The sequence below is a fragment of the Hyperoodon ampullatus genome, assembly GCF_949752795.1.
Source record: "Hyperoodon ampullatus genome assembly, chromosome: 18".
Lineage (NCBI taxonomy): Eukaryota > Metazoa > Chordata > Mammalia > Artiodactyla > Ziphiidae > Hyperoodon > Hyperoodon ampullatus.
The window spans coordinates 52,155,851-52,227,939 of record NC_136931.1 but is presented as its reverse complement, the minus strand read 5'-3'; the positions used below and the strand labels follow the sequence as shown (position 1 = coordinate 52,227,939).

Sequence of the window (72,089 nt, the reverse complement as noted above, 5' to 3'; positions counted from 1 at the left end):
GAGGATATTCTCTGTTTTAGAGCTTTTTCTACTTGTCATTGTTATTATCTTCCTTATTTTAAAGAGATGTTTATTTTTTCCCAAACTTAATAGCTCATCCAAAAGTATTTCAAAGTTCATTAGACAAGGGAAAAACAACATGGTTCTGAAAAGTGAAGGAAACCGCCTGGTGTTTAGTAAAGAAGTAGTAGGGAGATTGAAAAAGCCAAACTGAATAAGCAAATCTCTCCAAGGGTATTTTCAGAGCTTGATACCCTCCCACACCCTGAAAATATTAGTACATCAAGAATGTAGAACTGCTAACCAAATGTAAGGCTCCCATAGGATTCTATCAAACTGAGGATGCTTCTTTACTAAGCACTGAGCACACTTGCTGCCCCAGGGACCTTGGCAGTTGCAACGTAGGGCTCTTCCCTTTGGGATGGAAACAGCAAGTTTTCCTGTGGTCTACACGCTGGCCCCAAAAATACTACACTCCCAATACTTGTCAACTTTAAGTATTTTTCTACATATCTCCATTTTTCTGTTACTATTTGGACTACATCCTAGACTTGACATTACATAAATTGCATTCAAGAAGCTATTTTTAAAAGTTGGTAGGAAACCTTCAATCTATAGCTTGCAGTCCCTGGCTTACTTTCATCCAGGTGCATAAGGGTTTTCAAAAGTAGTCAGGTTAGTTACCCCATATCACAGCCCCACGCTTGTGTCACACATATAAAAATGGAACATGATATTTAAGGTTTTAGTTGCCAAATCATCAAGCCTCCCAGACAGAGGCAATAGAGCAAAATGATTACAGAGGCATGGATTTTGATTTGCTCCAGTGTCTTGGGCAAGTCACTTGGCCTCTGTATTTATTTGTACTTATCTGCACTTATCTGTCACTTGGGGGTTATCATTGTACCTGGTCCATGGGTACGTTGTACAAAAGATCTGTAAAGTAGTTACAAGAAACCGACACAGAGTAAGCACTCCACAGACATTGGCTATTAGCTATTGGAAATATTTCTCCATGAAACAGATGACTTTATCTGTGGATGACTCGGTGGGAGACAGTGAATCACAGAATCACAGCATGTTGAAAGTGACCTAGTTCACACTCTTATGTGAAAAAAAGAAAAGTGTGCATGTGTAGAAAATGTCTGAAACTTTACCTAACAAATAGTTCATCATGTTAACTTTGAGGATTAGAATAAATCAGGAAAGGAGGAAAGAAAAACTTGAGTGTAATTCAATTTCTGTATCATTTGTGTTTCTGAGACTCTGAATACACTGGAAGTGCAATTTTGTTTAATGTGGCGGGATAAAGGTTTTCCAGTGTTCCTGATACATGCGTATTATTATCTCAGAATTGCTGGCATTTCTTGCCATCTTTGGATCTACAGCCATTTGAGTCAGTGGGCCATTCTGGACGGAGGAGATAATAGAGCAGAAGTGAAGTGAGAGAAAAGGAGAGAAAAGATTTTCTCTTTTCTCTTCAAAGAGGAGAGGTCTTTGGAATGGGAACAACTCACAACCAAACTTTGGGGAAAGGATGTGATGGAAAATGAGACAAACATCCTACCCCTGTGATGAGAAGGATTCCCTGGGCTGGATGGAGGGAGGGCACAGGTGGCTGGACAAAGAAACCAACTAGGGAGAAACACACACAAGTGCAGAGCAAACACCCTGAGGCCACTCAGCCTGACTCCATGCCAACATGTGTCCAGCAGCCAGCCCTTCACCTGTGGCTCCCCAGCAAGACAGGTACCTCGGGGGTGCCAACTCATTCTGAGTCCATTATGCCTGGCCATTCATAAACCGCTGTCTAACGTGTGAGGCATAAACTCTAAATGTTTATGAGGAAATTGGGGAAGGAGATTGAAAGGTTACTTAAACGGAAAAAAAAGAAGTTCAGGAAGGCAGGATGGTAGAGAGACAAGAAAAAGACCTTAAAAGATAGAAAGCATTTGCCAAAGAAGAGAAAGAAAAAGAAATGATTCCGAATGGGTTAACCTGCAGCTAGGAAGTTAAGGAAGATTATTGATGTGTGAAGACTATGGAATAAAGTGAATAAAATTTATCAGAAGTTGCTGAGAATATGGTAAGAAGCATGATTATCAAATTATGAATTGGCTGCAATGGCATTCTAGGGGGACACTAGGAAGGGGAAGCAAATGTTCAGGAGATGACAGTAGCAGGTGGAAAGTTCTTTCAGGGGAAGATCAGGCTTGCAGAGGGTGTATCAGAGGAGGGCAAGTGTGAGCAAGCAAGGAAATACTAAGTGTATACGGCTCCTTCACTGAGTGCACCCAGCCCCGTGGTCAGCCTTGAGAACAAGCAGGACTTCAGGTACTGGAGCTACATTTCATTCATCAAGACTTGAGAAGACACCCTTAACTCAGGTCTTCTCTTCAAACTCCATCTTTCCTTCTTGATCTTCATTTGGCCTCTTCCCTTACCCTCAAGCTGTGGACTGAGGCCACAGAGCAAGATGGGTCACTAGTGTCCTCCATCCCCTGGCGACTGTGGTTCACATCAGTGGAGCACCAAAGGCAATAACCAAGTAACAGACACAAGGGTGTATGAAGAAGAAGAGATTCTGATAAGGCTTTCTGTGACAGTGTGGGCCAAGTCGGCTCTATATGGCTGGTATCACCTGAATTAGGAGCAGCCTTAGGGGAGAAGTTCTCAGAAGGCAGAGCCTGGCTCTCTAGAGGCTCTGCGTCCTCACAGCCCACTCCAAGACCTCAGTTACAGCTTCGGCCCCCAATACCTCTCCCTCTGCCTACTCACAGTTTTGGAAGTCTTCTTTCCTCCACATTTCTCTTGAGAGGTGGAGGAGGAAGATGAGCTTCAGGCCAGCTCAGACTCCCCTGGGATCCCAGCAGGATGCCAATCATTAACCTCCCACCTTCTAAGAAGCTCCTAACATCTCCACATTTGGGGGAGTTTTCATTTCAGCTGTGCTTCAAATTGCTGGCTGGAGATGGCCTGTTGGAAGGTGGCTAAAAGCAAGTAGCAATCCTTCGGGCAGCCTGGCCCTTCTCGACTGTCAGACATCTTCAGGGATATTCTAGGAAACGTTGTTTGTTCTAGAGAAGGGAGGGAAACAATCCAATTGTCCAATAATGCTTGAATGGAAAATAAGTGATGCTATACGCATGTGATGAAATAATAGCAAACAGTCAAAAATCAAAGACCTAGATCTATATGGATTCACGTGGATAAATCTTGAAAACATAATATTGATTGAAAGAAAAGAAGATCAAGAACGTTAGATTGTGATAACAGGTATGTAAGTATTGAAATATTTAAATCACTTCAACATATTGCTTCTATATATATAGATGCAAGAAAATAAACTTTATCCAAAGAACACATTATTTACGTTTAATATGCTCATTTATCTAGGAGACCCAAAAGAACCCACAGATAAACTAGCAGGAACTAATAAGACGGTTCAACAAGGCACACACATACAAGATCAATAAATTTAAAAAATCAATCAGGCTCCTCTACACTGGCGATAACAAATTAGAAACTGTAAAAGAAAATAAGAAAAAAATAAGATCTAAAAATAGTCACAAGAGCCATATAAATTATTTAGAGCTAAGCATACATAGAAGGAAATAGAACTAACAAACTGAGTATGACCAGTTAAACTCCGCCCAACCCAAGGTTAGGAAAAGACTGTTGTTACTTTATGAGAACAGACCCTCTTCTTAAGGAGCAGATCAGTAAGTGAGAGTGAATCAAAGAAACACAGCATTTGAAAAGTCAGCTAGTCCAAGCCTCTTGATCGCACATACAGAAGCTGAAGCCCAGATAGTTTGAGTTACTTGGTAAAGGGCCCAATGTCCTGACTCAAGGACTAGCATTTTGCACTCATTCGTAAGACACAATCAAATTCAGTACCTTGGAAAGAGATGGGGAAAAAAATGAAGAAATCAATTATATAGTTCCTCATCTTTAAGTACAGAAATAGCCGTGACAAAATTACACGTATTGAGGGAAAATTGAAGTGCAGAGTTTAAAATGTCAATAATCCACAGGGAAACTGGAGACCATTTAAAATATTCATATTAAATCTCTCTAGAAAAGACATTAAAAGATCTCCAGAAGAAGTAAAGCTGTCACTGTTTGCTGATGACATGATACTATACATAGAGAATCCTAAAGATGCTACCAGAAAACTACTAGAGCTAATCAATGAATTTGGTAAAGTAGCAGGATACAAAATTAATGCACAGAAATCTCTGGCATTCCTGTACACTAATGATGAAAAATCGGAAAATGAAATCAAGAAAACACTCCCATTTACCATTGCAACAAAAAGAATAAAATATCTAGGAATAAACCTACCTAAGGAGACAAAAGACCTGTATGCAGAGAATTATAAGACACTGATGAAAGAAATTAAAGATGATACAAATAGATGGAGAGATATACCATGCTCCTGGATTGGAAGAATCAATATTGTGAAAATGACTCTACTACCCAAAGCAATCTACAGATTCAATGCAATCCCTATCAAACTACCACTGGCATTTTTCACAGAACTAGAACCAAAAATTTCAAAATTTGTTTGGAGAAACAAAAGACCCCGAATAGCCAAAGCAATCTTGAGAACGAAAAACGGAGCTGGAGGAATCAGGCTCCCTGACTTCAGACTATACTACAAAGCTACAGTAATCAAGACAGTGTGGAACTGGCACAAAAACAGAAAGATAGATCAATGGAACAGGATAGAAAGCCCAGAGATAAACCCACGCACATATGGTCAACTTATCTTTGATAAAGGAGGCAGGAATGTACACTGGAGAAAGGACAGCCTCTTCAATAAGTGGTGCTGGGAAAACTGGACAGGGACATGTAAAAGTATGAGATTAGATCATTCCCTAACACCATACACAAAAATAAGCTCAAAATGGATTAAAGACCTAAATGTAAGGCCAGAAACTATCAAACTCTCAGAGGAAAACATAGGCAGAACACTCTATGACATAAATCACAGCAAGATCCTTTTGGACCCACCTCCTAGAGAAATGGAAATAAAAACAAAGGTAAACAAATGGGACCTAATGAAACTTCAAAGCTTTTGCACAGCAAAGGAAACCATAAACAAGACCAAAAGACAACCCTCAGAATGGGAGAAAATATTTGCAAATGAAGCAACTGACAAAGAATTAATCTCCAAAATTTATAAACAGCTCATGCAGCTCAATAGCAAAAAAACAAAAAACCCAACCCAAAAATGGGCAGAAGACTTAAATAGGCATTTCTCCAAAGAAGATATACAGACTGCCAACAAACACATGAAAGAATGCTCAACATCATTAATCATTAGAGAAATGCAAATCAAAACTACAATGAGATATCATCTCACACCAGTCAGAATGGCCATCATCAAGAAATCTAGAAACAATAAATACTGGAGAGGGTGTGGAGAAAAGGGAACACTCTTGCACTGCTGGTGGGAATGTGAATTGGTACAGCCACTATGGAGAACAGTATGGAGGTTCCTTAAAAAACTAAAAATAGAACTACCATATGATCCAGCAATCCCACTACTAGGCATATACCCTGAGAAAACCATAATTCAAAAAGAGACATGTACCAAAATGTTCATTGCAGCTCTATTCACAATAGCCCGGAGCTGGAAACAACCTAAGTGTCCATCATTGGATGAATGGATAAAGAAGATGTGGCACATATATACAATGGAATATTACTCAGCCATAAAAAGAAACGAAACTGAGCTATTTGTAATGAGGTGGATAGACCTAGAGTCTGTCATACAGAGTGAAGTAAGTCAGAAGGAGAAAGACAAATACCGTATGCTAACATATATATATGGAATTTAAAAAAAATGTCATGAAGAACCTAGGGGTAAAACGGGAATAAAGACACAGACCTACTTGAGAATGGACTTGAGGATATGGGGAGGGGGAAGGGTAAGCTGTGACAAAACGAAAGAGAGGCATGGACATATATACACTACCAAACATAAGGTAGATAGATAGTGGGAAGCAGCCGCAGAGCACAGGGAGATCAGCTCGGTGCTGGAGGGGTGGGATGGGGAGGGTGGGAGGGAGGGAGATGCATGAGGGAAGGGATGTGGGAACTGATGTATATGTATGACTGATTCACTTTGTTATAAAGCAGAAACTAAAAAAAAAAAAAAAGATCTCCAATCAAAATGTTAATTTTATAATAGACATGGTATGATACAATTTATAATAGATATGGTATGAACCTTTCCCTTTCACGGGAAAGGTTCGGCTGGGAAAAAGGAATTGTTCTTGAAAATGGGGCCTGTGCTATTGCAGACACTGTGCTCAACCTAGGTCCACCGAATGCTCTGATGTCATCACTGAGGTCACAGAATTCCGCTGTGCGCCTGGCAACCTTGCAAACATAACAGCCCTGGTGAGCACTAGGCAGTACTGCTGGTTCACTAAGTGGTACAAGTTTTTCAGCCATTTAGGAGACTTGACTATTTTTATTTGTATTGAATCATTTCAACGGACTGCCCAAGAGCCAACAAGGGCCAACCTGTAGGGAAGAGGAGGAGTTGGACATCTCTTGAGGCATCTTCTAAGGGAGACTTCTAGGTGGTACGATGGAAAGGCAACAAAAGAGGAAACATCTGGAAAATGAAGAGTCCCAGGAAACTGCCGAGAACGGAGGAGGTATGTGGGGGGCAAGTTGTCTGGGGCACATGGGTTTCTGCCAAACTGAACCTTCTCTAGGAAGCGGGGGACTGAGAACGTGTCACCTGTGAAGCAGGGAGCGAGAGACCTTGTCTCACTGATGCTGCCATATCTATCCGGAGGGTCCCTGTGGTGTGAGACGGCACAGAACGGCCACATGCCCCCTGGGAGATGGGAGGTCAGCTCCGCTGGTCTGAGGACTCTCTCCTGGGGCAGCCGGGCCTGGAGCTTTGTCGGACTCATAGCAGGCTGCATCCTGCTTGCACAGACCTACAGGTGCAGCTTTTCTCAGTCCCCGATTTCTCTCTTATTCTCTTGGATCTTTCCCTGGGGTCATGAGGTGGGGGATGTGAAGGATGCAAGGATGCTGAGAGAGACCCATGAGTTGCTTGGCCTCTTTTACCAAAGTGGAAAGAGAAGCCCCATGAGTTGAAGGCCCTGTTGAAAAATATCTTGACAAGTGGAATGCACTTCGAAAGAAGATTGTTTGTCTAGGGATGGTGTCATATTGAAAGCAAGGAGGTTTTATTCCTTCAACAGGAAGAATTTCCCAAAGGAGATCAAGGGAAGGGAAGGGTTTTCCAGAGACTGAGACCGCGTGGGTGGGGGTGAGAAATGGCCTCAGGGTCCTGCGGGGAGCTCTGAGAGCCACGGGACACGGGGTGCCTGCGTGCATTAAATGGAGGCGAGTAGCTTGCCCTGGGAGAGGGGTGGTCACCCCAGAGCTCCAGCTAGAGGCCTCTGCCCCAGATTAGAGCCCAGTAGCTCCTACCAGGCCCAGGGCCCTGGAGACTGTAGGATGGGCCCTGGGAATGGAGCTCTAGACAGCAGGCAGATTTTCAGGCAGTGGCTGGGACAGGCTGGGGAAGGCAATGACTGCCCCTGACCATTCAGAATATTTTGCTCTATGTTCCTCTGTGTGTGTGTGTGTGTGTGTGTGTGTGTGTGTGTGTGTGGTAGTGCAGAGAAGAGCGGGATGAATGGGGGTAGAGTGCTTACCAGATATAAAGTCTGCGTGGTAAAGTTCTTGTCACCCTGCCTGGACCTGGCTGACACTCGGTGTATGTAAGAGTGTATACAGAATTCTTGTTAGGGGTGTTTTATGAGACAGTAACTCATACACCCATGTACACTCTGATACAGCAAAAATATCACACACCCCACATATAACTTCCTTATTAAACCACACACAGCACATGGAGGTATATACATGCATCCCTTCTGTACTACGTTCTCACACAACCCACCTGTATCACAATCCTCTCCTCCAACACCAAACGCTGGAGATGAGATATGTATATAGACACACACACTATATATATATGACACACACACACACACACACACACTATATATATATGTATCTCCTCAACAATCGCACAAACACAGCTAACTTCAGCCATCTCTAAATACCTCTATAAGAACCAGTCACGTGTCATACACACCACACTTATAACACATTCTTGAGTAATGCCAGACCCGCTTTGTACAAACCACAGTAAACCACAGTCTCACTAACCCATGTCAGGGTTGCCAGAGAAAATATGGGCTATCCAGTTCAATTTGAATTCCAAATAAACAACAAGTAATTTTTCAGTATCAGTATGTCCCACATATTGTATGGGCCATACTTACACTCAAAATAAGTAAGACCAAACACTGCATGGGAATACTTACACTAAAAAATTATTCTGGGTTTATCTGAAACTGAAATTTAACTGGGTGCCTTGTATTCTTGTTCGCTAAGTCTGGCAACCCTTATATACTTACCACCAGCTGATGAATTATATATTTATGTAGTTTTGTTTAGTGTGTGTCTTCCCCTACTAGAATGTGCAGCGTTACCAAAGACTACAACAATGGAAGAGTGCCGGATACACAGGAGTAGCTGCTCACTGAATCTTGGTGAATGAATGAATGAACACACACCATAAATACAAGCCACACCATGCAATAAGGAAAAGTTACATGTCCCAGAATTCCTGACTTGTGAACAGAAACCATGCACACAAGGCCACAGACACAGATAGACACATCTGCACTGTGCTCCCCACGCCAACCCCACACTCACCACAGACATAACTGATACACATCACTCACTGTTCCCACACACTCACAGTCACCACCGAGGCCTACATTACCAACAAGACAGTGAGAGAATAAGTATTGATTGGAATTAAATCCTCGAGTATCCACTGGGAACTACACTCTCAACTGTGTGTATTCACTGCACCTGACACGTGTCACACACTCAGTAAATATTTGTGGACAGAGGACTGATGAACCCACCCTGAGCCTTTCATCCCTCCCTCAGGAATCTCGAAGTCACAAGAGGATCTCCCTCGGCTTGGATCCACTGTGGTGGCCCAAGCCTGCAGCCCAGGGGCAGGGGAGGTCTCCTCTGCCTCTAAATACTTCTTCTGTACTTCTACTCCGCGCAAGCTCATCTACGCTGGTAAGGGCGCGGGGCTCCTCAGGTGAGGGGGTGCTTGGCTGTGAGGCAGGAGGCACACAGATCCCAGGGAGGCTGAGAGGAAACCCAGGGTCATCAGAGGTGATGAGGGCTCTGTGGAAGAGCCTGGGCAGGATGGCTGAGCTGTTACGAGGGCGTGGATGCCAGCTGAGTCTGGGTGTGTGTGTGTGTGAATACTGCTACTACCATGGTGGGGAAGTCAAGGAGCAGGGGCCGGAAAGGTCTGGGCTTGAGGTGGAGGGAAGAGGGACCAGATTAAGCATCTTCAGAGGAAAATGTAGGCTTTGTCTTTGCCTTTGCTTCCAGAGAAGGACAGAGTTCTGCATCACAGACCTCCAGCCTCAGAGCAGGACCATCCAGCTCAGGTCCACACAGCACACACACACATGCGCCCTCCAGGCACAGCCCTTCTCAGTGCACACATACACCCCAAGCACGTGACCCACAGTGCGCTTCTCCTGCACCACAGCCCCATTCCACAAGGAATGCACCACCGAGATTCCCAAACTCACACTCCTCGTCGTACACGCATCCAGCCGCATCGCTCACATACCACAGCCCTCACCACCATACTCCACACCCCTGTATACAGACACCGCTCCAGTATCCCCCCACATGCAGATGAAAAGCCCACTGATGACACCAGATACACCACTCCGTCCTACGGCCAACAGACACGAAGCTCACGACATAGCTATGTCATGCAAATGTCCCTCTCTCGTCTACCACACCTGCTCCCTCAGCTTCCGGCATGGCCCACGCATGTTATTATGATTTTAATTTCCTTTTTCAGGAATCCGGAGATTTCATCGAGACACTGCCCAGCCTAGAGCATCCCTAGCCCAGGATCAGGAAGAAGGAGAGACCACTTCCCCATCACACTGTGTCTCCTCCTCACCCTCTTCACCCTGTAAGAACTATCTGCACCCAGACAAAGAGGAAAGGGGCATGAAAATATACTACATGCAGGTACAAGTGAACAAGGGTGTCACTGTCTCCTGGAAGACAAAGAAACCCTTGGAGTTGCCTGAAAAGCAGCTGAGGATAGAAGAAGTGACCCTTCCTGAGGATGTGTGCACAGTAGCCACTGACCCCTCTTCTGATGTGTGCACTGAAAGCCTCCTGTCTGACAGTGAGCCCACTGGGGAGGAGAAAGAGGATGAGGAAAGGGCAGAGCCAGGCAGCCCATCAGGGTCACCTGCCGTCGAGGAGAGACCCAGCGCCAAGACACCGGACTGGATGGTGACCATGGAGACCGGCTTCAGGTGCATGGCTTGCTGCCGCGTCTTCCCCACCTTGGAGATCCTCCAGCAGCACGTGAAGTTCGGCGTCCTGGAGGGCTTCAGCTGCCGTGTCTTTCATCTCACCATGGCCAAGCTGATGGGCAATGTGGAATCCAGAGCACCCCCGAGGAAGAGGAGGAGGAGGAGGAGGAGGAAGAGAAGCAAGAAGAAAAGGAGAATGAGGGAGAGCAGCCCACGGGGGAAGGCCCCAGCCCGAAGAGACCCCGCAGGTAGGGTCTTTTCTCTCTTTTGATTTCCACACAGCAACTGAGATTCATGGGACAGAAGTCCTGGAAGACGGTGTGGCCGTCCCTTGGAAGAGATAAGGCTTGAGGCTGGCAGTCTTCTGAGCCTATGTCACGAGGGCCCAGAGGAGTCTAAGGGAAGGGGCCGCACACATGTGCTGGTTGACCTAATGGCTCTGCAGTTGCATCAGCTTGGGACACACCCAGCACTACCAAAGGAATTGAGCTCTGTTGACTTCAACAAGAAGGTGGAGCTTTTTCCTAGGAGTTTTCTCAGGGTCTGCACGATGGACCTCAACTCTTAGAGGACGTACTGCCAGCAGCTCCTTCTCGGCAGAGAGAGCCAGGAGTGGTCTGAAGAGAGGACAGGGGCCCTTGCAGGACCAGAACTTTGAGGTCTGAGAGCCTTGGGCCTGAGCTGACATCTCACCCTGACCACTGTACCTAGCCTTCTGTGACAAAGGGGAATATGAAAGAGAGTCACGTGGAAATGAGGTCCCCCGAGATATGGAAATGTTCCAGAACCTTCGTTGCGTGGTAGTTGATCTGGAGCCAAGCTCACTGTGGTGTGTGTGGCTCTGAGCATTAAGGCAACGCTGGAGGGTAACCCTGACCAGCAGAGCTTGGAGTGCTTCTTGTCTCTTCCTGTTCTACCTCATTTGTTTTATCCCTTCCAGGGAGAAGAAAGGACCCTCGGGATAGTAGCAGACAGAATGCCGTGGTCTGAAGGAGGATGAAGGGACCGGCACTCAGTCTAACATCATATGACAATAGAAACGTCCTATGCAATAAAGGGCATTTTCCAAACCTTTCCTGGAGGTTTTATTTAATTACATTTTTCTATCTATGCATCTATCTGTCATCTACATCTGTATCTTTCAAGGTTTGTGAACAAGCTTTCACATAAGCACTAGAGACGTCCGCCAGCATTTTCCAGAAGAGGCCTGCAAATTGCCGGGGACTCCTCACAAATAGGGAATGGCCACAACCCCTGCCACACAGACTATGTGCGTGGCCCTCCTGACGTACTCCCACTCTCTCTCTGAATTTCCCAACGTCTGAGATGAGGGTGCTGGCTGGAGGCAATGATCACATGCAGGATGAATCTTCTCCAGATTCTGATTCTCTTCCTGGGCATATCGTCCTCAAGCACAGTCTCCATGTCCCTGGCCACACTGATCTCTCTCCTTCAGTCCTTCCCTCCCTCCCTCTCCTGCCTCCCAGTGCAGAGAATACTTTTTGACATTTGAGACGACATTGATTTTTTGTTCACAGAATTCTCACCTGTTCTACTGTGGCCTCCGTTGTGAACATTCCAAAGCTGAGAATTTTCTTTTTTTCTCCCTCATTTCTGCTGAGTCTTTACCTTCCTAATGCAGTGAACTCACAGTGCCTAGCTGACTGGATGGGGAAAAAAATCCAGGGAGCAAAGAGAAATAATAAAAGAGTATATCAGTTAATTTTGCATAGTGTTATCCAACTACATATTTTTAAAATTTTGGAATAATATTAGGAATCTTCTCTTTATAAAAAACTGAATTATTGGGCTTCCCTGGTGGAGCAGTGGTTAAGAATATGCCTGCGAATGCAGGGGACATGGGTTCGAGCCCTGGTCTGGGAAGATCCCACGTGCCACGGAGTAACTAAGCCCGCGCGCCACAACTACTGAGCCTGCGCTCTACAGCCCGTGTGCCACATCTACCGAGCCCACGTGCCACAACTACGGAAGCCTGCGTGCCTAGAGCCCATGCTCCGCAACAAGAGAAGCCACTGCAATGAGAAGCCCGTGCACCACAGCCAAGAGTAGCCCCCGCTCACTGCAACTAGAGAACGCCCGCTAGCAGCAACAAAGACCCAATGCAGCCCAAAATTAATTAATTAATTTTAAAAAATTGAATTAGTTCCAAGGGTACAATGTATAAAAGAACAATAAAAGCCCCCCTTCATAACCCCCCAACCCCACTCTCAAGATGGAATAGATATGCTGTGATACAATTTAGAGTCGTAGTACTACTACTCCTCCCACCACATCCGAAATCCTCTGAGCCAGGTGCAGCAGCTTCCTTTCACAATGCTAGGACCCGCCACAAGACAGATGATAATCCCTTTGGACATTTCAAGGAGCGGCACCAAGGGAACAGTACCTGGGAAATGCCACTGACAGCTCAGAATATCCATGGCATTTCTAGAGCCTCGGCACTGCTCTCGCTCTGGGAATGAAGGTCCAAAAAGCACATCGGAGAATGTTCATAGTTGTAAACAAGCTCCGCCTTTGAAACACAATCTACATAGAACCACATATACAAGCCTGCACAATGGATGAAGCCAAGGTCTCCTCCATGATTTCCCTTCTGACCACCTTATTGTCTCCTCAACCATAAAAGGTGAACTTGAAACTCAGGACCTTGCCTTGTCACCAGAAACATCCAAGCTTGGATCAGTCTTTCTAAGACCAGATACTTGCTCTCTGAACTATTAGAGACTTGTCACATACACAGAAGTAGAACAGGATTATTTCTAGCTACCTGGGGACCTGGAGTCTTTCACATTGCTCCTGTTCAAACTCTCAGAACAGCAAAACTTTACCTACAAAGGGTTCAAGCTATGACACTCCCAATTTCCACAAACCTCCTCAGCTCTTGTGAGTCACATGCAGCCAATTCCAGGAATTGGAAACATGGTTGTGAGGATGAAACTGACTTTGGGGCTCCCCTTGGATATGGTCTTCCAGACTGACCAAAAGGCCATTAAGAGGAAGGTTGACCCCACCTCAGGGAAACCCGAGGCAGTACTTGCAGTCAAGGGCTGGCCACGGCTTCTGAGCTACATCTAAAAAGAATTTCATACTGTACCTGGATCTGCTGAAGCAATTTCTGACTGTCCGAGAGCCAGCATGTACCGCTCCTGAACTGCCTCCATTGTGGATCATCAGTAGGGCTGGCAGATTTAGTAACTAAAAATACAGGATACCCAGTTAAACTTGAACTTCACATGAATAATAAGTCATTATTTTTAGTATAAGTAGATCCTATATACTATTTGGGGCATACTTATCTTCAAAATGTACTCATTGTTTTTCTGACATTCATATTTAACTAAACAGCCTATATTTTATCTGTCAACCCTACTCAGCAGAAATGATGGAGGCTTATAGAGATCCAGGAGACGCCTCAGTGCCCCCTCAGCTTTTATTTCTACGTCCTGGACAGCGAGCACCAACCTTCCACTCCCAGTCATTGGCTAGAATGGAGGATATTCTCTGTTTTAGAGCTTTTTCTACTTGTCATTGTTATTATCTTCCTTATTTTAAAGAGATGTTTATTTTTTCCCAAACTTAATAGCTCATCCAAAAGTATTTCAAAGTTCATTAGACAAGGGAAAAACAACATGGTTCTGAAAAGTGAAGGAAACCGCCTGGTGTTTAGTAAAGAAGTAGTAGGGAGATTGAAAAAGCCAAACTGAATAAGCAAATCTCTCCAAGGGTATTTTCAGAGCTTGATACCCTCCCACACCCTGAAAATATTAGTACATCAAGAATGTAGAACTGCTAACCAAATGTAAGGCTCCCATAGGATTCTATCAAACTGAGGATGCTTCTTTACTAAGCACTGAGCACACTTGCTGCCCCAGGGACCTTGGCAGTTGCAACGTAGGGCTCTTCCCTTTGGGATGGAAACAGCAAGTTTTCCTGTGGTCTACACGCTGGCCCCAAAAATACTACACTCCCAATACTTGTCAACTTTAAGTATTTTTCTACATATCTCCATTTTTCTGTTACTATTTGGACTACATCCTAGACTTGACATTACATAAATTGCATTCAAGAAGCTATTTTTAAAAGTTGGTAGGAAACCTTCAATCTATAGCTTGCAGTCCCTGGCTTACTTTCATCCAGGTGCATAAGGGTTTTCAAAAGTAGTCAGGTTAGTTACCCCATATCACAGCCCCACGCTTGTGTCACACATATAAAAATGGAACATGATATTTAAGGTTTTAGTTGCCAAATCATCAAGCCTCCCAGACAGAGGCAATAGAGCAAAATGATTACAGAGGCATGGATTTTGATTTGCTCCAGTGTCTTGGGCAAGTCACTTGGCCTCTGTATTTATTTGTACTTATCTGCACTTATCTGTCACTTGGGGGTTATCATTGTACCTGGTCCATGGGTACGTTGTACAAAAGATCTGTAAAGTAGTTACAAGAAACCGACACAGAGTAAGCACTCCACAGACATTGGCTATTAGCTATTGGAAATATTTCTCCATGAAACAGATGACTTTATCTGTGGATGACTCGGTGGGAGACAGTGAATCACAGAATCACAGCATGTTGAAAGTGACCTAGTTCACACTCTTATGTGAAAAAAAGAAAAGTGTGCATGTGTAGAAAATGTCTGAAACTTTACCTAACAAATAGTTCATCATGTTAACTTTGAGGATTAGAATAAATCAGGAAAGGAGGAAAGAAAAACTTGAGTGTAATTCAATTTCTATATCATTTGTGTTTCTGAGACTCTGAATACACTGGAAGTGCAATTTTGTTTAATGTGGCGGGATAAAGGTTTTCCAGTGTTCCTGATACATGCGTATTATTATCTCAGAATTGCTGGCATTTCTTGCCATCTTTGGATCTACAGCCATTTGAGTCAGTGGGCCATTCTGGACGGAGGAGATAATAGAGCAGAAGTGAAGTGAGAGAAAAGGAGAGAAAAGATTTTCTCTTTTCTCTTCAAAGAGGAGAGGTCTTTGGAATGGGAACAACTCACAACCAAACTTTGGGGAAAGGATGTGATGGAAAATGAGACAAACATCCTACCCCTGTGATGAGAAGGATTCCCTGGGCTGGATGGAGGGAGGGCACAGGTGGCTGGACAAAGAAACCAACTAGGGAGAAACACACACAAGTGCAGAGCAAACACCCTGAGGCCACTCAGCCTGACTCCATGCCAACATGTGTCCAGCAGCCAGCCCTTCACCTGTGGCTCCCCAGCAAGACAGGTACCTCGGGGGTGCCAACTCATTCTGAGTCCATTATGCCTGGCCATTCATAAACCGCTGTCTAACGTGTGAGGCATAAACTCTAAATGTTTATGAGGAAATTGGGGAAGGAGATTGAAAGGTTACTTAAACGGAAAAAAAAGAAGTTCAGGAAGGCAGGATGGTAGAGAGACAAGAAAAAGACCTTAAAAGATAGAAAGCATTTGCCAAAGAAGAGAAAGAAAAAGAAATGATTCCGAATGGGTTAACCTGCAGCTAGGAAGTTAAGGAAGATTATTGATGTGTGAAGACTATGGAATAAAGTGAATAAAATTTATCAGAAGTTGCTGAGAATATGGTAAGAAGCATGATTATCAAATTATGAATTGGCTGCAATGGCATTCTAGGGGGACACTAGGAAGGGGAAGCAAATGTTCAGGAGATGACAGTAGCAGGTGGAAAGTTCTTTCAGGGGAAGATCAGGCTTGCAGAGGGTGTATCAGAGGAGGGCAAGTGTGAGCAAGCAAGGAAATACTAAGTGTATACGGCTCCTTCACTGAGTGCACCCAGCCCCGTGGTCAGCCTTGAGAACAAGCAGGACTTCAGGTACTGGAGCTACATTTCATTCATCAAGACTTGAGAAGACACCCTTAACTCAGGTCTTCTCTTCAAACTCCATCTTTCCTTCTTGATCTTCATTTGGCCTCTTCCCTTACCCTCAAGCTGTGGACTGAGGCCACAGAGCAAGATGGGTCACTAGTGTCCTCCATCCCCTGGCGACTGTGGTTCACATCAGTGGAGCACCAAAGGCAATAACCAAGTAACAGACACAAGGGTGTATGAAGAAGAAGAGATTCTGATAAGGCTTTCTGTGACAGTGTGGGCCAAGTCGGCTCTATATGGCTGGTATCACCTGAATTAGGAGCAGCCTTAGGGGAGAAGTTCTCAGAAGGCAGAGCCTGGCTCTCTAGAGGCTCTGCGTCCTCACAGCCCACTCCAAGACCTCAGTTACAGCTTCGGCCCCCAATACCTCTCCCTCTGCCTACTCACAGTTTTGGAAGTCTTCTTTCCTCCACATTTCTCTTGAGAGGTGGAGGAGGAAGATGAGCTTCAGGCCAGCTCAGACTCCCCTGGGATCCCAGCAGGATGCCAATCATTAACCTCCCACCTTCTAAGAAGCTCCTAACATCTCCACATTTGGGGGAGTTTTCATTTCAGCTGTGCTTCAAATTGCTGGCTGGAGATGGCCTGTTGGAAGGTGGCTAAAAGCAAGTAGCAATCCTTCGGGCAGCCTGGCCCTTCTCGACTGTCAGACATCTTCAGGGATATTCTAGGAAACGTTGTTTGTTCTAGAGAAGGGAGGGAAACAATCCAATTGTCCAATAATGCTTGAATGGAAAATAAGTGATGCTATACGCATGTGATGAAATAATAGCAAACAGTCAAAAATCAAAGACCTAGATCTATATGGATTCACGTGGATAAATCTTGAAAACATAATATTGATTGAAAGAAAAGAAGATCAAGAACGTTAGATTGTGATAACAGGTATGTAAGTATTGAAATATTTAAATCACTTCAACATATTGCTTCTATATATATAGATGCAAGAAAATAAACTTTATCCAAAGAACACATTATTTACGTTTAATATGCTCATTTATCTAGGAGACCCAAAAGAACCCACAGATAAACTAGCAGGAACTAATAAGACGGTTCAACAAGGCACACACATACAAGATCAATAAATTTAAAAAATCAATCAGGCTCCTCTACACTGGCGATAACAAATTAGAAACTGTAAAAGAAAATAAGAAAAAAATAAGATCTAAAAATAGTCACAAGAGCCATATAAATTATTTAGAGCTAAGCATACATAGAAGGAAATAGAACTAACAAACTGAGTATGACCAGTTAAACTCCGCCCAACCCAAGGTTAGGAAAAGACTGTTGTTACTTTATGAGAACAGACCCTCTTCTTAAGGAGCAGATCAGTAAGTGAGAGTGAATCAAAGAAACACAGCATTTGAAAAGTCAGCTAGTCCAAGCCTCTTGATCGCACATACAGAAGCTGAAGCCCAGATAGTTTGAGTTACTTGGTAAAGGGCCCAATGTCCTGACTCAAGGACTAGCATTTTGCACTCATTCGTAAGACACAATCAAATTCAGTACCTTGGAAAGAGATGGGGAAAAAAATGAAGAAATCAATTATATAGTTCCTCATCTTTAAGTACAGAAATAGCCGTGACAAAATTACACGTATTGAGGGAAAATTGAAGTGCAGAGTTTAAAATGTCAATAATCCACAGGGAAACTGGAGACCATTTAAAATATTCATATTAAATCTCTCTAGAAAAGACATTAAAAGATCTCCAGAAGAAGTAAAGCTGTCACTGTTTGCTGATGACATGATACTATACATAGAGAATCCTAAAGATGCTACCAGAAAACTACTAGAGCTAATCAATGAATTTGGTAAAGTAGCAGGATACAAAATTAATGCACAGAAATCTCTGGCATTCCTGTACACTAATGATGAAAAATCGGAAAATGAAATCAAGAAAACACTCCCATTTACCATTGCAACAAAAAGAATAAAATATCTAGGAATAAACCTACCTAAGGAGACAAAAGACCTGTATGCAGAGAATTATAAGACACTGATGAAAGAAATTAAAGATGATACAAATAGATGGAGAGATATACCATGCTCCTGGATTGGAAGAATCAATATTGTGAAAATGACTCTACTACCCAAAGCAATCTACAGATTCAATGCAATCCCTATCAAACTACCACTGGCATTTTTCACAGAACTAGAACCAAAAATTTCAAAATTTGTTTGGAGAAACAAAAGACCCCGAATAGCCAAAGCAATCTTGAGAACGAAAAACGGAGCTGGAGGAATCAGGCTCCCTGACTTCAGACTATACTACAAAGCTACAGTAATCAAGACAGTGTGGAACTGGCACAAAAACAGAAAGATAGATCAATGGAACAGGATAGAAAGCCCAGAGATAAACCCACGCACATATGGTCAACTTATCTTTGATAAAGGAGGCAGGAATGTACACTGGAGAAAGGACAGCCTCTTCAATAAGTGGTGCTGGGAAAACTGGACAGGGACATGTAAAAGTATGAGATTAGATCATTCCCTAACACCATACACAAAAATAAGCTCAAAATGGATTAAAGACCTAAATGTAAGGCCAGAAACTATCAAACTCTCAGAGGAAAACATAGGCAGAACACTCTATGACATAAATCACAGCAAGATCCTTTTGGACCCACCTCCTAGGGAAATGGAAATAAAAACAAAGGTAAACAAATGGGACCTAATGAAACTTCAAAGCTTTTGCACAGCAAAGGAAACCATAAACAAGACCAAAAGACAACCCTCAGAATGGGAGAAAATATTTGCAAATGAAGCAACTGACAAAGAATTAATCTCCAAAATTTATAAACAGCTCATGCAGCTCAATAGCAAAAAAACAAAAAACCCAACCCAAAAATGGGCAGAAGACTTAAATAGGCATTTCTCCAAAGAAGATATACAGACTGCCAACAAACACATGAAAGAATGCTCAACATCATTAATCATTAGAGAAATGCAAATCAAAACTACAATGAGATATCATCTCACACCAGTCAGAATGGCCATCATCAAGAAATCTAGAAACAATAAATACTGGAGAGGGTGTGGAGAAAAGGGAACACTCTTGCACTGCTGGTGGGAATGTGAATTGGTACAGCCACTATGGAGAACAGTATGGAGGTTCCTTAAAAAACTAAAAATAGAACTACCATATGATCCAGCAATCCCACTACTAGGCATATACCCTGAGAAAACCATAATTCAAAAAGAGACATGTACCAAAATGTTCATTGCAGCTCTATTCACAATAGCCCGGAGCTGGAAACAACCTAAGTGTCCATCATTGGATGAATGGATAAAGAAGATGTGGCACATATATACAATGGAATATTACTCAGCCATAAAAAGAAACGAAACTGAGCTATTTGTAATGAGGTGGATAGACCTAGAGTCTGTCATACAGAGTGAAGTAAGTCAGAAGGAGAAAGACAAATACCGTATGCTAACATATATATATGGAATTAAAAAAAAATGTCATGAAGAACCTAGGGGTAAAACGGGAATAAAGACACAGACCTACTTGAGAATGGACTTGAGGATATGGGGAGGGGGAAGGGTAAGCTGTGACAAAACGAAAGAGAGGCATGGACATATATACACTACCAAACATAAGGTAGATAGATAGTGGGAAGCAGCCGCAGAGCACAGGGAGATCAGCTCGGTGCTGGAGGGGTGGGATGGGGAGGGTGGGAGGGAGGGAGATGCATGAGGGAAGGGATGTGGGAACTGATGTATATGTATGACTGATTCACTTTGTTATAAAGCAGAAACTAAAAAAAAAAAAAAAAAGATCTCCAATCAAAATGTTAATTTTATAATAGACATGGTATGATACAATTTATAATAGATATGGTATGAACCTTTCCCTTTCACGGGAAAGGTTCGGCTGGGAAAAAGGAATTGTTCTTGAAAATGGGGCCTGTGCTATTGCAGACACTGTGCTCAACCTAGGTCCACCGAATGCTCTGATGTCATCACTGAGGTCACAGAATTCCGCTGTGCGCCTGGCAACCTTGCAAACATAACAGCCCTGGTGAGCACTAGGCAGTACTGCTGGTTCACTAAGTGGTACAAGTTTTTCAGCCATTTAGGAGACTTGACTATTTTTATTTGTATTGAATCATTTCAACGGACTGCCCAAGAGCCAACAAGGGCCAACCTGTAGGGAAGAGGAGGAGTTGGACATCTCTTGAGGCATCTTCTAAGGGAGACTTCTAGGTGGTACGATGGAAAGGCGACAAAAGAGGAAACATCTGGAAAATGAAGAGTCCCAGGAAACTGCCGAGAACGGAGGAGGTATGTGGGGGGCAAGTTGTCTGGGGCACATGGGTTTCTGCCAAACTGAACCTTCTCTAGGAAGCAGGGGACTGAGAATGTGTCACCTGTGAAGCAGGGAGCGAGAGACCTTGTCTCACTGATGCTGCCATATCTATCCGGAGGGTCCCTGTGGTGTGAGACGGCACAGAACGGCCACATGCCCCCTGGGAGATGGGAGGTCAGCTCCGCTGGTCTGAGGACTCTCTCCTGGGGCAGCCGGGCCTGGAGCTTTGTCGGACTCATAGCAGGCTGCATCCTGCTTGCACAGACCTAGAGGTGCAGCTTTTCTCAGTCCCCGATTTCTCTCTTATTCTCTTGGATCTTTCCCTGGGGTCATGAGGTGGGGGATGTGAAGGATGCAAGGATGCTGAGAGAGACCCATGAGTTGCTTGGCCTCTTTTACCAAAGTGGAAAGAGAAGCCCCATGAGTTGAAGGCCCTGTTGAAAAATATCTTGACAAGTGGAATGCACTTCGAAAGAAGATTGTTTGTCTAGGGATGGTGTCATATTGAAAGCAAGGAGGTTTTATTCCTTCAACAGGAAGAATTTCCCAAAGGAGATCAAGGGAAGGGAAGGGTTTTCCAGAGACTGAGACCGCGTGGGCGGGGGTGAGAAATGGCCTCAGGGTCCTGCAGGGAGCTCTGAGAGCCACGGGACACGGGGTGCCTGCGTGCATTAAATGGAGGCGAGTAGCTTGCCCTGGGAGAGGGGTGGTCACCCCAGAGCTCCAGCTAGAGGCCTCTGCCCCAGATTAGAGCCCAGTAGCTCCTACCAGGCCCAGGGCCCTGGAGACTGTAGGATGGGCCCTGGGAATGGAGCTCTAGACAGCAGGCAGATTTTCAGGCAGTGGCTGGGACAGGCTGGGGAAGGCAATGACTGCCCCTGACCATTCAGAATATTTTGCTCTATGTTCCTCTGTGTGTGTGTGTGTGTGTGTGTGTGTGTGTGTGTGTGTGTGGTAGTGCAGAGAAGAGCGGGATGAATGGGGGTAGAGTGCTTACCAGATATAAAGTCTGCGTGGTAAAGTTCTTGTCACCCTGCCTGGACCTGGCTGACACTCGGTGTATGTAAGAGTGTATACAGAATTCTTGTTAGGGGTGTTTTATGAGACAGTAACTCATACACCCATGTACACTCTGATACAGCAAAAATATCACACACCCCACATATAACTTCCTTATTAAACCACACACAGCACATGGAGGTATATACATGCATCCCTTCTGTACTACGTTCTCACACAACCCACCTGTATCACAATCCTCTCCTCCAACACCAAACGCTGGAGATGAGATATGTATATAGACACACACACTATATATATATGACACACACACACACACACACACACTATATATATATGTATCTCCTCAACAATCACACAAACACAGCTAACTTCAGCCATCTCTAAATACCTCTATAAGAACCAGTCACGTGTCATACACACCACACTTATAACACATTCTTGAGTAATGCCAGACCCGCTTTGTACAAACCACAGTAAACCACAGTCTCACTAACCCATGTCAGGGTTGCCAGAGAAAATATGGGCTATCCAGTTCAATTTGAATTCCAAATAAACAACAAGTAATTTTTCAGTATCAGTATGTCCCACATATTGTATGGGCCATACTTACACTCAAAATAAGTAAGACCAAACACTGCATGGGAATACTTACACTAAAAAATTATTCTGGGTTTATCTGAAACTGAAATTTAACTGGGTGCCTTGTATTCTTGTTCGCTAAGTCTGGCAACCCTTATATACTTACCACCAGCTGATGAATTATATATTTATGTAGTTTTGTTTAGTGTGTGTCTTCCCCTACTAGAATGTGCAGCGTTACCAAAGACTACAACAATGGAAGAGTGCCGGATACACAGGAGTAGCTGCTCACTGAATCTTGGTGAATGAATGAATGAACACACACCATAAATACAAGCCACACCATGCAATAAGGAAAAGTTACATGTCCCAGAATTCCTGACTTGTGAACAGAAACCATGCACACAAGGCCACAGACACAGATAGACACATCTGCACTGTGCTCCCCACGCCAACCCCACACTCACCACAGACATAACTGATACACATCACTCACTGTTCCCACACACTCACAGTCACCACCGAGGCCTACATTACCAACAAGACAGTGAGAGAATAAGTATTGATTGGAATTAAATCCTCGAGTATCCACTGGGAACTACACTCTCAACTGTGTGTATTCACTGCACCTGACACGTGTCACACACTCAGTAAATATTTGTGGACAGAGGACTGATGAACCCACCCTGAGCCTTTCATTCCTCCCTCAGGAATCTCGAAGTCACAAGAGGATCTCCCTCGGCTTGGATCCACTGTGGTGGCCCAAGCCTGCAGCCCAGGGGCAGGGGAGGTCTCCTCTGCCTCTAAATACTTCTTCTGTACTTCTACTCCGCGCAAGCTCATCTACGCTGGTAAGGGCGCGGGGCTCCTCAGGTGAGGGGGTGCTTGGCTGTGAGGCAGGAGGCACACAGATCCCAGGGAGGCTGAGAGGAAACCCAGGGTCATCAGAGGTGATGAGGGCTCTGTGGAAGAGCCTGGGCAGGATGGCTGAGCTGTTACGAGGGCGTGGATGCCAGCTGAGTCTGGGTGTGTGTGTGTGTGAATACTGCTACTACCATGGTGGGGAAGTCAAGGAGCAGGGGCCGGAAAGGTCTGGGCTTGAGGTGGAGGGAAGAGGGACCAGATTAAGCATCTTCAGAGGAAAATGTAGGCTTTGTCTTTGCCTTTGCTTCCAGAGAAGGACAGAGTTCTGCATCACAGACCTCCAGCCTCAGAGCAGGACCATCCAGCTCAGGTCCACACAGCACACACACACATGCGCCCTCCAGGCACAGCCCTTCTCAGTGCACACATACACCCCAAGCACGTGACCCACAGTGCGCTTCTCCTGCACCACAGCCCCATTCCACAAGGAATGCACCACCGAGATTCCCAAACTCACACTCCTCGTCGTACACGCATCCAGCCGCATCGCTCACATACCACAGCCCTCACCACCATACTCCACACCCCTGTATACAGACACCGCTCCAGTATCCCCCCACATGCAGATGAAAAGCCCACTGATGACACCAGATACACCACTCCGTCCTACGGCCAACAGACACGAAGCTCACGACATAGCTATGTCATGCAAATGTCCCTCTCTCGTCTACCACACCTGCTCCCTCAGCTTCCGGCATGGCCCACGCATGTTATTATGATTTTAATTTCCTTTTTCAGGAATCCGGAGATTTCATCGAGACACTGCCCAGCCTAGAGCATCCCTAGCCCAGGATCAGGAAGAAGGAGAGACCACTTCCCCATCACACTGTGTCTCCTCCTCACCCTCTTCACCCTGTAAGAACTATCTGCACCCAGACAAAGAGGAAAGGGGCATGAAAATATACTACATGCAGGTACAAGTGAACAAGGGTGTCGCTGTCTCCTGGAAGACAAAGAAACCCTTGGAGTTGCCTGAAAAGCAGCTGAGGATAGAAGAAGTGACCCTTCCTGAGGATGTGTGCACAGTAGCCACTGACCCCTCTTCTGATGTGTGCACTGAAAGCCTCCTGTCTGACAGTGAGCCCACTGGGGAGGAGAAAGAGGATGAGGAAAGGGCAGAGCCAGGCAGCCCATCAGGGTCACCTGCCGTCGAGGAGAGACCCAGCGCCAAGACACCGGACTGGATGGTGACCATGGAGACCGGCTTCAGGTGCATGGCTTGCTGCCGCGTCTTCCCCACCTTGGAGATCCTCCAGCAGCACGTGAAGTTCGGCGTCCTGGAGGGCTTCAGCTGCCGTGTCTTTCATCTCACCATGGCCAAGCTGATGGGCAATGTGGAATCCAGAGCACCCCCGAGGAAGAGGAGGAGGAGGAGGAGGAGGAAGAGAAGCAAGAAGAAAAGGAGAATGAGGGAGAGCAGCCCACGGGGGAAGGCCCCAGCCCGAAGAGACCCCGCAGGTAGGGTCTTTTCTCTCTTTTGATTTCCACACAGCAACTGAGATTCATGGGACAGAAGTCCTGGAAGACGGTGTGGCCGTCCCTTGGAAGAGATAAGGCTTGAGGCTGGCAGTCTTCTGAGCCTATGTCACGAGGGCCCAGAGGAGTCTAAGGGAAGGGGCCGCACACATGTGCTGGTTGACCTAATGGCTCTGCAGTTGCATCAGCTTGGGACACACCCAGCACTACCAAAGGAATTGAGCTCTGTTGACTTCAACAAGAAGGTGGAGCTTTTTCCTAGGAGTTTTCTCAGGGTCTGCACGATGGACCTCAACTCTTAGAGGACGTACTGCCAGCAGCTCCTTCTCGGCAGAGAGAGCCAGGAGTGGTCTGAAGAGAGGACAGGGGCCCTTGCAGGACCAGAACTTTGAGGTCTGAGAGCCTTGGGCCTGAGCTGACATCTCACCCTGACCACTGTACCTAGCCTTCTGTGACAAAGGGGAATATGAAAGAGAGTCACGTGGAAATGAGGTCCCCCGAGATATGGAAATGTTCCAGAACCTTCGTTGCGTGGTAGTTGATCTGGAGCCAAGCTCACTGTGGTGTGTGTGGCTCTGAGCATTAAGGCAACGCTGGAGGGTAACCCTGACCAGCAGAGCTTGGAGTGCTTCTTGTCTCTTCCTGTTCTACCTCATTTGTTTTATCCCTTCCAGGGAGAAGAAAGGACCCTCGGGATAGTAGCAGACAGAATGCCGTGGTCTGAAGGAGGATGAAGGGACCGGCACTCAGTCTAACATCATATGACAATAGAAACGTCCTATGCAATAAAGGGCATTTTCCAAACCTTTCCTGGAGGTTTTATTTAATTACATTTTTCTATCTATGCATCTATCTGTCATCTACATCTGTATCTTTCAAGGTTTGTGAACAAGCTTTCACATAAGCACTAGAGACGTCCGCCAGCATTTTCCAGAAGAGGCCTGCAAATTGCCGGGGACTCCTCACAAATAGGGAATGGCCACAACCCCTGCCACACAGACTATGTGCGTGGCCCTCCTGACGTACTCCCACTCTCTCTCTGAATTTCCCAACGTCTGAGATGAGGGTGCTGGCTGGAGGCAATGATCACATGCAGGATGAATCTTCTCCAGATTCTGATTCTCTTCCTGGGCATATCGTCCTCAAGCACAGTCTCCATGTCCCTGGCCACACTGATCTCTCTCCTTCAGTCCTTCCCTCCCTCCCTCTCCTGCCTCCCAGTGCAGAGAATACTTTTTGACATTTGAGACGACATTGATTTTTTGTTCACAGAATTCTCACCTGTTCTACTGTGGCCTCCGTTGTGAACATTCCAAAGCTGAGAATTTTCTTTTTTTCTCCCTCATTTCTGCTGAGTCTTTACCTTCCTAATGCAGTGAACTCACAGTGCCTAGCTGACTGGATGGGGAAAAAAATCCAGGGAGCAAAGAGAAATAATAAAAGAGTATATCAGTTAATTTTGCATAGTGTTATCCAACTACATATTTTTAAAATTTTGGAATAATATTAGGAATCTTCTCTTTATAAAAAACTGAATTATTGGGCTTCCCTGGTGGAGCAGTGGTTAAGAATATGCCTGCGAATGCAGGGGACATGGGTTCGAGCCCTGGTCTGGGAAGATCCCACGTGCCACGGAGTAACTAAGCCCGCGCGCCACAACTACTGAGCCTGCGCTCTACAGCCCGTGTGCCACATCTACCGAGCCCACGTGCCACAACTACGGAAGCCTGCGTGCCTAGAGCCCATGCTCCGCAACAAGAGAAGCCACTGCAATGAGAAGCCCGTGCACCACAGCCAAGAGTAGCCCCCGCTCACTGCAACTAGAGAACGCCCGCTAGCAGCAACAAAGACCCAATGCAGCCCAAAATTAATTAATTAATTTTAAAAAATTGAATTAGTTCCAAGGGTACAATGTATAAAAGAACAATAAAAGCCCCCCTTCATAACCCCCCAACCCCACTCTCAAGATGGAATAGATATGCTGTGATACAATTTAGAGTCGTAGTACTACTACTCCTCCCACCACATCCGAAATCCTCTGAGCCAGGTGCAGCAGCTTCCTTTCACAATGCTAGGACCCGCCACAAGACAGATGATAATCCCTTTGGACATTTCAAGGAGCGGCACCAAGGGAACAGTACCTGGGAAATGCCACTGACAGCTCAGAATATCCATGGCATTTCTAGAGCCTCGGCACTGCTCTCGCTCTGGGAATGAAGGTCCAAAAAGCACATCGGAGAATGTTCATAGTTGTAAACAAGCTCCGCCTTTGAAACACAATCTACATAGAACCACATATACAAGCCTGCACAATGGATGAAGCCAAGGTCTCCTCCATGATTTCCCTTCTGACCACCTTATTGTCTCCTCAACCATAAAAGGTGAACTTGAAACTCAGGACCTTGCCTTGTCACCAGAAACATCCAAGCTTGGATCAGTCTTTCTAAGACCAGATACTTGCTCTCTGAACTATTAGAGACTTGTCACATACACAGAAGTAGAACAGGATTACTTCTAGCTACCTGGGGACCTGGAGTCTTTCACATTGCTCCTGTTCAAACTCTCAGAACAGCAAAACTTTACCTACAAAGGGTTCAAGCTATGACACTCCCAATTTCCACAAACCTCCTCAGCTCTTGTGAGTCACATGCAGCCAATTCCAGGAATTGGAAACATGGTTGTGAGGATGAAACTGACTTTGGGGCTCCCCTTGGATATGGTCTTCCAGACTGACCAAAAGGCCATTAAGAGGAAGGTTGACCCCACCTCAGGGAAACCCGAGGCAGTACTTGCAGTCAAGGGCTGGCCACGGCTTCTGAGCTACATCTAAAAAGACTTTCATACTGTACCTGGATCTGCTGAAGCAATTTCTGACTGTCCGAGAGCCAGCATGTACCGCTCCTGAACTGCCTCCATTGTGGATCATCAGTAGGGCTGGCAGATTTAGTAACTAAAAATACAGGATACCCAGTTAAACTTGAACTTCACATGAATAATAAGTCATTATTTTTAGTATAAGTAGATCCTATATACTATTTGGGGCATACTTATCTTCAAAATGTACTCGTTGTTTTTCTGACATTCATATTTAACTAAACAGCCTATGTTTTATCTGTCAACCCTACTCAGCAGAAATGATGGAGGCTTATAGAGATCCAGGAGACGCCTCAGTGCCCCCTCAGCTTTTATTTCTACGTCCTGGACAGCGAGCACCAACCTTCCACTCCCAGTCATTGGCTAGAATGGAGGATATTCTCTGTTTTAGAGCTTTTTCTACTTGTCATTGTTATTATCTTCCTTATTTTAAAGAGATGTTTATTTTTTCCCAAACTTAATAGCTCATCCAAAAGTATTTCAAAGTTCATTAGACAAGGGAAAAACAACATGGTTCTGAAAAGTGAAGGAAACCGCCTGGTGTTTAGTAAAGAAGTAGTAGGGAGATTGAAAAAGCCAAACTGAATAAGCAAATCTCTCCAAGGGTATTTTCAGAGCTTGATACCCTCCCACACCCTGAAAATATTAGTACATCAAGAATGTAGAACTGCTAACCAAATGTAAGGCTCCCATAGGATTCTATCAAACTGAGGATGCTTCTTTACTAAGCACTGAGCACACTTGCTGCCCCAGGGACCTTGGCAGTTGCAACGTAGGGCTCTTCCCTTTGGGATGGAAACAGCAAGTTTTCCTATGGTCTACACGCTGGCCCCAAAAATACTACACTCCCAATACTTGTCAACTTTAAGTATTTTTCTACATATCTCCATTTTTCTGTTACTATTTGGACTACATCCTAGACTTGACATTACATAAATTGCATTCAAGAAGCTATTTTTAAAAGTTGGTAGGAAACCTTCAATCTATAGCTTGCAGTCCCTGGCTTACTTTCATCCAGGTGCATAAGGGTTTTCAAAAGTAGTCAGGTTAGTTACCCCATATCACAGCCCCACGCTTGTGTCACACATATAAAAATGGAACATGATATTTAAGGTTTTAGTTGCCAAATCATCAAGCCTCCCAGACAGAGGCAATAGAGCAAAATGATTACAGAGGCATGGATTTTGATTTGCTCCAGTGTCTTGGGCAAGTCACTTGGCCTCTGTATTTATTTGTACTTATCTGCACTTATCTGTCACTTGGGGGTTATCATTGTACCTGGTCCATGGGTACGTTGTACAAAAGATCTGTAAAGTAGTTACAAGAAACCGACACAGAGTAAGCACTCCACAGACATTGGCTATTAGCTATTGGAAATATTTCTCCATGAAACAGATGACTTTATCTGTGGATGACTCGGTGGGAGACAGTGAATCACAGAATCACAGCATGTTGAAAGTGACCTAGTTCACACTCTTATGTGAAAAAAAGAAAAGTGTGCATGTGTAGAAAATGTCTGAAACTTTACCTAACAAATAGTTCATCATGTTAACTTTGAGGATTAGAATAAATCAGGAAAGGAGGAAAGAAAAACTTGAGTGTAATTCAATTTCTATATCATTTGTGTTTCTGAGACTCTGAATACACTGGAAGTGCAATTTTGTTTAATGTGGCGGGATAAAGGTTTTCCAGTGTTCCTGATACATGCGTATTATTATCTCAGAATTGCTGGCATTTCTTGCCATCTTTGGATCTACAGCCATTTGAGTCAGTGGGCCATTCTGGACGGAGGAGATAATAGAGCAGAAGTGAAGTGAGAGAAAAGGAGAGAAAAGATTTTCTCTTTTCTCTTCAAAGAGGAGAGGTCTTTGGAATGGGAACAACTCACAACCAAACTTTGGGGAAAGGATGTGATGGAAAATGAGACAAACATCCTACCCCTGTGATGAGAAGGATTCCCTGGGCTGGATGGAGGGAGGGCACAGGTGGCTGGACAAAGAAACCAACTAGGGAGAAACACACACAAGTGCAGAGCAAACACCCTGAGGCCACTCAGCCTGACTCCATGCCAACATGTGTCCAGCAGCCAGCCCTTCACCTGTGGCTCCCCAGCAAGACAGGTACCTCGGGGGTGCCAACTCATTCTGAGTCCATTATGCCTGGCCATTCATAAACCGCTGTCTAACGTGTGAGGCATAAACTCTAAATGTTTATGAGGAAATTGGGGAAGGAGATTGAAAGGTTACTTAAACGGAAAAAAACGAAGTTCAGGAAGGCAGGATGGTAGAGAGACAAGAAAAAGACCTTAAAAGATAGAAAGCATTTGCCAAAGAAGAGAAAGAAAAAGAAATGATTCCGAATGGGTTAACCTGCAGCTAGGAAGTTAAGGAAGATTATTGATGTGTGAAGACTATGGAATAAAGTGAATAAAATTTATCAGAAGTTGCTGAGAATATGGTAAGAAGCATGATTATCAAATTATGAATTGGCTGCAATGGCATTCTAGGGGGACACTAGGAAGGGGAAGCAAATGTTCAGGAGATGACAGTAGCAGGTGGAAAGTTGTTTCAGGGGAAGATCAGGCTTGCAGAGGGTGTATCAGAGGAGGGCAAGTGTGAGCAAGCAAGGAAATACTAAGTGTATACGGCTCCTTCACTGAGTGCACCCAGCCCCGTGGTCAGCCTTGAGAACAAGCAGGACTTCAGGTACTGGAGCTACATTTCATTCATCAAGACTTGAGAAGACACCCTTAACTCAGGTCTTCTCTTCAAACTCCATCTTTCCTTCTTGATCTTCATTTGGCCTCTTCCCTTACCCTCAAGCTGTGGACTGAGGCCACAGAGCAAGATGGGTCACTAGTGTCCTCCATCCCCTGGCGACTGTGGTTCACATCAGTGGAGCACCAAAGGCAATAACCAAGTAACAGACACAAGGGTGTATGAAGAAGAAGAGATTCTGATAAGGCTTTCTGTGACAGTGTGGGCCAAGTCGGCTCTATATGGCTGGTATCACCTGAATTAGGAGCAGCCTTAGGGGAGAAGTCCTCAGAAGGCAGAGCCTGGCTCTCTAGAGGCTCTGCGTCCTCACAGCCCACTCCAAGACCTCAGTTACAGCTTCGGCCCCCAATACCTCTCCCTTTGCCTACTCACAGTTTTGGAAGTCTTCTTTCCTCCACATTTCTCTTGAGAGGTGGAGGAGGAAGATGAGCTTCAGGCCAGCTCAGACTCCCCTGGGATCCCAGCAGGATGCCTATCATTAACCTCCCACCTTCTAGGAAGCTCCTAACATCTCCACATTTGGGGGAGTTTTCATTTCAGCTGTGCTTCAAATTGCTGGCTGGAGATGGCCTGTTGGAAGGTGGCTAAAAGCAAGTAGCAATCCTTCGGGCAGCCTGGCCCTTCTCGACTGTCAGACATCTTCAGGGATATTCTAGGAAACGTTGTTTGTTCTAGAGAAGGGAGGGAAACAATCCAATTGTCCAATAATGCTTGAATGGAAAATAAGTGATGCTATACGCATGTGATGAAATAATAGCAAACAGTCAAAAATCAAAGACCTAGATCTATATGGATTCACGTGGATAAATCTTGAAAACATAATATTGATTGAAAGAAAAGAAGATCAAGAACGTTAGATTGTGATAACAGGTATGTAAGTATTGAAATATTTAAATCACTTCAACATATTGCTTCTATATATATAGATGCAAGAAAATAAACTTTATCCAAAGAACACATTATTTACATTTAATATGCTCATTTATCTAGGAGACACAAAAGAACCCACAGATAAACTAGCAGGAACTAATAAGACGGTTCAACAAGGCACACACATACAAGATCAATAAATTTTAAAAATCAATCAGGCTCCTCTACACTGGCGATAACAAATTAGAAACTGTAAAAGAAAATAAGAAAAAAATAAGATCTAAAAATAGTCACAAGAGCCATATAAATTATTCAGAGCTAAGCATACGTAGAAGGAAATAGAACTAACAAACTGAGTACGACCAGTTAAACTCCGCCCAACCCAAGGTTAGGAAAAGACTGTTGTTACTTTATGAGAACAGACCCTCTTCTTAAGGAGCAGATCAGTAAGTGAGAGTGAATCAAAGAAACACAGCATTTGAAAAGTCAGCTAGTCCAAGCCTCTTGATCGCACATACAGAAGCTGAAGCCCAGATAGGTTGAGTTACTTGGTAAAGGGCCCAATGTCCTGACTCAAGGACTAGAATTGTTCCCTCATTCGTAAGACACAATCAAATTCAGTACCTTGGAAAGAGATGGGAAAAAAATGAAGAAATCAATTATATAGTTCCTCATCTTTAAGTACAGAAATAGCCGTGACAAAATTACACGTATTGAGGGAAAATTGAAGTGCAGAGTTTAAAATGTCAATAATCCACAGGGAAACTGGAGACCATTTAAAATATTCATATTAAATCTCTCTAGAAAAGACATTAAAAGATCTCCAGCAGAAGTAAAGCTGTCACTGTTTGCTGATGACATGATACTATACATAGAGAATCCTAAAGATGCTACCAGAAAACTACTAGAGCTAATCAATGAATTTGGTAAAGTAGCAGGATACAAAATTAATGCACAGAAATCTCTGGCATTCCTGTACACTAATGATGAAAAATCGGAAAAGGAAATCAAGAAAACACTCCCATTTACCATTGCAACAAAAAGAATAAAATATCTAGGAATAATCCTACCTAAGGAGACAAAAGACCTGTATGCAGAGAATTATAAGACACTGATGAAAGAAATTAAAGATGATACAAATAGATGGAGAGATATACCATGCTCCTGGATTGGAAGAATCAATATTGTGAAAATGACTCTACTACCCAAAGCAATCTACAGATTCAATGCAATCCCTATCAAACTACCACTGGCATTTTTCACAGAACTAGAACCAAAAATTTCAAAATTTGTTTGGAGAAACAAAAGACCCCGAATAGCCAAAGCAATCTTGAGAACGAAAAACGGAGCTGGAGGAATCAGGCTCCCTGACTTCAGACTATACTACAAAGCTACAGTAATCAAGACAGTGTGGTACTGGCACAAAAACAGAAAGATAGATCAACGGAACAGGATAGAAAGCCCAGAGATAAACCCACGCACATATGGTCAACTTATCTTTGATAAAGGAGGCAGGAATGTACACTGGAGAAAGGACAGCCTCTTCAATAAGTGGTGCTGGGAAAACTGGACAGGGACATGTAAAAGTATGAGATTAGATCATTCCCTAACACCATACACAAAAATAAGCTCAAAATGGATTAAAGACCTAAATGTAAGGCCAGAAACTATCAAACGCTCAGAGGAAAACATAGGCAGAACACTCTATGACATAAATCACAGCAAGATCCTTTTGGACCCACCTCCTAGGGAAATGGAAATAAAAACAAAGGTAAACAAATGGGACCTAATGAAACTTCAAAGCTTTTGCACAGCAAAGGAAACCATAAACAAGACCAAAAGACAACCCTCAGAATGGGAGAAAATATTTGCAAATGAAGCAACTGACAAAGAATTAATCTCCAAAATTTATAAACAGCTCATGCAGCTCAATAGCAAAAAAACAAAAAACCCAACCCAAAAATGGGCAGAAGACTTAAATAGGCATTTCTCCAAAGAAGATATACAGACTGCCAACAAACACATGAAAGAATGCTCAACATCATTAATCATTAGAGAAATGCAAATCAAAACTACAATGAGATATCATCTCACACCAGTCAGAATGGCCATCATCAAGAAATCTAGAAACAATAAATACTGGAGAGGGTGTGGAGAAAAGGGAACACTCTTGCACTGCTGGTGGGAATGTGAATTGGTACAGCCACTATGGAGAACAGTATGGAGGTTCCTTAAAAAACTAAAAATAGAACTACCATATGATCCAGCAATCCCACTACTAGGCATATACCCTGAGAAAACCATAATTCAAAAAGAGACATGTACCAAAATGTTCATTGCAGCTCTATTCACAATAGCCCGGAGCTGGAAACAACCTAAGTGTCCATCATTGGATGAATGGATAAAGAAGATGTGGCACATATATACAATGGAATATTACTCAGCCATAAAAAGAAACGAAACTGAGCTATTTGTAATGAGGTGGATAGACCTAGAGTCTGTCATACAGAGTGAAGTAAGTCAGAAAGAGAAAGACAAATACCGTATGCTAACATATATATATGGAATTAAAAAAAAATGTCATGAAGAACCTAGGGGTAAAACGGGAATAAAGACACAGACCTACTTGAGAATGGACTTGAGGATATGGGGAGGGGGAAGGGTAAGCTGTGACAAAACGAAAGAGAGGCATGGACATATATACACTACCAAACATAAGGTAGATAGATAGTGGGAAGCAGCCGCAGAGCACAGGGAGATCAGCTCGGTGCTGGAGGGGTGGGATGGGGAGGGTGGGAGGGAGGGAGATGCATGAGGGAAGGGATGTGGGAACTGATGTATATGTATGACTGATTCACTTTGTTATAAAGCAGAAACTAAAAAAAAAAAAAAAAAGATCTCCAATCAAAATGTTAATTTTATAATAGACATGGTATGATACAATTTATAATAGATATGGTATGAACCTTTCCCTTTCACGGGAAAGGTTCGGCTGGGAAAAAGAAATTGTTCTTGAAAATGGGGCCTGTGCTATTGCAGACACTGTGCTCAACCTAGGTCCACCGAATGCTCTGATGTCATCACTGAGGTCACAGAATTCCGCTGTGCGCCTGGCAACCTTGCAAACATAACAGCCCTGGTGAGCACTAGGCAGTACTGCTGGTTCACTAAGTGGTACAAGTTTTTCAGCCATTTAGGAGACTTGACTATTTTTATTTGTATTGAATCATTTCAACGGACTGCCCAAGAGCCAACAAGGGCCAACCTGTAGGGAAGAGGAGGAGTTGGACATCTCTTGAGGCATCTTCTAAGGGAGACTTCTAGGTGGTACGATGGAAAGGCGACAAAAGAGGAAACATCTGGAAAATGAAGAGTCCCAGGAAACTGCCGAGAACGGAGGAGGTATGTGGGGGGCAACTTGTCTGGGGCACATGGGTTTCTGCCAAACTGAACCTTCTCTAGGAAGCGGGGGACTGAGAACGTGTCACCTGTGAAGCAGGGAGCGAGAGACCTTGTCTCACTGATGCTGCCATATCTATCCGGAGGGTCCCTGTGGTGTGAGACGGCACAGAACGGCCACATGCCCCCTGGGAGATGGGAGGTCAGCTCCGCTGGTCTGAGGACTCTCTCCTGGGGCAGCCGGGCCTGGAGCTTTGTCGGACTCATAGCAGGCTGCATCCTGCTTGCACAGACCTACAGGTGCAGCTTTTCTCAGTCCCCGATTTCTCTCTTATTCTCTTGGATCTTTCCCTGGGGTCATGAGGTGGGGGATGTGAAGGATGCAAGGATGCTGAGAGAGACCCATGAGTTGCTTGGCCTCTTTTACCAAAGTGGAAAGAGAAGCCCCATGAGTTGAAGGCCCTGTTGAAAAATATCTTGACAAGTGGAATGCACTTCGAAAGAAGATTGTTTGTCTAGGGATGGTGTCATATTGAAAGCAAGGAGGTTTTATTCCTTCAACAGGAAGAATTTCCCAAAGGAGATCAAGGGAAGGGAAGGGTTTTCCAGAGACTGAGACCGCGTGGGCGGGGGTGAGAAATGGCCTCAGGGTCCTGCGGGGAGCTCTGAGAGCCACGGGACACGGGGTGCCTGCGTGCATTAAATGGAGGCGAGTAGCTTGCCCTGGGAGAGGGGTGGTCACCCCAGAGCTCCAGCTAGAGGCCTCTGCCCCAGATTAGAGCCCAGTAGCTCCTACCAGGCCCAGGGCCCTGGAGACTGTAGGATGGGCCCTGGGAATGGAGCTCTAGACAGCAGGCAGATTTTCAGGCAGTGGCTGGGACAGGCTGGGGAAGGCAATGACTGCCCCTGACCATTCAGAATATTTTGCTCTATGTTCCTCTGTGTGTGTGTGTGTGTGTGTGTGTGTGTGTGTGTGTGTGGTAGTGCAGAGAAGAGCGGGATGAATGGGGGTAGAGTGCTTACCAGATATAAAGTCTGCGTGGTAAAGTTCTTGTCACCCTGCCTGGACCTGGCTGACACTCGGTGTATGTAAGAGTGTATACAGAATTCTTGTTAGGGGTGTTTTATGAGACAGTAACTCATACACCCATGTACACTCTGATACAGCAAAAATATCACACACCCCACATATAACTTCCTTATTAAACCACACACAGCACATGGAGGTATATACATGCATCCCTTCTGTACTACGTTCTCACACAACCCACCTGTATCACAATCCTCTCCTCCAACACCAAACGCTGGAGATGAGATATGTATATAGACACACACACTATATATATATGACACACACACACACACACACACACTATATATATATGTATCTCCTCAACAATCACACAAACACAGCTAACTTCAGCCATCTCTAAATACCTCTATAAGAACCAGTCACGTGTCATACACACCACACTTATAACACATTCTTGAGTAATGCCAGACCCGCTTTGTACAAACCACAGTAAACCACAGTCTCACTAACCCATGTCAGGGTTGCCAGAGAAAATATGGGCTATCCAGTTCAATTTGAATTCCAAATAAACAACAAGTAATTTTTCAGTATCAGTATGTCCCACATATTGTATGGGCCATACTTACACTCAAAATAAGTAAGACCAAACACTGCATGGGAATACTTACACTAAAAAATTATTCTGGGTTTATCTGAAACTGAAATTTAACTGGGTGCCTTGTATTCTTGTTCGCTAAGTCTGGCAACCCTTATATACTTACCACCAGCTGATGAATTATATATTTATGTACTTTTGTTTAGTGTGTGTCTTCCCCTACTAGAATGTGCAGCGTTACCAAAGACTACAACAATGGAAGAGTGCCGGATACACAGGAGTAGCTGCTCACTGAATCTTGGTGAATGAATGAATGAACACACACCATAAATACAAGCCACACCATGCAATAAGGAAAAGTTACATGTCCCAGAATTCCTGACTTGTGAACAGAAACCATGCACACAAGGCCACAGACACAGATAGACACATCTGCACTGTGCTCCCCACGCCAACCCCACACTCACCACAGACATAACTGATACACATCACTCACTGTTCCCACACACTCACAGTCACCACCGAGGCCTACATTACCAACAAGACAGTGAGAGAATAAGTATTGATTGGAATTAAATCCTCGAGTATCCACTGGGAACTACACTCTCAACTGTGTGTATTCACTGCACCTGACACGTGTCACACACTCAGTAAATATTTGTGGACAGAGGACTGATGAACCCACCCTGAGCCTTTCATTCCTCCCTCAGGAATCTCGAAGTCACAAGAGGATCTCCCTCGGCTTGGATCCACTGTGGTGGCCCAAGCCTGCAGCCCAGGGGCAGGGGAGGTCTCCTCTGCCTCTAAATACTTCTTCTGTACTTCTACTCCGCGCAAGCTCATCTACGCTGGTAAGGGCGCGGGGCTCCTCAGTTGAGGGGGTGCTTGGCTGTGAGGCAGGAGGCACACAGATCCCAGGGAGGCTGAGAGGAAACCCAGGGTCATCAGAGGTGATGAGGGCTCTGTGGAAGAGCCTGGGCAGGATGGCTGAGCTGTTACGAGGGCGTGGATGCCAGCTGAGTCTGGGTGTGTGTGTGTGTGAATACTGCTACTACCATGGTGGGGAAGTCAAGGAGCAGGGGCCGGAAAGGTCTGGGCTTGAGGTGGAGGGAAGAGGGACCAGATTAAGCATCTTCAGAGGAAAATGTAGGCTTTGTCTTTGCCTTTGCTTCCAGAGAAGGACAGAGTTCTGCATCATAGACCTCCAGCCTCAGAGCAGGACCATCCAGCTCAGGTCCACACAGCACACACACACATGCGCCCTCCAGGCACAGCCCTTCTCAGTGCACACATACACCCCAAGCACGTGACCCACAGTGCGCTTCTCCTGCACCACAGCCCCATTCCACAAGGAATGCACCACCGAGATTCCCAAACTCACACTCCTCGTCGTACACGCATCCAGCCGCATCGCTCACATACCACAGCCCTCACCACCATACTCCACACCCCTGTATACAGACACCGCTCCAGTATCCCCCCACATGCAGATGAAAAGCCCACTGATGACACCAGATACACCACTCCGTCCTACGGCCAACAGACACGAAGCTCACGGCATAGCTATGTCATGCAAATGTCCCTCTCTCGTCTACCACACCTGCTCCCTCAGCTTCCGGCATGGCCCACGCATGTTATTATGATTTTAATTTCCTTTTTCAGGAATCCGGAGATTTCATCGAGACACTGCCCAGCCTAGAGCATCCCTAGCCCAGGATCAGGAAGAAGGAGAGACCGCTTCCCCATCACACTGTGTCTCCTCCTCACCCTCTTCACCCTGTAAGAACTATCTGCACCCAGACAAAGAGGAAAGGGGCATGAAAATATACTACATGCAGGTACAAGTGAACAAGGGTGTCGCTGTCTCCTGGAAGACAAAGAAACCCTTGGAGTTGCCTGAAAAGCAGCTGAGGATAGAAGAAGTGACCCTTCCTGAGGATGTGTGCACAGTAGCCACTGACCCCTCTTCTGATGTGTGCACTGAAAGCCTCCTGTCTGACAGTGAGCCCACTGGGGAGGAGAAAGAGGATGAGGAAAGGGCAGAGCCAGGCAGCCCATCAGGGTCACCTGCCGTCGAGGAGAGACCCAGCGCCAAGACACCGGACTGGATGGTGACCATGGAGACCGGCTTCAGGTGCATGGCTTGCTGCCGCGTCTTCCCCACCTTGGAGATCCTCCAGCAGCACGTGAAGTTCGGCGTCCTGGAGGGCTTCAGCTGCCGTGTCTTTCATCTCACCATGGCCAAGCTGATGGGCAATGTGGAATCCAGAGCACCCCCGAGGAAGAGGAGGAGGAGGAGGAGGAGGAAGAGAAGCAAGAAGAAAAGGAGAATGAGGGAGAGCAGCCCACGGGGGAAGGCCCCAGCCCGAAGAGACCCCGCAGGTAGGGTCTTTTCTCTCTTTTGATTTCCACACAGCAACTGAGATTCATGGGACAGAAGTCCTGGAAGACGGTGTGGCCGTCCCTTGGAAGAGATAAGGCTTGAGGCTGGCAGTCTTCTGAGCCTATGTCACGAGGGCCCAGAGGAGTCTAAGGGAAGGGGCCGCACACATGTGCTGGTTGACCTAATGGCTCTGCAGTTGCATCAGCTTGGGACACACCCAGCACTACCAAAGGAATTGAGCTCTGTTGACTTCAACAAGAAGGTGGAGCTTTTTCCTAGGAGTTTTCTCAGGGTCTGCACGATGGACCTCAACTCTTAGAGGACGTACTGCCAGCAGCTCCTTCTCGGCAGAGAGAGCCAGGAGTGGTCTGAAGAGAGGACAGGGGCCCTTGCAGGACCAGAACTTTGAGGTCTGAGAGCCTTGGGCCTGAGCTGACATCTCACCCTGACCACTGTACCTAGCCTTCTGTGACAAAGGGGAATATGAAAGAGAGTCACGTGGAAATGAGGTCCCCCGAGATATGGAAATGTTCCAGAACCTTCGTTGCGTGGTAGTTGATCTGGAGCCAAGCTCACTGTGGTGTGTGTGGCTCTGAGCATTAAGGCAACGCTGGAGGGTAACCCTGACCAGCAGAGCTTGGAGTGCTTCTTGTCTCTTCCTGTTCTACCTCATTTGTTTTATCCCTTCCAGGGAGAAGAAAGGACCCTCGGGATAGTAGCAGACAGAATGCCGTGGTCTGAAGGAGGATGAAGGGACCGGCACTCAGTCTAACATCATATGACAATAGAAACGTCCTATGCAATAAAGGGCATTTTCCAAACCTTTCCTGGAGGTTTTATTTAATTACATTTTTCTATCTATGCATCTATCTGTCATCTACATCTGTATCTTTCAAGGTTTGTGAACAAGCTTTCACATAAGCACTAGAGACGTCCGCCGGCATTTTCCAGAAGAGGCCTGCAAATTGCTGGGGACTCCTCACAAATAGGGAATGGCCACAACCCCTGCCACACAGACTATGTGCGTGGCCCTCCTGACGTACTCCCACTCTCTCTCTGAATTTCCCAACGTCTGAGATGAGGGTGCTGGCTGGAGGCAATGATCACATGCAGGCTGAATCTTCTCCAGATTCTGATTCTCTTCCTGGGCATATCGTCCTCAAGCACAGTCTCCATGTCCCTGGCCACACTGATCTCTCTCCTTCAGTCCTTCCCTCCCTCCCTCTCCTGCCTCCCAGTGCAGAGAATACTTTTTGACATTTGAGACGACATTGATTTTTTGTTCACAGAATTCTCACCTGTTCTACTGTGGCCTCCGTTGTGAACATTCCAAAGCTGAGAATTTTCTTTTTTTCTCCCTCATTTCTGCTGAGTCTTTACCTTCCTAATGCAGTGAACTCACAGTGCCTAGCTGACTGGATGGGGAAAAAAATCCAGGGAGCAAAGAGAAATAATAAAAGAGTATATCAGTTAATTTTGCATAGTGTTATCCAACTACATATTTTTAAAATTTTGGAATAATATTAGGAATCTTCTCTTTATAAAAAACTGAATTATTGGGCTTCCCTGGTGGAGCAGTGGTTAAGAATATGCCTGCGAATGCAGGGGACATGGGTTCGAGCCCTGGTCTGGGAAGATCCCACGTGCCACGGAGTAACTAAGCCCGCGCGCCACAACTACTGAGCCTGTGCTCTACAGCCCGTGTGCCACATCTACCGAGCCCACGTGCCACAACTACGGAAGCCTGCGTGCCTAGAGCCCATGCTCCGCAACAAGAGAAGCCACTGCAATGAGAAGCCCGTGCACCACAGCCAAGAGTAGCCCCCGCTCACTGCAACTAGAGAATGCCCGCTAGCAGCAACAAAGACCCAATGCAGCCCAAAATTAATTAATTAATTTTAAAAAATTGAATTAGTTCCAAGGGTACAATGTATAAAAGAACAATAAAAGCCCCCCTTCATAACCCCCCAACCCCACTCTCAAGATGGAATAGATATGCTGTGATACAATTTAGAGTCGTAGTACTACTACTCCTCCCACCACATCCGAAATCCTCTGAGCCAGGTGCAGCAGCTTCCTTTCACAATGCTAGGACCCGCCACAAGACAGATGATAATCCCTTTGGACATTTCAAGGAGCGGCACCAAGGGAACAGTACCTGGGAAATGCCACTGACAGCTCAGAATATCCATGGCATTTCTAGAGCCTCGGCACTGCTCTCGCTCTGGGAATGAAGGTCCAAAAAGCACATCGGAGAATGTTCATAGTTGTAAACAAGCTCCACCTTTGAAACACAATCTACATAGAACCACATATACAAGCCTGCACAATGGATGAAGCCAAGGTCTCCTCCATGATTTCCCTTCTGACCACCTTATTGTCTCCTCAACCATAAAAGGTGAACTTGAAACTCAGGACCTTGCCTTGTCACCAGAAACATCCAAGCTTGGATCAGTCTTTCTAAGACCAGATACTTGCTCTCTGAACTATTAGAGACTTGTCACATACACAGAAGTAGAACAGGATTATTTCTAGCTACCTGGGGACCTGGAGTCTTTCACATTGCTCCTGTTCAAACTCTCAGAACAGCAAAACTTTACCTACAAAGGGTTCAAGCTATGACACTCCCAATTTCCACAAACCTCCTCAGCTCTTGTGAGTCACATGCAGCCAATTCCAGGAATTGGAAACATGGTTGTGAGGATGAAACTGACTTTGGGGCTCCCCTTGGATATGGTCTTCCAGACTGACCAAAAGGCCATTAAGAGGAAGGTTGACCCCACCTCAGGGAAACCCGAGGCAGTACTTGCAGTCAAGGGCTGGCCATGGCTTCTGAGCTACATCCAAAAAGACTTTCATACTGTACCTGGATCTGCTGAAGCAATTTCTGACTGTCCGAGAGCCAGCATGTACCGCTCCTGAACTGCCTCCATTGTGGATCATCAGTAGGGCTGGCAGATTTAGTAACTAAAAATACAGGATACCCAGTTAAACTTGAACTTCACATGAATAATAAGTCATTATTTTTAGTATAAGTAGATCCTATATACTATTTGGGGCATACTTATCTTCAAAATGTACTCGTTGTTTTTCTGACATTCATATTTAACTAAACAGCCTATGTTTTATCTGTCAACCCTACTCAGCAGAAATGATGGAGGCTTATAGAGATCCAGGAGACGCCTCAGTGCCCCCTCAGCTTTTATTTCTACGTCCTGGACAGCGAGCACCAACCTTCCACTCCCAGTCATTGGCTAGAATGGAGGATATTCTCTGTTTTAGAGCTTTTTCTACTTGTCATTGTTATTATCTTCCTTATTTTAAAGAGATGTTTATTTTTTCCCAAACTTAATAGCTCATCCAAAAGTATTTCAAAGTTCATTAGACAAGGGAAAAACAACATGGTTCTGAAAAGTGAAGGAAACCGCCTGGTGTTTAGTAAAGAAGTAGTAGGGAGATTGAAAAAGCCAAACTGAATAAGCAAATCTCTCCAAGGGTATTTTCAGAGCTTGATACCCTCCCACACCCTGAAAATATTAGTACATCAAGAATGTAGAACTGCTAACCAAATGTAAGGCTCCCATAGGATTCTATCAAACTGAGGATGCTTCTTTACTAAGCACTGAGCACACTTGCTGCCCCAGGGACCTTGGCAGTTGCAACGTAGGGCTCTTCCCTTTGGGATGGAAACAGCAAGTTTTCCTGTGGTCTACACGCTGGCCCCAAAAATACTACACTCCCAATACTTGTCAACTTTAAGTATTTTTCTACATATCTCCATTTTTCTGTTACTATTTGGACTACATCCTAGACTTGACATTACATAAATTGCATTCAAGAAGCTATTTTTAAAAGTTGGTAGGAAACCTTCAATCTATAGCTTGCAGTCCCTGGCTTACTTTCATCCAGGTGCAAAAGGGTTTTCAAAAGTAGTCAGGCTAGTTACCCCATATCACAGCCCCACGCTTGTGTCACACATATAAAAATGGAACATGATATTTAAGGTTTTAGTTGCCAAATCATCAAGCCTCCCAGACAGAGGCAATAGAGCAAAATGATTACAGAGGCATGGATTTTGATTTGCTCCAGTGTCTTGGGCAAGTCACTTGGCCTCTGTATTTATTTGTACTTATCTGCACTTATCTGTCACTTGGGGGTTATCATTGTACCTGGTCCATGGGTACGTTGTACAAAAGATCTGTAAAGTAGTTACAAGAAACCGACACAGAGTAAGCACTCCACAGACATTGGCTATTAGCTATTGGAAATATTTCTCCATGAAACAGATGACTTTATCTGTGGATGACTCGGTGGGAGACAGTGAATCACAGAATCACAGCATGTTGAAAGTGACCTAGTTCACACTCTTATGTGAAAAAAAGAAAAGTGTGCATGTGTAGAAAATGTCTGAAACTTTACCTAACAAATAGTTCATCATGTTAACTTTGAGGATTAGAATAAATCAGGAAAGGAGGAAAGAAAAACTTGAGTGTAATTCAATTTCTGTATCATTTGTGTTTCTGAGACTCTGAATACACTGGAAGTGCAATTTTGTTTAATGTGGCGGGATAAAGGTTTTCCAGTGTTCCTGATACATGCGTATTATTATCTCAGAATTGCTGGCATTTCTTGCCATCTTTGGATCTACAGCCATTTGAGTCAGTGGGCCATTCTGGACGGAGGAGATAATAGAGCAGAAGTGAAGTGAGAGAAAAGGAGAGAAAAGATTTTCTCTTTTCTCTTCAAAGAGGAGAGGTCTTTGGAATGGGAACAACTCACAACCAAACTTTGGGGAAAGGATGTGATGGAAAATGAGACAAACATCCTACCCCTGTGATGAGAAGGATTCCCTGGGCTGGATGGAGGGAGGGCACAGGTGGCTGGACAAGGAAACCAACTAGGGAGAAACACACACAAGTGCAGAGCAAACACCCTGAGGCCACTCAGCCTGACTCCATGCCAACATGTGTCCAGCAGCCAGCCCTTCACCTGTGGCTCCCCAGCAAGACAGGTACCTCGGGGGTGCCAACTCATTCTGAGTCCATTATGCCTGGCCATTCATAAACCGCTGTCTAACGTGTGAGGCATAAACTCTAAATGTTTATGAGGAAATTGGGGAAGGAGATTGAAAGGTTACTTAAACGGAAAAAAAAGAAGTTCAGGAAGGCAGGATGGTAGAGAGACAAGAAAAAGACCTTAAAAGATAGAAAGCATTTGCCAAAGAAGAGAAAGAAAAAGAAATGATTCCGAATGGGTTAACCTGCAGCTAGGAAGTTAAGGAAGATTATTGATGTGTGAAGACTATGGAATAAAGTGAATAAAATTTATCAGAAGTTGCTGAGAATATGGTAAGAAGCATGATTATCAAATTATGAATTGGCTGCAATGGCATTCTAGGGGGACACTAGGAAGGGGAAGCAAATGTTCAGGAGATGACAGTAGCAGGTGGAAAGTTCTTTCAGGGGAAGATCAGGCTTGCAGAGGGTGTATCAGAGGAGGGCAAGTGTGAGCAAGCAAGGAAATACTAAGTGTATACGGCTCCTTCACTGAGTGCACCCAGCCCCGTGGTCAGCCTTGAGAACAAGCAGGACTTCAGGTACTGGAGCTACATTTCATTCATCAAGACTTGAGAAGACACCCTTAACTCAGGTCTTCTCTTCAAACTCCATCTTTCCTTCTTGACCTTCATTTGGCCTCTTCCCTTACCCTCAAGCTGTGGACTGAGGCCACAGAGCAAGATGGGTCACTAGTGTCCTCCATCCCCTGGCGACTGTGGTTCACATCAGTGGAGCACCAAAGGCAATAACCAAGTAACAGACACAAGAGTGTATGAAGAAGAAGAGATTCTGATAAGGCTTTCTGTGACAGTGTGGGCCAAGTCGGCTCTATATGGCTGGTATCACCTGAATTAGGAGCAGCCTTAGGGGAGAAGTTCTCAGAAGGCAGAGCCTGGCTCTCTAGAGGCTCTGCGTCCTCACAGCCCACTCCAAGACCTCAGTTACAGCTTCGGCCCCCAATACCTCTCCCTCTGCCTACTCACAGTTTTGGAAGTCTTCTTTCCTCCACATTTCTCTTGAGAGGTGGAGGAGGAAGATGAGCTTCAGGCCAGCTCAGACTCCCCTGGGATCCCAGCAGGATGCCAATCATTAACCTCCCACCTTCTAAGAAGCTCCTAACATCTCCACATTTGGGGGAGTTTTCATTTCAGCTGTGCTTCAAATTGCTGGCTGGAGATGGCCTGTTGGAAGGTGGCTAAAAGCAAGTAGCAATCCTTCGGGCAGCCTGGCCCTTCTCGACTGTCAGACATCTTCAGGGATATTCTAGGAAACGTTGTTTGTTCTAGAGAAGGGAGGGAAACAATCCAATTGTCCAATAATGCTTGAATGGAAAATAAGTGATGCTATACGCATGTGATGAAATAATAGCAAACAGTCAAAAATCAAAGACCTAGATCTATATGGATTCACGTGGATAAATCTTGAAAACATAATATTGATTGAAAGAAAAGAAGATCAAGAACGTTAGATTGTGATAACAGGTATGTAAGTATTGAAATATTTAAATCACTTCAACATATTGCTTCTATATATATAGATGCAAGAAAATAAACTTTATCCAAAGAACACATTATTTACATTTAATATGCTCATTTATCTAGGAGACACAAAAGAACCCACAGATAAACTAGCAGGAACTAATAAGACGGTTCAACAAGGCACACACATACAAGATCAATAAATTTTAAAAATCAATCAGGCTCCTCTACACTGGCGATAACAAATTAGAAACTGTAAAAGAAAATAAGAAAAAAATAAGATCTAAAAATAGTCACAAGAGCCATATAAATTATTCAGAGCTAAGCATACGTAGAAGGAAATAGACCTAACAAACTGAGTACGACCTGTTAAACTCCGCCCAACCCAAGGTTAGGAAAAGACTGTTGTTACTTTATGAGAACAGACCCTCTTCTTAAGGAGCAGATCAGTAAGTGAGAGTGAATCAAAGAAACACAGCATTTGAAAAGTCAGCTAGTCCAAGCCTCTTGATCGCACATACAGAAGCTGAAGCCCAGATAGGTTGAGTTACTTGGTAAAGGGCCCAATGTCCTGACTCAAGGACTAGAATTGTTCCCTCATTCGTAAGACACAATCAAATTCAGTACCTTGGAAAGAGATGGGAAAAAAATGAAGAAATCAATTATACAGTTCCTCATCTTTAAGTACAGAAATAGCCGTGACAAAATTACATGTATTGAGGGAAAATTGAAGTGCAGAGTTTAAAATGTCAATAATCCACAGGGAAACTGGAGACCATTTAAAATATTCATATTAAATCTCTCTAGAAAAGACATTAAAAGATCTCCAGAAGAAGTAAAGCTGTCACTGTTTGCTGATGACATGATACTATACATAGAGAATCCTAAAGATGCTACCAGAAAACTACTAGAGCTAATCAATGAATTTGGTAAAGTAGCAGGATACAAAATTAATGCACAGAAATCTCTGGCATTCCTGTACACTAATGATGAAAAATCGGAAAATGAAATCAAGAAAACACTCCCATTTACCATTGCAACAAAAAGAATAAAATATCTAGGAATAAACCTACCTAAGGAGACAAAAGACCTGTATGCAGAGAATTATAAGACACTGATGAAAGAAATTAAAGATGATACAAATAGATGGAGAGATATACCATGCTCCTGGATTGGAAGAATCAATATTGTGAAAATGACTCTACTACCCAAAGCAATCTACAGATTCAATGCAATCCCTATCAAACTACCACTGGCATTTTTCACAGAACTAGAACCAAAAATTTCAAAATTTGTTTGGAGAAACAAAAGACCCCGAATAGCCAAAGCAATCTTGAGAACGAAAAACGGAGCTGGAGGAATCAGGCTCCCTGACTTCAGACTATACTACAAAGCTACAGTAATCAAGACAGTGTGGTACTGGCACAAAAACAGAAAGATAGATCAACGGAACAGGATAGAAAGCCCAGAGATAAACCCACGCACATATGGTCAACTTATCTTTGATAAAGGAGGCAGGAATGTACACTGGAGAAAGGACAGCCTCTTCAATAAGTGGTGCTGGGAAAACTGGACAGGGACATGTAAAAGTATGAGATTAGATCATTCCCTAACACCATACACAAAAATAAGCTCAAAATGGATTAAAGACCTAAATGTAAGGCCAGAAACTATCAAACTCTTAGAGGAAAACATAGGCAGAACACTCTATGACATAAATCACAGCAAGATCCTTTTGGACCCACCTCCTAGAGAAATGGAACTAAAAACAAAGATAAACAAATGGGACCTAATGAAACTTCAAAGCTTTTGCACAGCAAAGGAAACCATAAACAAGACCAAAAGACAACCCTCAGAATGGGAGAAAATATTTGCAAATGAAGCAACTGACAAAGGATTAATCTCCAAAATTTATAAACAGCTCATGCAGCTCAATAGCAAAAAAACAAAAAACCCAATCCAAAAATGGGCAGAAGACTTAAATAGGCATTTCTCCAAAGAAGATATACAGACTGCCAACAAACACATGAAAGAATGCTCAACATCATTAATCATTAGAGAAATGCAAGTCAAAACTACAATGAGATATCATCTCACACCAGTCAGAATGGCCATCATCAAGAAATCTAGAAACAATAAATACTGGAGAGGGTGTGGAGAAAAGGGAACACTCTTGCACTGCTGGTGGGAATGTGAATTGGTACAGCCACTATGGAGAACAGTATGGAGGTTCCTTAAAAAACTAAAAATAGAACTAACATATGATCCAGCAATCCCACTACTAGGCATATACCCTGAGAAAACCATAATTCAAAAAGAGACATGTACCAAAATGTTCATTGCAGCTCTATTCACAATAGCCCAGAGCTGGAAACAACCTAAGTGTCCATCATCTGATGAATGGATAAAGAAGATGTGGCACATATATACAATGGAATATTACTCAGCCATAAAAAGAAACGAAACTGAGCTATTTGTAATGAGGTGGATAGACCTAGAGTCTGTCATACAGAGTGAAGTAAGTCAGAAAGAGAAAGACAAATACCGTATGCTAACACATATATATGGAATTAAAAAAAAAATGTCATGAAGAACCTAGGGGTAAAACGGGAATAAAGACACAGACCTACTTGAGAATGGACTTGAGGATATGGGGAGGGGGAAGGGTAAGCTGTGACAAAACGAAAGAGAGGCATGGACATATATACACTACCAAACGTAACGTAGATAGATAGTGGGAAGCAGCCGCAGAGCACAGGGAGATCAGCTCGGTGCTTTGTGACCGCCTGGAGGGGTGGGATGGGGAGGGTGGGAGGGAGGGAGATGCATGAGGGAAGGGATGTGGGAACAGATGTATATGTATGACTGATTCACTTTGTTATAAAGCAGAAACTAAAAAGAAAATAAAAAAGATCTCCGATCAAAATGTTAATTTTATAATAGACATGGTATGATACAATTTATAATAGATATGGTATGAACCTTTCCCTTTCACGGGAAAGGTTCGGCTGGGAAAAAGGAATTGTTCTTGAAAATGGGGCCTGTGCTATTGCAGACACTGTGCTCAACCTAGGTCCACCGAATGCTCTGATGTCATCACTGAGGTCACAGAATTCCGCTGTGCGCCTGGCAACCTTGCAAACATAACAGCCCTGGTGAGCACTAGGCAGTACTGCTGGTTCACTAAGTGGTACAAGTTTTTCAGCCATTTAGGAGACTTGACTATTTTTATTTGTATTGAATCATTTCAACGGACTGCCCAAGAGCCAACAAGGGCCAACCTGTAGGGAAGAGGAGGAGTTGGACATCTCTTGAGGCATCTTCTAAGGGAGACTTCTAGGTGGTACGATGGAAAGGCGACAAAAGAGGAAACATCTGGAAAATGAAGAGTCCCAGGAAACTGCCGAGAACGGAGGAGGTATGTGGGGGGCAACTTGTCTGGGGCACATGGGTTTCTGCCAAACTGAACCTTCTCTAGGAAGCGGGGGACTGAGAATGTGTCACCTGTGAAGCAGGGAGCGAGAGACCTTGTCTCACTGATGCTGCCGTATCTATCCGGAGGGTCCCTGTGGTGTGAGACGGCACAGAACGGCCACATGCCCCCTGGGAGATGGGAGGTCAGCTCCGCTGGTCTGAGGACTCTCTCCTGGGGCAGCCGGGCCTGGAGCTTTGTCGGACTCATAGCAGGCTGCATCCTGCTTGCACAGACCTACAGGTGCAGCTTTTCTCAGTCCCCGGTTTCTCTCTTATTCTCTTGGATCTTTCCCTGGGGTCATGAGGTGGGGGATGTGAAGGATGCAAGGATGCTGAGAGAGACCCATGAGTTGCTTGGCCTCTTTTACCAAAGTGGAAAGAGAAGCCCCATGAGTTGAAGGCCCTGTTGAAAAATATCTTGACAAGTGGAATGCACTTCGAAAGAAGATTGTTTGTCTAGGGATGGTGTCATATTGAAAGCAAGGAGGTTTTATTCCTTCAACAGGAAGAATTTCCCAAAGGAGATCAAGGGAAGGGAAGGGTTTTCCAGAGACTGAGACCGCGTGGGCGGGGGTGAGAAATGGCCTCAGGGTCCTGCAGGGAGCTCTGAGAGCCACGGGCCACGGGGTGCCTGTGTGCATTAAATGGAGGCGAGTAGCTTGCCCTGGGAGAGGGGTGGTCACCCCAGAGCTCCAGCTAGAGGCCTCTGCCCCAGATTAGAGCCCAGTAGCTCCTACCAGGCCCAGGGCCCTGGAGACTGTAGGATGGGCCCTGGGAATGGAGCTCTAGACAGCAGGCAGATTTTCAGGCAGTGGCTGGGACAGGCTGGGGAAGGCAATGACTGCCCCTGACCATTCAGAATATTTTGCTCTATGTTCCTCTGTGTGTGTGTGTGTGTGTGTGTGTGTGTGTGTGTGTGTCTGTGTGTGTGTGTGGTAGTGCAGAGAAGAGCGGGATGAATGGGGGTAGAGTGCTTACCAGATATAAAGTCTGCGTGGTAAAGTTCTTGTCACCCTGCCTGGACCTGGCTGACACTCGGTGTACGTAAGACTGTATACAGAATTCTTGTTAGGGGTGTTTTATGAGACAGTAACTCATACACCCATGTACACTCTGATACAGCAAAAATATCACACACCCCACATATAACTTCCTTATTAAACCACACACAGCACATGGAGGTATATACATGCATCCCTTCTGTACTACGTTCTCACACAACCCACCTGTATCACAATCCTCTCCTCCAACACCAAACGCTGGAGATGAGATATGTATATAGACACACACACTATATATATATGACACACACACACACACACACACACACACACTATATATATATGTATCTCCTCAACTCTCGCACAAACACAGCTAACTTCAGCCATCTCTAAATACCTCTATAAGAACCAGTCACGTGTCATACACACCACACTTATAACACATTCTTGAGTAATGCCAGACCCGCTTTGTACAAACCACAGTAAACCACAGTCTCACTAACCCATGTCAGGGTTGCCAGAGAAAATATGGACTATCCAGTTCAATTTGAATTCCAGATAAACAACAAGTCATTTTTCAGTATCAGTATGTCCCACATATTGTATGGGCCATACTTACACTCAAAATAAGTAAGACCAAATACTGCATGGGAATACTTACACTAAAAAATTATTCTGGGTTTATCTGAAACTGAAATTTAACTGGGTGCCTTGTATTCTTGTTCGCTAAGTCTGGCAACCCTTATATACTTACCACCAGCTGATGTATTATATATTTATGTAGTTTTGTTTAGTGTGTGTCTTCCCCTACTAGAATGTGCAGCGTTACCAAAGACTACAACAATGGAAGAGTGCCGGATACACAGGAGTAGCTGCTCACTGAATCTTGGTGAATGAATGAATGAACACACACCATAAATACAAGCCACACCATGCAATAAGGAAAAGTTACATGTCCCAGAATTCCTTACTTGTGAACAGAAACCATGCACACAAAGGCCACAGACACAGATAGACACATCTGCACTGTGCTCCCCACGCCAACCCCACACTCACCACAGACATAACTGATACACATCACTCACTGTTCCCACACACTCACAGTCACCACCGAGGCCTACATTACCAACAAGACAGTGAGAGAATAAGTATTGATTGGAATTAAATCCTCGAGTATCCACTGGGAACTACACTCTCAACTGTGTGTATTCACTGCACCTGACACGTGTCACACACTCAGTAAATATTTGTGGACAGAGGACTGATGAACCCACCCTGAGCCTTTCATTCCTCCCTCAGGAATCTCGAAGTCACAAGAGGATCTCCCTCGGCTTGGATCCACTGTGGTGGCCCAAGCCTGCAGCCCAGGGGCAGGGGAGGTCTCCTCTGCCTCTGAATACTTCTTCTGTACTTCTACTCCGCGCAAGCTCATCTACGCTGGTAAGGGCGCGGGGCTCCTCAGGTGAGGGGGTGCTTGGCTGTGAGGCAGGAGGCACACAGATCCCAGGGAGGCTGAGAGGAAACCCAGGGTCATCAGAGGTGATGAGGGCTCTGTGGAAGAGCCTGGGCAGGATGGCTGAGCTGTTACGAGGGCGTGGATGCCAGCTGAGTCTGGGTGTGTGTGTGTGTGAATACTGCTACTACCATGGTGGGGAAGTCAAGGAGCAGGGGCCGGAAAGGTCTGGGCTTGAGGTGGAGGGAAGAGGGACCAGATTAAGCATCTTCAGAGGAAAATGTAGGCTTTGTCTTTGCCTTTGCTTCCAGAGAAGGACAGAGTTCTGCATCATAGACCTCCAGCCTCAGAGCAGGACCATCCAGCTCAGGTCCACACAGCTCACACATACATGCGCCCTCCAGGCACAGCCCTTCTCAGTGCACACATACACCCCAAGCACCTGACCCACAGTGCGCTTCTCCTGCACCACAGCCCCATTCCACAAGGAATGCACCACCGAGATTCCCAAACTCACACTCCTCGTCGTACACGCATCCAGCCGCATCGCTCACATACCACAGCCCTCACCACCATACTCCACACCCCTGTATACAGACACCGCTCCAGTATCCCCCCACATGCAGATGAAAAGCCCACTGATGACACCAGATACACCACTCCGTCCTACGGCCAACAGACACGAAGCTCACGACATAGCTATGTCATGCAAATGTCCCTCTCTCGTCTACCACACCTGCTCCCTCAGCTTCCGGCATGGCCCACGCATGTTATTATGATTTTAATTTCCTTTTTCAGGAATCCGGAGATTTCATCGAGACACTGCCCAGCCTAGAGCATCCCTAGCCCAGGATCAGGAAGAAGGAGAGACCGCTTCCCCATCACACTGTGTCTCCTCCTCACCCTCTTCACCCTGTAAGAACTATCTGCACCCAGACAAAGAGGAAAGGGGCATGAAAATATACTACATGCAGGTACAAGTGAACAAGGGTGTCGCTGTCTCCTGGAAGACAAAGAAACCCTTGGAGTTGCCTGAAAAGCAGCTGAGGATAGAAGAAGTGACCCTTCCTGAGGATGTGTGCACAGTAGCCACTGACCCCTCTTCTGATGTGTGCACTGAAAGCCTCCTGTCTGACAGTGAGCCCACTGGGGAGGAGAAAGAGGATGAGGAAAGGGCAGAGCCAGGCAGCCCATCAGGGTCACCTGCCGTCGAGGAGAGACCCAGCGCCAAGACACCGGACTGGATGGTGACCATGGAGACCGGCTTCAGGTGCATGGCTTGCTGCCGCGTCTTCCCCACCTTGGAGATCCTCCAGCAGCACGTGAAGTTCGGCGTCCTGGAGGGCTTCAGCTGCCGTGTCTTTCATCTCACCATGGCCAAGCTGATGGGCAATGTGGAATCCAGAGCACCCCCGAGGAAGAGGAGGAGGAGGAGGAGGAGGAAGAGAAGCAAGAAGAAAAGGAGAATGAGGGAGAGCAGCCCACGGGGGAAGGCCCCAGCCCGAAGAGACCCCGCAGGTAGGGTCTTTTCTCTCTTTTGATTTCCACACAGCAACTGAGATTCATGGGACAGAAGTCCTGGAAGACGGTGTGGCCGTCCCTTGGAAGAGATAAGGCTTGAGGCTGGCAGTCTTCTGAGCCTATGTCACGAGGGCCCAGAGGAGTCTAAGGGAAGGGGCCGCACACATGTGCTGGTTGACCTAATGGCTCTGCAGTTGCATCAGCTTGGGACACACCCAGCACTACCAAAGGAATTGAGCTCTGTTGACTTCAACAAGAAGGTGGAGCTTTTTCCTAGGAGTTTTCTCAGGGTCTGCACGATGGACCTCAACTCTTAGAGGACGTACTGCCAGCAGCTCCTTCTCGGCAGAGAGAGCCAGGAGTGGTCTGAAGAGAGGACAGGGGCCCTTGCAGGACCAGAACTTTGAGGTCTGAGAGCCTTGGGCCTGAGCTGACATCTCACCCTGACCACTGTACCTAGCCTTCTGTGACAAAGGGGAATATGAAAGAGAGTCACGTGGAAATGAGGTCCCCCGAGATATGGAAATGTTCCAGAACCTTCGTTGCGTGGTAGTTGATCTGGAGCCAAGCTCACTGTGGTGTGTGTGGCTCTGAGCATTAAGGCAACGCTGGAGGGTAACCCTGACCAGCAGAGCTTGGAGTGCTTCTTGTCTCTTCCTGTTCTACCTCATTTGTTTTATCCCTTCCAGGGAGAAGAAAGGACCCTCGGGATAGTAGCAGACAGAATGCCGTGGTCTGAAGGAGGATGAAGGGACCGGCACTCAGTCTAACATCATATGACAATAGAAACGTCCTATGCAATAAAGGGCATTTTCCAAACCTTTCCTGGAGGTTTTATTTAATTACATTTTTCTATCTATGCATCTATCTGTCATCTACATCTGTATCTTTCAAGGTTTGTGAACAAGCTTTCACATAAGCACTAGAGACGTCCGCCAGCATTTTCCAGAAGAGGCCTGCAAATTGCTGGGGACTCCTCACAAATAGGGAATGGCCACAACCCCTGCCACACAGACTATGTGCGTGGCCCTCCTGACGTACTCCCACTCTCTCTCTGAATTTCCCAACGTCTGAGATGAGGGTGCTGGCTGGAGGCAATGATCACATGCAGGATGAATCTTCTCCAGATTCTGATTCTCTTCCTGGGCATATCGTCCTCAAGCACAGTCTCCATGTCCCTGGCCACACTGATCTCTCTCCTTCAGTCCTTCCCTCCCTCCCTCTCCTGCCTCCCAGTGCAGAGAATACTTTTTGACATTTGAGACGACATTGATTTTTTGTTCACAGAATTCTCACCTGTTCTACTGTGGCCTCCGTTGTGAACATTCCAAAGCTGAGAATTTTCTTTTTTTCTCCCTCATTTCTGCTGAGTCTTTACCTTCCTAATGCAGTGAACTCACAGTGCCTAGCTGACTGGATGGGGAAAAAAATCCAGGGAGCAAAGAGAAATAATAAAAGAGTATATCAGTTAATTTTGCATAGTGTTATCCAACTACATATTTTTAAAATTTTGGAATAATATTAGGAATCTTCTCTTTATAAAAAACTCAATTATTGGGCTTCCCTGGTGGAGCAGTGGTTAAGAATATGCCTGCGAATGCAGGGGACATGGGTTCGAGCCCTGGTCTGGGAAGATCCCACGTGCCACGGAGTAACTAAGCCCGCGCGCCACAACTACTGAGCCTGCGCTCTACAGCCCGTGTGCCACATCTACCGAGCCCACGTGCCACAACTACGGAAGCCTGCGTGCCTAGAGCCCATGCTCCGCAACAAGAGAAGCCACTGCAATGAGAAGCCCGTGCACCACAGCCAAGAGTAGCCCCCGCTCACTGCAACTAGAGAACGCCCGCTAGCAGCAACAAAGACCCAATGCAGCCCAAAATTAATTAATTAATTTTAAAAAATTGAATTAGTTCCAAGGGTACAATGTATAAAAGAACAATAAAAGCCCCCCTTCATAACCCCCCAACCCCACTCTCAAGATGGAATAGATATGCTGTGATACAATTTAGAGTCGTAGTACTACTACTCCTCCCACCACATCCGAAATCCTCTGAGCCAGGTGCAGCAGCTTCCTTTCACAATGCTAGGACCCGCCACAAGACAGATGATAATCCCTTTGGACATTTCAAGGAGCGGCACCAAGGGAACAGTACCTGGGAAATGCCACTGACAGCTCAGAATATCCATGGCATTTCTAGAGCCTCGGCACTGCTCTCGCTCTGGGAATGAAGGTCCAAAAAGCACATCGGAGAATGTTCATAGTTGTAAACAAGCTCCGCCTTTGAAACACAATCTACATAGAACCACATATACAAGCCTGCACAATGGATGAAGCCAAGGTCTCCTCCATGATTTCCCTTCTGACCACCTTATTGTCTCCTCAACCATAAAAGGTGAACTTGAAACTCAGGACCTTGCCTTGTCACCAGAAACATCCAAGCTTGGATCAGTCTTTCTAAGACCAGATACTTGCTCTCTGAACTATTAGAGACTTGTCACATACACAGAAGTAGAACAGGATTATTTCTAGCTACCTGGGGACCTGGAGTCTTTCACATTGCTCCTGTTCAAACTCTCAGAACAGCAAAACTTTACCTACAAAGGGTTCAAGCTATGACACTCCCAATTTCCACAAACCTCCTCAGCTCTTGTGAGTCACATGCAGCCAATTCCAGGAATTGGAAACATGGTTGTGAGGATGAAACTGACTTTGGGGCTCCCCTTGGATATGGTCTTCCAGACTGACCAAAAGGCCATTAAGAGGAAGGTTGACCCCACCTCAGGGAAACCCGAGGCAGTACTTGCAGTCAAGGGCTGGCCACGGCTTCTGAGCTACATCTAAAAAGACTTTCATACTGTACCTGGATCTGCTGAAGCAATTTCTGACTGTCCGAGAGCCAGCATGTACCGCTCCTGAACTGCCTCCATTGTGGATCATCAGTAGGGCTGGCAGATTTAGTAACTAAAAATACAGGATACCCAGTTAAACTTGAACTTCACATGAATAATAAGTCATTATTTTTAGTATAAGTAGATCCTATATACTATTTGGGGCATACTTATCTTCAAAATGTACTCATTGTTTTTCTGACATTCATATTTAACTAAACAGCCTATATTTTATCTGTCAACCCTACTCAGCAGAAATGATGGAGGCTTATAGAGATCCAGGAGACGCCTCAGTGCCCCCTCAGCTTTTATTTCTACGTCCTGGACAGCGAGCACCAACCTTCCACTCCCAGTCATTGGCTAGAATGGAGGATATTCTCTGTTTTAGAGCTTTTTCTACTTGTCATTGTTATTATCTTCCTTATTTTAAAGAGATGTTTATTTTTTCCCAAACTTAATAGCTCATCCAAAAGTATTTCAAAGTTCATTAGACAAGGGAAAAACAACATGGTTCTGAAAAGTGAAGGAAACCGCCTGGTGTTTAGTAAAGAAGTAGTAGGGAGATTGAAAAAGCCAAACTGAATAAGCAAATCTCTCCAAGGGTATTTTCAGAGCTTGATACCCTCCCACACCCTGAAAATATTAGTACATCAAGAATGTAGAACTGCTAACCAAATGTAAGGCTCCCATAGGATTCTATCAAACTGAGGATGCTTCTTTACTAAGCACTGAGCACACTTGCTGCCCCAGGGACCTTGGCAGTTGCAACGTAGGGCTCTTCCCTTTGGGATGGAAACAGCAAGTTTTCCTGTGGTCTACACGCTGGCCCCAAAAATACTACACTCCCAATACTTGTCAACTTTAAGTATTTTTCTACATATCTCCATTTTTCTGTTACTATTTGGACTACATCCTAGACTTGACATTACATAAATTGCATTCAAGAAGCTATTTTTAAAAGTTGGTAGGAAACCTTCAATCTATAGCTTGCAGTCCCTGGCTTACTTTCATCCAGGTGCATAAGGGTTTTCAAAAGTAGTCAGGTTAGTTACCCCATATCACAGCCCCACGCTTGTGTCACACATATAAAAATGGAACATGATATTTAAGGTTTTAGTTGCCAAATCATCAAGCCTCCCAGACAGAGGCAATAGAGCAAAATGATTACAGAGGCATGGATTTTGATTTGCTCCAGTGTCTTGGGCAAGTCACTTGGCCTCTGTATTTATTTGTACTTATCTGCACTTATCTGTCACTTGGGGGTTATCATTGTACCTGGTCCATGGGTACGTTGTACAAAAGATCTGTAAAGTAGTTACAAGAAACCGACACAGAGTAAGCACTCCACAGACATTGGCTATTAGCTATTGGAAATATTTCTCCATGAAACAGATGACTTTATCTGTGGATGACTCGGTGGGAGACAGTGAATCACAGAATCACAGCATGTTGAAAGTGACCTAGTTCACACTCTTATGTGAAAAAAAGAAAAGTGTGCATGTGTAGAAAATGTCTGAAACTTTACCTAACAAATAGTTCATCATGTTAACTTTGAGGATTAGAATAAATCAGGAAAGGAGGAAAGAAAAACTTGAGTGTAATTCAATTTCTGTATCATTTGTGTTTCTGAGACTCTGAATACACTGGAAGTGCAATTTTGTTTAATGTGGCGGGATAAAGGTTTTCCAGTGTTCCTGATACATGCGTATTATTATCTCAGAATTGCTGGCATTTCTTGCCATCTTTGGATCTACAGCCATTTGAGTCAGTGGGCCATTCTGGACGGAGGAGATAATAGAGCAGAAGTGAAGTGAGAGAAAAGGAGAGAAAAGATTTTCTCTTTTCTCTTCAAAGAGGAGAGGTCTTTGGAATGGGAACAACTCACAACCAAACTTTGGGGAAAGGATGTGATGGAAAATGAGACAAACATCCTACCCCTGTGATGAGAAGGATTCCCTGGGCTGGATGGAGGGAGGGCACAGGTGGCTGGACAAGGAAACCAACTAGGGAGAAACACACACAAGTGCAGAGCAAACACCCTGAGGCCACTCAGCCTGACTCCATGCCAACATGTGTCCAGCAGCCAGCCCTTCACCTGTGGCTCCCCAGCAAGACAGGTACCTCGGGGGTGCCAACTCATTCTGAGTCCATTATGCCTGGCCATTCATAAACCGCTGTCTAACGTGTGAGGCATAAACTCTAAATGTTTATGAGGAAATTGGGGAAGGAGATTGAAAGGTTACTTAAACGGAAAAAAAAGAAGTTCAGGAAGGCAGGATGGTAGAGAGACAAGAAAAAGACCTTAAAAGATAGAAAGCATTTGCCAAAGAAGAGAAAGAAAAAGAAATGATTCCGAATGGGTTAACCTGCAGCTAGGAAGTTAAGGAAGATTATTGATGTGTGAAGACTATGGAATAAAGTGAATAAAATTTATCAGAAGTTGCTGAGAATATGGTAAGAAGCATGATTATCAAATTATGAATTGGCTGCAATGGCATTCTAGGGGGACACTAGGAAGGGGAAGCAAATGTTCAGGAGATGACAGTAGCAGGTGGAAAGTTCTTTCAGGGGAAGATCAGGCTTGCAGAGGGTGTATCAGAGGAGGGCAAGTGTGAGCAAGCAAGGAAATACTAAGTGTATACGGCTCCTTCACTGAGTGCACCCAGCCCCGTGGTCAGCCTTGAGAACAAGCAGGACTTCAGGTACTGGAGCTACATTTCATTCATCAAGACTTGAGAAGACACCCTTAACTCAGGTCTTCTCTTCAAACTCCATCTTTCCTTCTTGACCTTCATTTGGCCTCTTCCCTTACCCTCAAGCTGTGGACTGAGGCCACAGAGCAAGATGGGTCACTAGTGTCCTCCATCCCCTGGCGACTGTGGTTCACATCAGTGGAGCACCAAAGGCAATAACCAAGTAACAGACACAAGGGTGTATGAAGAAGAAGAGATTCTGATAAGGCTTTCTGTGACAGTGTGGGCCAAGTCGGCTCTATATGGCTGGTATCACCTGAATTAGGAGCAGCCTTAGGGGAGAAGTTCTCAGAAGGCAGAGCCTGGCTCTCTAGAGGCTCTGCGTCCTCACAGCCCACTCCAAGACCTCAGTTACAGCTTCGGCCCCCAATACCTCTCCCTCTGCCTACTCACAGTTTTGGAAGTCTTCTTTCCTCCACATTTCTCTTGAGAGGTGGAGGAGGAAGATGAGCTTCAGGCCAGCTCAGACTCCCCTGGGATCCCAGCAGGATGCCTATCATTAACCTCCCACCTTCTAGGAAGCTCCTAACATCTCCACATTTGGGGGAGTTTTCATTTCAGCTGTGCTTCAAATTGCTGGCTGGAGATGGCCTGTTGGAAGGTGGCTAAAAGCAAGTAGCAATCCTTCGGGCAGCCTGGCCCTTCTCGACTGTCAGACATCTTCAGGGATATTCTAGGAAACGTTGTTTGTTCTAGAGAAGGGAGGGAAACAATCCAATTGTCCAATAATGCTTGAATGGAAAATAAGTGATGCTATACGCATGTGATGAAATAATAGCAAACAGTCAAAAATCAAAGACCTAGATCTATATGGATTCACGTGGATAAATCTTGAAAACATAATATTGATTGAAAGAAAAGAAGATCAAGAACGTTAGATTGTGATAACAGGTATGTAAGTATTGAAATATTTAAATCACTTCAACATATTGCTTCTATATATATAGATGCAAGAAAATAAACTTTATCCAAAGAACACATTATTTACGTTTAATATGCTCATTTATCTAGGAGACACAAAAGAACCCACAGATAAACTAGCAGGAACTAATAAGACGGTTCAACAAGGCACACACATACAAGATCAATAAATTTAAAAAATCAATCAGGCTCCTCTACACTGGCGATAACAAATTAGAAACTGTAAAAGAAAATAAGAAAAAAATAAGATCTAAAAATAGTCACAAGAGCCATATAAATTATTTAGAGCTAAGCATACATAGAAGGAAATAGAACTAACAAACTGAGTATGACCAGTTAAACTCCGCCCAACCCAAGGTTAGGAAAAGACTGTTGTTACTTTATGAGAACAGACCCTCTTCTTAAGGAGCAGATCAGTAAGTGAGAGTGAATCAAAGAAACACAGCATTTGAAAAGTCAGCTAGTCCAAGCCTCTTGATCGCACATACAGAAGCTGAAGCCCAGATAGTTTGAGTTACTTGGTAAAGGGCCCAATGTCCTGACTCAAGGACTAGCATTTTGCACTCATTCGTAAGACACAATCAAATTCAGTACCTTGGAAAGAGATGGGGAAAAAAATGAAGAAATCAATTATATAGTTCCTCATCTTTAAGTACAGAAATAGCCGTGACAAAATTACACGTATTGAGGGAAAATTGAAGTGCAGAGTTTAAAATGTCAATAATCCACAGGGAAACTGGAGACCATTTAAAATATTCATATTAAATCTCTCTAGAAAAGACATTAAAAGATCTCCAGAAGAAGTAAAGCTGTCACTGTTTGCTGATGACATGATACTATACATAGAGAATCCTAAAGATGCTACCAGAAAACTACTAGAGCTAATCAATGAATTTGGTAAAGTAGCAGGATACAAAATTAATGCACAGAAATCTCTGGCATTCCTGTACACTAATGATGAAAAATCGGAAAATGAAATCAAGAAAACACTCCCATTTACCATTGCAACAAAAAGAATAAAATATCTAGGAATAAACCTACCTAAGGAGACAAAAGACCTGTATGCAGAGAATTATAAGACACTGATGAAAGAAATTAAAGATGATACAAATAGATGGAGAGATATACCATGCTCCTGGATTGGAAGAATCAATATTGTGAAAATGACTCTACTACCCAAAGCAATCTACAGATTCAATGCAATCCCTATCAAACTACCACTGGCATTTTTCACAGAACTAGAACCAAAAATTTCAAAATTTGTTTGGAGAAACAAAAGACCCCGAATAGCCAAAGCAATCTTGAGAACGAAAAACGGAGCTGGAGGAATCAGGCTCCCTGACTTCAGACTATACTACAAAGCTACAGTAATCAAGACAGTGTGGAACTGGCACAAAAACAGAAAGATAGATCAATGGAACAGGATAGAAAGCCCAGAGATAAACCCACGCACATATGGTCAACTTATCTTTGATAAAGGAGGCAGGAATGTACACTGGAGAAAGGACAGCCTCTTCAATAAGTGGTGCTGGGAAAACTGGACAGGGACATGTAAAAGTATGAGATTAGATCATTCCCTAACACCATACACAAAAATAAGCTCAAAATGGATTAAAGACCTAAATGTAAGGCCAGAAACTATCAAACTCTCAGAGGAAAACATAGGCAGAACACTCTATGACATAAATCACAGCAAGATCCTTTTGGACCCACCTCCTAGAGAAATGGAAATAAAAACAAAGGTAAACAAATGGGACCTAATGAAACTTCAAAGCTTTTGCACAGCAAAGGAAACCATAAACAAGACCAAAAGACAACCCTCAGAATGGGAGAAAATATTTGCAAATGAAGCAACTGACAAAGAATTAATCTCCAAAATTTATAAACAGCTCATGCAGCTCAATAGCAAAAAAACAAAAAACCCAACCCAAAAATGGGCAGAAGACTTAAATAGGCATTTCTCCAAAGAAGATATACAGACTGCCAACAAACACATGAAAGAATGCTCAACATCATTAATCATTAGAGAAATGCAAATCAAAACTACAATGAGATATCATCTCACACCAGTCAGAATGGCCATCATCAAGAAATCTAGAAACAATAAATACTGGAGAGGGTGTGGAGAAAAGGGAACACTCTTGCACTGCTGGTGGGAATGTGAATTGGTACAGCCACTATGGAGAACAGTATGGAGGTTCCTTAAAAAACTAAAAATAGAACTACCATATGATCCAGCAATCCCACTACTAGGCATATACCCTGAGAAAACCATAATTCAAAAAGAGACATGTACCAGAATGTTCATTGCAGCTCTATTCACAATAGCCCGGAGCTGGAAACAACCTAAGTGTCCATCATTGGATGAATGGATAAAGAAGATGTGGCACATATATACAATGGAATATTACTCAGCCATAAAAAGAAACGAAACTGAGCTATTTGTAATGAGGTGGATAGACCTAGAGTCTGTCATACAGAGTGAAGTAAGTCAGAAGGAGAAAGACAAATACCGTATGCTAACATATATATATGGAATTAAAAAAAAATGTCATGAAGAACCTAGGGGTAAAACGGGAATAAAGACACAGACCTACTTGAGAATGGACTTGAGGATATGGGGAGGGGGAAGGGTAAGCTGTGACAAAACGAAAGAGAGGCATGGACATATATACACTACCAAACATAAGGTAGATAGATAGTGGGAAGCAGCCGCAGAGCACAGGGAGATCAGCTCGGTGCTGGAGGGGTGGGATGGGGAGGGTGGGAGGGAGGGAGATGCATGAGGGAAGGGATGTGGGAACTGATGTATATGTATGACTGATTCACTTTGTTATAAAGCAGAAACTAAAAAAAAAAAAAAAAAGATCTCCAATCAAAATGTTAATTTTATAATAGACATGGTATGATACAATTTATAATAGATATGGTATGAACCTTTCCCTTTCACGGGAAAGGTTCGGCTGGGAAAAAGGAATTGTTCTTGAAAATGGGGCCTGTGCTATTGCAGACACTGTGCTCAACCTAGGTCCACCGAATGCTCTGATGTCATCACTGAGGTCACAGAATTCCGCTGTGCGCCTGGCAACCTTGCAAACATAACAGCCCTGGTGAGCACTAGGCAGTACTGCTGGTTCACTAAGTGGTACAAGTTTTTCAGCCATTTAGGAGACTTGACTATTTTTATTTGTATTGAATCATTTCAACGGACTGCCCAAGAGCCAACAAGGGCCAACCTGTAGGGAAGAGGAGGAGTTGGACATCTCTTGAGGCATCTTCTAAGGGAGACTTCTAGGTGGTACGATGGAAAGGCGACAAAAGAGGAAACATCTGGAAAATGAAGAGTCCCAGGAAACTGCCGAGAACGGAGGAGGTATGTGGGGGGCAAGTTGTCTGGGGCACATGGGTTTCTGCCAAACTGAACCTTCTCTAGGAAGCGGGGGACTGAGAACGTGTCACCTGTGAAGCAGGGAGCGAGAGACCTTGTCTCACTGATGCTGCCGTATCTATCCGGAGGGTCCCTGTGGTGTGAGACGGCACAGAACGGCCACATGCCCCCTGGGAGATGGGAGGTCAGCTCCGCTGGTCTGAGGACTCTCTCCTGGGGCAGCCGGGCCTGGAGCTTTGTCGGACTCATAGCAGGCTGCATCCTGCTTGCACAGACCTACAGGTGCAGCTTTTCTCAGTCCCCGATTTCTCTCTTATTCTCTTGGATCTTTCCCTGGGGTCATGAGGTGGGGGATGTGAAGGATGCAAGGATGCTGAGAGAGACCCATGAGTTGCTTGGCCTCTTTTACCAAAGTGGAAAGAGAAGCCCCATGAGTTGAAGGCCCTGTTGAAAAATATCTTGACAAGTGGAATGCACTTCGAAAGAAGATTGTTTGTCTAGGGATGGTGTCATATTGAAAGCAAGGAGGTTTTATTCCTTCAACAGGAAGAATTTCCCAAAGGAGATCAAGGGAAGGGAAGGGTTTTCCAGAGACTGAGACCGCGTGGGCGGGGGTGAGAAATGGCCTCAGGGTCCTGCGGGGAGCTCTGAGAGCCACGGGACACGGGGTGCCTGCGTGCATTAAATGGAGGCGAGTAGCTTGCCCTGGGAGAGGGGTGGTCACCCCAGAGCTCCAGCTAGAGGCCTCTGCCCCAGATTAGAGCCCAGTAGCTCCTACCAGGCCCAGGGCCCTGGAGACTGTAGGATGGGCCCTGGGAATGGAGCTCTAGACAGCAGGCAGATTTTCAGGCAGTGGCTGGGACAGGCTGGGGAAGGCAATGACTGCCCCTGACCATTCAGAATATTTTGCTCTATGTTCCTCTGTGTGTGTGTGTGTGTGTGTGTGTGTGTGTGTGTGTGTGTGGTAGTGCAGAGAAGAGCGGGATGAATGGGGGTAGAGTGCTTACCAGATATAAAGTCTGCGTGGTAAAGTTCTTGTCACCCTGCCTGGACCTGGCTGACACTCGGTGTATGTAAGAGTGTATACAGAATTCTTGTTAGGGGTGTTTTATGAGACAGTAACTCATACACCCATGTACACTCTGATACAGCAAAAATATCACACACCCCACATATAACTTCCTTATTAAACCACACACAGCACATGGAGGTATATACATGCATCCCTTCTGTACTACGTTCTCACACAACCCACCTGTATCACAATCCTCTCCTCCAACACCAAACGCTGGAGATGAGATATGTATATAGACACACACACTATATATATATGACACACACACACACACACACACTATATATATATGTATCTCCTCAACAATCGCACAAACACAGCTAACTTCAGCCATCTCTAAATACCTCTATAAGAACCAGTCACGTGTCATACACACCACACTTATAACACATTCTTGAGTAATGCCAGACCCGCTTTGTACAAACCACAGTAAACCACAGTCTCACTAACCCATGTCAGGGTTGCCAGAGAAAATATGGGCTATCCAGTTCAATTTGAATTCCAAATAAACAACAAGTAATTTTTCAGTATCAGTATGTCCCACATATTGTATGGGCCATACTTACACTCAAAATAAGTAAGACCAAACACTGCATGGGAATACTTACACTAAAAAATTATTCTGGGTTTATCTGAAACTGAAATTTAACTGGGTGCCTTGTATTCTTGTTCGCTAAGTCTGGCAACCCTTATATACTTACCACCAGCTGATGAATTATATATTTATGTAGTTTTGTTTAGTGTGTGTCTTCCCCTACTAGAATGTGCAGCGTTACCAAAGACTACAACAATGGAAGAGTGCCGGATACACAGGAGTAGCTGCTCACTGAATCTTGGTGAATGAATGAATGAACACACACCATAAATACAAGCCACACCATGCAATAAGGAAAAGTTACATGTCCCAGAATTCCTGACTTGTGAACAGAAACCATGCACACAAGGCCACAGACACAGATAGACACATCTGCACTGTGCTCCCCACGCCAAACCCACACTCACCACAGACATAACTGATACACATCACTCACTGTTCCCACACACTCACAGTCACCACCGAGGCCTACATTACCAACAAGACAGTGAGAGAATAAGTATTGATTGGAATTAAATCCTCGAGTATCCACTGGGAACTACACTCTCAACTGTGTGTATTCACTGCACCTGACACGTGTCACACACTCAGTAAATATTTGTGGACAGAGGACTGATGAACCCACCCTGAGCCTTTCATTCCTCCCTCAGGAATCTCGAAGTCACAAGAGGATCTCCCTCGGCTTGGATCCACTGTGGTGGCCCAAGCCTGCAGCCCAGGGGCAGGGGAGGTCTCCTCTGCCTCTAAATACTTCTTCTGTACTTCTACTCCGCGCAAGCTCATCTACGCTGGTAAGGGCGCGGGGCTCCTCAGGTGAGGGGGTGCTTGGCTGTGAGGCAGGAGGCACACAGATCCCAGGGAGGCTGAGAGGAAACCCAGGGTCATCAGAGGTGATGAGGGCTCTGTGGAAGAGCCTGGGCAGGATGGCTGAGCTGTTACGAGGGCGTGGATGCCAGCTGAGTCTGGGTGTGTGTGTGTGTGAATACTGCTACTACCATGGTGGGGAAGTCAAGGAGCAGGGGCCGGAAAGGTCTGGGCTTGAGGTGGAGGGAAGAGGGACCAGATTAAGCATCTTCAGAGGAAAATGTAGGCTTTGTCTTTGCCTTTGCTTCCAGAGAAGGACAGAGTTCTGCATCATAGACCTCCAGCCTCAGAGGAGGACCATCCAGCTCAGGTCCACACAGCACACACACACATGCGCCCTCCAGGCACAGCCCTTCTCAGTGCACACATACACCCCAAGCACGTGACCCACAGTGCGCTTCTCCTGCACCACAGCCCCATTCCACAAGGAATGCACCACCGAGATTCCCAAACTCACACTCCTCGTCGTACACGCATCCAGCCGCATCGCTCACATACCACAGCCCTCACCACCATACTCCACACCCCTGTATACAGACACCGCTCCAGTATCCCCCCACATGCAGATGAAAAGCCCACTGATGACACCAGATACACCACTCCGTCCTACGGCCAACAGACACGAAGCTCACGACATAGCTATGTCATGCAAATGTCCCTCTCTCGTCTACCACACCTGCTCCCTCAGCTTCCGGCATGGCCCACGCATGTTATTATGATTTTAATTTCCTTTTTCAGGAATCCGGAGATTTCATCGAGACACTGCCCAGCCTAGAGCATCCCTAGCCCAGGATCAGGAAGAAGGAGAGACCGCTTCCCCATCACACTGTGTCTCCTCCTCACCCTCTTCACCCTGTAAGAACTATCTGCACCCAGACAAAGAGGAAAGGGGCATGAAAATATACTACATGCAGGTACAAGTGAACAAGGGTGTCGCTGTCTCCTGGAAGACAAAGAAACCCTTGGAGTTGCCTGAAAAGCAGCTGAGGATAGAAGAAGTGACCCTTCCTGAGGATGTGTGCACAGTAGCCACTGACCCCTCTTCTGATGTGTGCACTGAAAGCCTCCTGTCTGACAGTGAGCCCACTGGGGAGGAGAAAGAGGATGAGGAAAGGGCAGAGCCAGGCAGCCCATCAGGGTCACCTGCCGTCGAGGAGAGACCCAGCGCCAAGACACCGGACTGGATGGTGACCATGGAGACCGGCTTCAGGTGCATGGCTTGCTGCCGCGTCTTCCCCACCTTGGAGATCCTCCAGCAGCACGTGAAGTTCGGCGTCCTGGAGGGCTTCAGCTGCCGTGTCTTTCATCTCACCATGGCCAAGCTGATGGGCAATGTGGAATCCAGAGCACCCCCGAGGAAGAGGAGGAGGAGGAGGAGGAGGAAGAGAAGCAAGAAGAAAAGGAGAATGAGGGAGAGCAGCCCACGGGGGAAGGCCCCAGCCCGAAGAGACCCCGCAGGTAGGGTCTTTTCTCTCTTTTGATTTCCACACAGCAACTGAGATTCATGGGACAGAAGTCCTGGAAGACGGTGTGGCCGTCCCTTGGAAGAGATAAGGCTTGAGGCTGGCAGTCTTCTGAGCCTATGTCACGAGGGCCCAGAGGAGTCTAAGGGAAGGGGCCGCACACATGTGCTGGTTGACCTAATGGCTCTGCAGTTGCATCAGCTTGGGACACACCCAGCACTACCAAAGGAATTGAGCTCTGTTGACTTCAACAAGAAGGTGGAGCTTTTTCCTAGGAGTTTTCTCAGGGTCTGCACGATGGACCTCAACTCTTAGAGGACGTACTGCCAGCAGCTCCTTCTCGGCAGAGAGAGCCAGGAGTGGTCTGAAGAGAGGACAGGGGCCCTTGCAGGACCAGAACTTTGAGGTCTGAGAGCCTTGGGCCTGAGCTGACATCTCACCCTGACCACTGTACCTAGCCTTCTGTGACAAAGGGGAATATGAAAGAGAGTCACGTGGAAATGAGGTCCCCCGAGATATGGAAATGTTCCAGAACCTTCGTTGCGTGGTAGTTGATCTGGAGCCAAGCTCACTGTGGTGTGTGTGGCTCTGAGCATTAAGGCAACGCTGGAGGGTAACCCTGACCAGCAGAGCTTGGAGTGCTTCTTGTCTCTTCCTGTTCTACCTCATTTGTTTTATCCCTTCCAGGGAGAAGAAAGGACCCTCGGGATAGTAGCAGACAGAATGCCGTGGTCTGAAGGAGGATGAAGGGACCGGCACTCAGTCTAACATCATATGACAATAGAAACGTCCTATGCAATAAAGGGCATTTTCCAAACCTTTCCTGGAGGTTTTATTTAATTACATTTTTCTATCTATGCATCTATCTGTCATCTACATCTGTATCTTTCAAGGTTTGTGAACAAGCTTTCACATAAGCACTAGAGACGTCCGCCAGCATTTTCCAGAAGAGGCCTGCAAATTGCTGGGGACTCCTCACAAATAGGGAATGGCCACAACCCCTGCCACACAGACTATGTGCGTGGCCCTCCTGACGTACTCCCACTCTCTCTCTGAATTTCCCAACGTCTGAGATGAGGGTGCTGGCTGGAGGCAATGATCACATGCAGGATGAATCTTCTCCAGATTCTGATTCTCTTCCTGGGCATATCGTCCTCAAGCACAGTCTCCATGTCCCTGGCCACACTGATCTCTCTCCTTCAGTCCTTCCCTCCCTCCCTCTCCTGCCTCCCAGTGCAGAGAATACTTTTTGACATTTGAGACGACATTGATTTTTTGTTCACAGAATTCTCACCTGTTCTACTGTGGCCTCCGTTGTGAACATTCCAAAGCTGAGAATTTTCTTTTTTTCTCCCTCATTTCTGCTGAGTCTTTACCTTCCTAATGCAGTGAACTCACAGTGCCTAGCTGACTGGATGGGGAAAAAAATCCAGGGAGCAAAGAGAAATAATAAAAGAGTATATCAGTTAATTTTGCATAGTGTTATCCAACTACATATTTTTAAAATTTTGGAATAATATTAGGAATCTTCTCTTTATAAAAAACTCAATTATTGGGCTTCCCTGGTGGAGCAGTGGTTAAGAATATGCCTGCGAATGCAGGGGACATGGGTTCGAGCCCTGGTCTGGGAAGATCCCACGTGCCACGGAGTAACTAAGCCCGCGCGCCACAACTACTGAGCCTGCGCTCTACAGCCCGTGTGCCACATCTACCGAGCCCACGTGCCACAACTACGGAAGCCTGCGTGCCTAGAGCCCATGCTCCGCAACAAGAGAAGCCACTGCAATGAGAAGCCCGTGCACCACAGCCAAGAGTAGCCCCCGCTCACTGCAACTAGAGAACGCCCGCTAGCAGCAACAAAGACCCAATGCAGCCCAAAATTAATTAATTAATTTTAAAAAATTGAATTAGTTCCAAGGGTACAATGTATAAAAGAACAATAAAAGCCCCCCTTCATAACCCCCCAACCCCACTCTCAAGATGGAATAGATATGCTGTGATACAATTTAGAGTCGTAGTACTACTACTCCTCCCACCACATCCGAAATCCTCTGAGCCAGGTGCAGCAGCTTCCTTTCACAATGCTAGGACCCGCCACAAGACAGATGATAATCCCTTTGGACATTTCAAGGAGCGGCACCAAGGGAACAGTACCTGGGAAATGCCACTGACAGCTCAGAATATCCATGGCATTTCTAGAGCCTCGGCACTGCTCTCGCTCTGGGAATGAAGGTCCAAAAAGCACATCGGAGAATGTTCATAGTTGTAAACAAGCTCCGCCTTTGAAACACAATCTACATAGAACCACATATACAAGCCTGCACAATGGATGAAGCCAAGGTCTCCTCCATGATTTCCCTTCTGACCACCTTATTGTCTCCTCAACCATAAAAGGTGAACTTGAAACTCAGGACCTTGCCTTGTCACCAGAAACATCCAAGCTTGGATCAGTCTTTCTAAGACCAAATACTTGCTCTCTGAACTATTAGAGACTTGTCACATACACAGAAGTAGAACAGGATTATTTCTAGCTACCTGGGGACCTGGAGTCTTTCACATTGCTCCTGTTCAAACTCTCAGAACAGCAAAACTTTACCTACAAAGGGTTCAAGCTATGACACTCCCAATTTCCACAAACCTCCTCAGCTCTTGTGAGTCACATGCAGCCAATTCCAGGAATTGGAAACATGGTTGTGAGGATGAAACTGACTTTGGGGCTCCCCTTGGATATGGTCTTCCAGACTGACCAAAAGGCCATTAAGAGGAAGGTTGACCCCACCTCAGGGAAACCCGAGGCAGTACTTGCAGTCAAGGGCTGGCCACGGCTTCTGAGCTACATCTAAAAAGAATTTCATACTGTACCTGGATCTGCTGAAGCAATTTCTGACTGTCCGAGAGCCAGCATGTACCGCTCCTGAACTGCCTCCATTGTGGATCATCAGTAGGGCTGGCAGATTTAGTAACTAAAAATACAGGATACCCAGTTAAACTTGAACTTCACATGAATAATAAGTCATTATTTTTAGTATAAGTAGATCCTATATACTATTTGGGGCATACTTATCTTCAAAATGTACTCATTGTTTTTCTGACATTCATATTTAACTAAACAGCCTATATTTTATCTGTCAACCCTACTCAGCAGAAATGATGGAGGCTTATAGAGATCCAGGAGACACCTCAGTGCCCCCTCAGCTTTTATTTCTACGTCCTGGACAGCGAGCACCAACCTTCCACTCCCAGTCATTGGCTAGAATGGAGGATATTCTCTGTTTTAGAGCTTTTTCTACTTGTCATTGTTATTATCTTCCTTATTTTAAAGAGATGTTTATTTTTTCCCAAACTTAATAGCTCATCCAAAAGTATTTCAAAGTTCATTAGACAAGGGAAAAACAACATGGTTCTGAAAAGTGAAGGAAACCGCCTGGTGTTTAGTAAAGAAGTAGTAGGGAGATTGAAAAAGCCAAACTGAATAAGCAAATCTCTCCAAGGGTATTTTCAGAGCTTGATACCCCCCCACACCCTGAAAATATTAGTACATCAAGAATGTAGAACTGCTAACCCAATGTAAGGCTCCCGTAAGATTCTATCAAACTGAGGATGCTTCTTTACTAAGCACTGAGCACACTTGCTGCCCCAGGGACCTTGGCAGTTGCAACGTAGGGCTCTTCCCTTTGGGATGGAAACAGCAAGTTTTCCTATGGTCTACACGCTGGCCCCAAAAATACTACACTCCCAATACTTGTCAACTTTAAGTATTTTTCTACATATCTCCATTTTTCTGTTACTATTTGGACTACATCCTAGACTTGACATTACATAAATTGCATTCAAGAAGCTATTTTTAAAAGTTGGTAGGAAACCTTCAATCTATAGCTTGCAGTCCCTGGCTTACTTTCATCCAGGTGCATAAGGGTTTTCAAAAGTAGTCAGGTTAGTTACCCCATATCACAGCCCCACGCTTGTGTCACACATATAAAAATGGAACATGATATTTAAGGTTTTAGTTGCCAAATCATCAAGCCTCCCAGACAGAGGCAATAGAGCAAAATGATTACAGAGGCATGGATTTTGATTTGCTCCAGTGTCTTGGGCAAGTCACTTGGCCTCTGTATTTATTTGTACTTATCTGCACTTATCTGTCACTTGGGGGTTATCATTGTACCTGGTCCATGGGTACGTTGTACAAAAGATCTGTAAAGTAGTTACAAGAAACCGACACAGAGTAAGCACTCCACAGACATTGGCTATTAGCTATTGGAAATATTTCTCCATGAAACAGATGACTTTATCTGTGGATGACTCGGTGGGAGACAGTGAATCACAGAATCACAGCATGTTGAAAGTGACCTAGTTCACACTCTTATGTGAAAAAAAGAAAAGTGTGCATGTGTAGAAAATGTCTGAAACTTTACCTAACAAATAGTTCATCATGTTAACTTTGAGGATTAGAATAAATCAGGAAAGGAGGAAAGAAAAACTTGAGTGTAATTCAATTTCTATATCATTTGTGTTTCTGAGACTCTGAATACACTGGAAGTGCAATTTTGTTTAATGTGGCGGGATAAAGGTTTTCCAGTGTTCCTGATACATGCGTATTATTATCTCAGAATTGCTGGCATTTCTTGCCATCTTTGGATCTACAGCCATTTGAGTCAGTGGGCCATTCTGGACGGAGGAGATAATAGAGCAGAAGTGAAGTGAGAGAAAAGGAGAGAAAAGATTTTCTCTTTTCTCTTCAAAGAGGAGAGGTCTTTGGAATGGGAACAACTCACAACCAAACTTTGGGGAAAGGATGTGATGGAAAATGAGACAAACATCTTACCCCTGTGATGAGAAGGATTCCCTGGGCTGGATGGAGGGAGGGCACAGGTGGCTGGACAAAGAAACCAACTAGGGAGAAACACACACAAGTGCAGAGCAAACACCCTGAGGCCACTCAGCCTGACTCCATGCCAACATGTGTCCAGCAGCCAGCCCTTCACCTGTGGCTCCCCAGCAAGACAGGTACCTCGGGGGTGCCAACTCATTCTGAGTCCATTATGCCTGGCCATTCATAAACCGCTGTCTAACGTGTGAGGCATAAACTCTAAATGTTTATGAGGAAATTGGGGAAGGAGATTGAAAGGTTACTTAAACGGAAAAAAAAGAAGTTCAGGAAGGCAGGATGGTAGAGAGACAAGAAAAAGACCTTAAAAGATAGAAAGGATTTGCCAAAGAAGAGAAAGAAAAAGAAATGATTCCGAATGGGTTAACCTGCAGCTAGGAAGTTAAGGAAGATTATTGATGTGTGAAGACTATGGAATAAAGTGAATAAAATTTATCAGAAGTTGCTGAGAATATGGTAAGAAGCATGATTATCAAATTATGAATTGGCTGCAATGGCATTCTAGGGGGACACTAGGAAGGGGAAGCAAATGTTCAGGAGATGACAGTAGCAGGTGGAAAGTTCTTTCAGGGGAAGATCAGGCTTGCAGAGGGTGTATCAGAGGAGGGCAAGTGTGAGCAAGCAAGGAAATACTAAGTGTATACGGCTCCTTCACTGAGTGCACCCAGCCCCGTGGTCAGCC

The 72,089-nt window shown here is 45.0% G+C and overlaps 5 protein-coding genes across 5 annotated transcripts; all 5 read left to right on the top strand.

The window, feature by feature from the left end:
• Positions 1 to 6,607: 6,607 nt before the first annotated feature.
• Positions 6,608 to 10,688, top strand: LOC307066888 (protein FAM170A-like; the record flags this gene model as incomplete). Its single annotated transcript, XM_079724108.1, is given in 5 exon segments — positions 6,608 to 6,677; positions 9,013 to 9,153; positions 9,478 to 9,774; positions 9,965 to 10,564; positions 10,567 to 10,688. Coding segments are annotated over 5 exon segments (1,230 nt in total).
• Positions 10,689 to 20,556: 9,868 nt separating this feature from the next.
• LOC307066887 (protein FAM170A-like) lies at positions 20,557 to 24,639 on the top strand (the record flags this gene model as incomplete). The annotated part of the gene is given in 4 exon segments (XM_079724107.1): positions 20,557 to 20,626; positions 22,964 to 23,104; positions 23,916 to 24,517; positions 24,523 to 24,639. Coding segments are annotated over 4 exon segments (930 nt in total).
• A 9,867-nt stretch (positions 24,640 to 34,506) lies between these two features.
• LOC307066885 (protein FAM170A-like) lies at positions 34,507 to 38,587 on the top strand (the record flags this gene model as incomplete). The annotated part of the gene is given in 4 exon segments (XM_079724106.1): positions 34,507 to 34,576; positions 36,912 to 37,052; positions 37,864 to 38,465; positions 38,471 to 38,587. Coding segments are annotated over 4 exon segments (930 nt in total).
• A 9,880-nt stretch (positions 38,588 to 48,467) lies between these two features.
• Positions 48,468 to 52,569, top strand: LOC307066884 (protein FAM170A-like; the record flags this gene model as incomplete). The annotated part of the gene is given in 4 exon segments (XM_079724105.1): positions 48,468 to 48,537; positions 50,894 to 51,034; positions 51,846 to 52,447; positions 52,453 to 52,569. Coding segments are annotated over 4 exon segments (930 nt in total).
• A 9,868-nt stretch (positions 52,570 to 62,437) lies between these two features.
• LOC307066883 (protein FAM170A-like) lies at positions 62,438 to 66,518 on the top strand (the record flags this gene model as incomplete). The annotated part of the gene is given in 4 exon segments (XM_079724104.1): positions 62,438 to 62,507; positions 64,843 to 64,983; positions 65,795 to 66,396; positions 66,402 to 66,518. Coding segments are annotated over 4 exon segments (930 nt in total).
• Between the last annotated feature and the right edge of the window lie 5,571 nt (positions 66,519 to 72,089).